The 71917-nt window shown below is 47.2% G+C and overlaps 5 protein-coding genes across 5 annotated transcripts; 1 reads left to right on the top strand and 4 right to left on the bottom strand.

Annotated features, from left to right (window-relative positions):
• Positions 1–21284: 21284 nt before the first annotated feature.
• LOC123124197 (E3 ubiquitin-protein ligase Os03g0188200-like) lies at positions 21285–21933 on the bottom strand. The gene has a single exon (XM_044544858.1). It carries the CDS (start codon positions 21931–21933, stop codon positions 21475–21477), a length of 459 nt encoding a protein of 152 aa, XP_044400793.1. The 3' UTR covers positions 21285–21474.
• A 6825-nt stretch (positions 21934–28758) lies between these two features.
• Positions 28759–29235, bottom strand: LOC123120192 (E3 ubiquitin-protein ligase Os03g0188200-like). Its single transcript, XM_044540185.1, has one exon. The coding sequence runs from the start codon at positions 29233–29235 to the stop codon at positions 28759–28761; it is 477 nt and encodes a 158-aa protein (XP_044396120.1).
• A 2266-nt stretch (positions 29236–31501) lies between these two features.
• LOC123120191 (E3 ubiquitin-protein ligase Os03g0188200-like) lies at positions 31502–31996 on the top strand. The gene has a single exon (XM_044540183.1). It carries the CDS (start codon positions 31502–31504, stop codon positions 31994–31996), a length of 495 nt encoding a protein of 164 aa, XP_044396118.1.
• A 16106-nt stretch (positions 31997–48102) lies between these two features.
• LOC123120190 (E3 ubiquitin-protein ligase Os03g0188200-like) lies at positions 48103–49555 on the bottom strand. Its single transcript, XM_044540182.1, has 2 exons — positions 49505–49555; positions 48103–48594 (listed from the first exon to the last, which is right to left on the bottom strand). Exons 1-2 carry the CDS (start codon positions 49553–49555, stop codon positions 48103–48105), a joined length of 543 nt encoding a protein of 180 aa, XP_044396117.1.
• Positions 49556–50561: 1006 nt separating this feature from the next.
• LOC123124195 (E3 ubiquitin-protein ligase EL5-like) lies at positions 50562–51074 on the bottom strand. The gene has a single exon (XM_044544857.1). The coding sequence runs from the start codon at positions 51072–51074 to the stop codon at positions 50601–50603; it is 474 nt and encodes a 157-aa protein (XP_044400792.1). The 3' UTR covers positions 50562–50600.
• Between the last annotated feature and the right edge of the window lie 20843 nt (positions 51075–71917).

Genomic DNA, 71917 nt, shown 5'->3' with positions numbered 1-71917 from the left:
AGCCGGCTGTTCTGACAGCCGGCAGGCATGTTTGGAGGCCGTCTTGTTGCTATATAGGTTCGTTAGTCCTTAGCCGTTTTTCGCGTGGGCATCCTTTCTGCCTTACCTCTTGCTAGTCGGACAGTCGGTTCTTCGAGCTGCGACTTTCAACAAGAGAGGACTTGGGAGCCGGCACACTACTTTTCTGACTTCAGGTAGAACCTCTAATATAGCTCAAGGCGGCCAGTCCCCGGGCCGACTAGTCGAACCCGGTGCCAGACAAGAAATCAAATGTAATAATACATTCATGGATATGACACTCGTCATTCATAGATAAACAAAGGCAGTCCCCGAGTACTGTTCGGGGGGCCTGTTGGTTTGTACTTAATACAAAAGGGGAGCATGATACATACTGCTTTCAACTGTAAAATCGTCTCAGGAGGTTTGCGTTCCATGGTCGCTCCGACTCCTTGCCGGAGTCGTCTCTCTTGCGTGCTCTTGGTTTTTGCGCGTCGATCAAGTAGTAGGAGTCGTTGCCGAGTGCCTTGCTGACGACGAAGGGGCCTTCCCAAGGGGCCGAGAGCTTGTTCTGGCCGGCTGTTCGCTGGATCAGCCGAAGCACAAGGTCGCCCTCTTGGAAGGATCTTGGCTTGACCTTGCGGTTGTAGTAGCGGCGCAGCCCTTGCTGGTAGATGGCGGACCGGCTGAGTGCTAACAGCCGGCCTTCTTCCAGTAGGTCGACGCCGTCTTCTCTTGCTTCCTTGGCCTCCTCCTCCGTGTACATGGTGATCCGAGGCGAGTCGAACTCGATGTCTGTTGGGATGATGGCCTCGGCACCGTACACGAGGAAAAATGGAGTAAAGCCGGTTGACTTGTTGGGTGTAGTGCGCAGACTCCAGAGTACAGCCGGCAGCTCCTCGAGCCAGCAGCCGGCCGATCGCTCCAGTGGTACAACCAGTCGGGGCTTGATGCCGGAGAGGATGAGTCCATTTGCTCGCTCGACCTGGCCGTTTGACTGCGGGTGGGCAACGGACGCTAAGTCCAGTCGGATGCCCTGCGTCGCGCAGAAACGAGCCAGTGCTCCGTTGGCGAAGTTCGTGCCGTTGTCAGTGATGATGCTGTGCGGCACGCCGTACCGAGTAGTGACGTCAGTGATGAATGTCACGGCAGTCGGCCCGTTCAGCTTCTTAATCGGCTTTGCTTCGATCCACTTTGTGAACTTGTCCACAGCGACCAGTAGATGTGTCAAGCCGCCGCGGGCTGTCTTAAAAGGGCCCACCATGTCCAGTCCCCAGACGGCAAAGGGCCAGGTGAGGGGAATGGTCTTGAGTGCAGAAGCCGGAAGGTGTTGCTTGGAACTAAAAACTTGGCATCCTCTGCAGCTCTTGACTATTTCTTTAGCATCCTCCAAGGCAGTCGGCCAGAAGAAACCATGGCGGAAAGCCTTGGCCACGAGTGATCTTGAGGCTGCGTGGTGGCCGCATTCGCCTTGGTGGATGTCCTTGAGGATTGCCACTCCTTTTTCTGGCTCGACACAACGCTGGAAGACTCCAGTGACGCTGCGCTTCACAAGCTCTCTGTTGATTATTGCATATGCGGTGGCTCGTCGTTGCACTAGTCTTGCTGAGATCTCATCAGCCGGCAGCTCTCTGCTGACTAGGAACTTGAGGATGGGCTGGGCCCATGACGGAGCTGTGACTTCTTCTTCTGTTAATGTAGCCACCATGACTCGGGTGGGTGGGTTGGGTGGCGTGGAATTGGAGTCGGCCACCGCTTCTTGTGTCGTTGCAGTCCCCGGGCCGACTGCTGCAGTCCCCGGGCCGGGTTCTGAAGTCCCCGGCCGGGTGCGACTACGGCAGTCCCCGGGCCAGTTGTTGAACTCCCCGTGCCGCCTGCAGGGTTTCTCCAGTCGGATCCGGCTGTATCTGGCGCAGGCGGTACGAAGATGGAGTCCGATTCTGGAGATGGCTTGATGGACGGCTTGAGGAGGCGGTGGAGGGAGATGCCAGTCGGTATGGCTTGTCGGGTGGAGCCGATCCATGCTAGGGCATCTGCTTGGTCGTTGTCGGCCCTTGGCACGTGAAGGAACTCGCACCCTTCAAAGTAGCCGCTGATCTGCTGGACGAGGAATCGATAGCTCGCCATGTTCGCGTCCTTGGCATCCCAGTCGCCAGACGACTGCTGGACCACCAAGTCTGAGTCGCCGTAGCACAGGATCCAGCGTATGCCGAGCTCTTTGGCTAGCCGGAGCCCATGTACGATCGCCTCGTACTCGGCCACGTTGTTGGAGGCGGCGAAGTGGATCTGCAGTGTGTACTTGAGCTTGTCGCCTTTGGGAGAGGTGAGGACGATGCCGGCTCCCAAGCCGGTGCGCATCTTGGACCCGTCAAAGTGCATCCGCCAATGGGTAGAGTCCGGAGCCGGCGGTAGGTACTGGGTCTCGGCCCAGTCGACGAGGAAGTCGGCCAATGCTTGGGACTTGATGGCGGTGCGGGGTTGGTAGAAGATCGTGTAGGGCGCCAGCGCAATGGCCCATTTAGCCACCCAGCCGGATGCATCCCGGCTGCCTATGATCTCGGCGAGCGGGGCGGTGCACACGACCGTGATGGGATGCTCTTGGAAGTAGGGCTTCAATTTCTTGGCAGCGAAGTACACCCCATAGCACATCTTTTGGTAGTGCGGGTAGTTTTGCTTTGAACTGGATAGCACTTCGCTGAGGTAGTACACCGGCCTCTAGACTAGCTGGGCTCGGCCTTCTTCCGGGCGCTGGACCACAACAACAGTGCTGACGACTCAGCTAGTCGCGGCGATGTAAAGGAGCATGGGCTCCTTCTCAGTCGACGCCGCCAGGACGGGCGGAGTGGTCAGCATTTTCTTCAACTCATGGAAGGCTTGGTCGGCTTGGTCGTTCCACTCGAAGTGAGTGGACTTCTTCATGAGTTGGTACAGGGGGAGAGCCTTCTCTCCTAGTCGGCTGATGAAACGATTCAGGGAGGCTAAGCAGCCAGTGAACTTCTGCACATCTCGCAGTTTGGTGGGAATCTCCATCCTCTCGATGGCCTTGATCTTGACGGGGTTGCACTCGATGCCGCGTTCGGAGACCAGGAAGCCTAGCAGCTGGCCGGCTGGTACTCCGAACACGCACTTCTCGGGGTTGAGCTTGATTTGGAATCGGCGCAAGTTGGCAAATGTTTCTTTCAGGTCTTCCAGCAAGGTACCGCGCTTCTCTGTCTTCACCACAATGTCGTCTACATAGACGTGGGCATTTCTGTCGAGTTGTTTCAAGAGGCATTTCTGCATGCAACGCTGAAAAGTGGCACCGGCATTTCTCAAGCCGAATGTCATAGTCAGGTAGCAGAAAGCTCCAAAGGGTGTGATGAAGGCAGTCTTCAGGCGGTCAGCTGGGTCCAACTTGATCTGATGGTACCCTGAGTACGCATCCAAAAAACTTAACAGCTCGCATCCGGCTGTGGAGTCTATCACTTGGTCAATCCGCGGCAGAGCAAACGGATCCTTTGGGCAGGCCTTGTTCAGGCTGGTGTAGTCTATACACATACGCCACTTGTTATTCTTCTTCAGAACCAGAACTGGGTTGGCAAGCCACTCTGGAAAGAACACTTCCATGATAAAGCCAGCGGCAAGGAGCCGGGCTATCTCTTCTCCCACAATTCTTCGCTTCTCTTCTGACAGTCGGCGGAGGGGTTGCTTGACCGGCTTCGCGTCAGCTCGGACATGTAACTTGTGCTCGGCGAAATCCTTCGGGACACCCGGCATGTCCTTTGGGGACCATGCAAAGATGTCTCGATTCTCACGGAGGAAGTCGACGAGCTCGCCTTCCTATTTACTGTCCAAGTTCGCCCCAATGACAGCGAACCTCTCTGGGTTCTCCGGGTCCAGAGGTATCTTCTTTGTCTCTTTGGCAGGCTGGAAGGAGCCCTGCGCATCACAATCTTTGGGGTTGGGGGACAAGGCCGGCTGCTTGCCGGCCATGGCCACAACCCGCTCCAGCATCTTCTTCTCTTCTGCCACCACGAGGGACTCGGCCAGCCGGCTGCTGGCCATGGCACACTCGATGGACTTCTTGTAATCGCCGGCTACCGTGATGATCCCCTTCGAGCTCGGCATCTTCATCTTCAGGTAGGCGTAGTGGGGCACAGCCATGAACTTGGCCAGAGCAGGTCGGCCAAGCAGAGCATGATAGGGGCTCTCCAAATCCACTACCTCGAACCAGATTGCTTCTCGGCGAAAATGATCTTTGTCTCCGAAGAGAACATCCATTTTGATCTTGCCGATTGGGGACCAAGACAGGCCGGGGACGATGCCATGGAAGACGGTGCGGCTCGGCATGAGCTGCTTCGCTTTGATGTTCAGCTTCTCCATGGTATCGCGGTACAGTATGTTGATACTGCTTCCGCCATCTATCAGGACTCGGGAGAATCGGGCAGCTCGCCTCTCCGTCGCGAGGGTGACATGCAAGACCATTGCATAGGAGCCAGGAGAGGGCATCACCTCTGGGTGGTCGGCCTGGCTCCAGCTGATTGGCTTCTCTGACCAGTGCATGAACTCGGGGGCGCTGGAGGCGACTGCATTGACTTCTTGATGTTGTCGGCGCCGACTGCGCTTGTCGTCGGCTTGACTGGTGAAGACGACGTAGGCGGCGTGCTCTTCAGGGAATTCGTCTTGGATGGCGCCGACTGCCGGCCGAGCCGCCGGCTGCTGGGAGGCTGGAGGCGGCGGACCGGGAGGCGGAGGCGGCAACATCCCTTCGCCCTTGGTGATGCGGGTGAGCCAATGGCATTTCCGGGTTGTGTGGTTGGACGGCTTCGCGCCGCTGTGGAATTTGCAGGGGGCATCAAGAGCCTGCTCGTAGGAGAAAGCCGGCTGCCAGGGCGGCCTGCCACCCTTCTTCTTGGGAGCGGGCCGTTCTTCGGGTTGCTCGTCTTCAACGGTGGCCACCTGCCGACTGGTGGAAGTCGGCGTGGGGGCCTTGCGCTTGTGGTCGTTCTGGTAGGGGCGCCGATTGGGGTCGCCAGCCGGCGTCTTGGGAGCCGGAGCGATCACCTTCCCCGAGGCGTCTACTCGGAGCTCGGTCTTCATTGAGGAGTCGGCCGTGGCGTACTTGTCCGCGATCACCAGCAACTCGTCGAGGGTAGCCGGCTCGTCGCAGAGGAGTCGGTGCTTGAGGAGGGTGCCCTCTCGGCACCCGGCGGTGAAGTACTCGATGGCCTGGACCTCATGCACCCCCTCGCAGGAGTTGCGGAGCTCGGCCCACCGCGTGAGGTAGTCGCGGGTCGACTCGTTGGGCCCTTGGACGCAGAGGGAGAGCTGGCGAGGCTTGGGAGGCCGCTTGTAGGTGCTGGTGAAGTTGCGGACGAAGACTTCTGTGAAGTCCAGCCAACTGTTGATGCTGTAGGGCTTGAGGCTGTTGAGCCATGTGCGCGCCGTGCCTTGCAGCATGAGGGGGACATACTTCACGGCGACGCGCCGATTGCCGTTGGCTATGCTGACGGCCGTGGAGTAGTCGATGAGCCAATCTTCCGGCTTCACAGAGCCGTTGTACTTGGGCGTGTCTCTGGGGAGCGAGAACCCTTTGGGGAAGGGCTCGTCGCGGATGCGGGGGCCAAAGCATGGCGGGCCGACATCGTCTTCTTCTTCTAACACCAGGGATCGAGCAAGGCGGTCGATCCGGTGGCGGGCGTCGTTCTCGCCGACTCCTTCTCGGCGGCCGAGTCGGTCGCCAAGAGTCGGGTGCGTGATAGGCGGCGGGGTGAGACGTCTTTCTCTTCGAGGCGGGGGAGGAGGCAGATTCCCTTGGTGTTCCACCGCTCGAGGGCGGCCCTCCGCGTCGTGCTCGATGGTGATGCGAGTCCGGCTGCGGCTGGCAGCCGGCTCCTTGTCTTTCTTCTGGCGAGTGCCGCTCGCAGTCGGCGAGCGGGACGTCGCGGCGTGCTCCCGGCGCGGGGGATGGCTATCAGCACGGGCGCCGGCTTCGTGCTGTTCTGCAGCCGCGTCGATCAGCTGCTGGATCCATCTCGTCATGTAGGGGAGCTCATCGGCTCCCAGCCCATTGAGCTCCTCTGCGGCCGCCTGAGCGGCTCGCAGATTCTCGAGCGGGGTGGCGTAGACGGGGCGATCCGCCCCCAGCATGCTGGCGACGGCCACGCCGCGCTTCTGGACGAAGCCGGCTCGGCTCGGGCCGCTAGGCGGCGGCGTACCGAAGGCGGCGCGGTCGACTTCGCGCTGGTGGGCCTCGGTGAGGCGTCTCATGGAGGCTATCTTCTAGCCTTCCGCGATGAGGGCAAGGCGGCGTGCCTCCAGGGTCTCGGCGTCGGCATCGGCCGGGATGGGGACGGAGAGGTCGTGCATTGCCGCTTGCAGGGCGTCGCGGGCGTTCTCGCCCGAGTTGGCAACGTGGCTGATGACCAGCACTTCGGTGACAGCGCTGCTGCCGCTGTCAGCTCGAGGGAGAGGATCGTCGAAGACCAGCTCGTCGGAGGGGTAGGCGTCGAGTGATGCCGTGTCGGAGTCGACAAGCATCGGGTCGGTGGAGCCGACCGACTCCACATCTGCAGCAGGCTCGCTGGAGACGTGAAGCTGGTCGAGGAGGCTGACGAGGCGGCTCTCGGGGTAGTCCGTGCCTGCGTCGGACGCAGGCTCGTCAGAGATGCGAGTCTCGCCGAGCAGATCGGCGAGGCAGCTCGCTGCGCACGCGTCGTCGACGCCTTGCAGCGCGCCGAGGCAAACGCCATCGGGCGCAGCAGGCTGGCTGCGCTCGCGAGGGAGGAAGAGAGTTCCCGTCCAGAACAGGTCTCCGGACGACGGGCACCTGGCCCCACGGTGGGCGCCAAATGTCGGGTGGTTGGTGCGACATATGCCAACGGGTGGCTTATCATTGTGGGTGCCAATAAGACGTCGCCGGTGCCTGGAAACGGGATGAGGCGAAGACATGCACGCCGGCGGATCTTACCCAGGTTCGGGGCTCTCCGAGGAGATAACACCCCTAGTCCTGCTCTGCGGGGTCTCCGCATGATCACTAGATCGGTAAAAGTAGCTACAATCGCTCCTAGAGGTGTTGGGTTCAAGGGAGAAGAAGAACAAGGCTAGTTCTCACTTCTCTCTCTCTATGGTGTGTGTGCTATGCTTAAAAGCCAACCCTTTGCATGGGTGCCTCGGGGGGTTTATAGGCCTACCCCTCGGGGGTACAATTGTAATCCGGCTGGGCACTGGTCCCAGCCGTCAGTGTCTGTGCTCGCCGGCTTCTCCGCCGGCTATTGGGGCCCGCCGACTGGTGGGTCCCGCCGGCTGCCGGCCTCTTCGTCGACAGGCCGGCCCCACCGCCTTGCGTCTTGTCGGCGGCTGCTTACTGTTGCCTCGCCTCTGATGACGAGGGCTTTGTCGAGGTAAGCGTGGCTACAGTGGGCCGCCTCGAGGACTCTCACTGTAGCCTTACCTCGTCTTGTCTCCTTAATGTGGCGCATGCTTCGAGGAAGGGGGTAGCCGGCTACGCCCTTGGCCGACTGGGGGAGAGCCGGGCCGCCTTCGCGCCTCTCTCTGGCTAAAGGGGCCCGCCGCCCGTGGGCCATACGGGAGTCTGTCGTGGGTGACGTCGAGGCTAGCATGGCTACAGTGCCGAGCCGAACGGGGGACGGCCGTCCCGTACGGCGTCCTGTGGCCATGCCTGCCTCGGGCTCCGGGGGTAGTGGGCCGCACTGTGGCCACACCCCGTCTTGTCACCGTTATGTGGGTGTAGTCTTGGTGGTTGCGGTCTTGGCCGGCTTCTTGGAGTCGGCGTTCTTCATGGCCGGCTCTGGGGAGTCGGCATCCTCTTTGGCCGGCTCCCTGGAGTCGGCCATCCCGTGGTTATCTTGGAGGGGAGGTTGCTGAGGCTGGGTCGCCTTCCGAGAGTCGGCTTCAGTGGTAGCCGGCTAGGGAAGGCGGCCCAATGCTTAAAATGCTTGAAGGCCCAAAGGCCTGATAATTTTTTAGAAGAGCCAGGGGCAGTCGGTTAGGCTACCCGTGGCCATTTACTCTGACACATGTACTTTCCAGAAACAAAGCCAAATTGCAGCCTAGAGCACATGTAAATCTCCAACATAGTCAATAGGCAATGATACCTTTGCTGCCAAACCATATTCAATGTCTAAGTCACACCAACAACAAAAATATGAGTAAAGTAAATGGCAGCTTGCAGATCTTCATTTGCTATAATCAGAAGCACATAATACTTTAGGTTTCCAACGAAGATATATCCACAACATAGGAATGGAAGGAATTGAACTTTAAAGAACCCCAAGCAATGATTGACTCACCCTCCTTGTCCCATAGGTCCTGAAAAATAGCACGGGGAAAAAAGTAGAACATATTTCAGGCATAGAACAAATGAATATATTGAGATACATTTTCTCCCCCATTTCATTACAAAGAAAACATTTTGAAAAAAGATATCCTCTCTACCTGTGTTTTTTTGTTTGTACATCAACAACAAACACGATCAAAGAAATTATCAAAATGTACATGATCAGCAAATCATGCAATTTGTTACTTTCTCTATCGATGGAATTTTCCTTCAAAACTTACACCGCCAAAAAATTCCCCTGGCCCCTGCCATAGAGAACTTGCACAGGACTATCAATTTTAATATGTAAGGTGCAACACTATCTTGATGTACCGCCTGTTAAATTCCTTGGTCAATATTTTTTTACTGGTTCTACAAATATCAATTATGAAATGCATACGACAATACTATTAAATGAATAAAGATCTCTGCGAATCTCGCATATTTTTTTTATGACCACTGTGGTGACTTATTCTTCCTGGCTAGAAGCTAAAGAACATAAAACTTGAGCTTTGCTGCTTCTTGTACCTAATGCTTCGTTTCAAGACTCCATGGAGGGATCATAGGCACCGATGCAAACTTTGAGGGGGAGAAGACCAAGAGCCATGACTCCATGTCAATCCGGAACGCGATCCTCTGACGTACTACAAACTACTGCCGTGGGACGTCCTTCTCGTATCAATAGTTCATCAGCCATCCGACAATAGCAAGAGCAAATCAGTGAAACTGTTCCTTTTGTGGGGGAACAAATCAGTGAAACTTGACCGAAGTGAATTGTGGCTTAAAATGAGTGAAACTTGACTGAATTGAACTATAATATATGAGAGATTAAATAATTTAACTGTAGTGAACTATGGCCCGTCACTAGTAGAAAACAGGGCTTTGGTTCGGCCAGAAAAGAGCATTAATCCCGGTTGCATTACGAACCGGGACTAATGTGAGCATTAGTTCACATTAGTCCCGGTTCGAGCGGCTAGGGCACCGTACAGGCATTAGTCCCGGTTCAAATGGGACCTTTAGTCCCGGTTGGTGCCACGAACCAGGGTGCGATGCCCATTAGTACCGGTTCATGGCACCAACAGGTACTAAAGGACCTTTAGTACCGGTTCGAGCCACCAACCGGTACTAATGGGGTTTGAGGCATTAGTACCGGTTCATGGCACGAACCGGTACTAAAGGTCCCATTTTCAAACTCTACCCCCCCTGTGGCTCGCCTTTTCAGTTTTGTAAAAAGCAAAAGAAAATGATAAAAACTTCAAAAATTAAAATCCTTTCAGATGTAGTTATGTTACTACATGTACTAGTTAGGAAAATTTAAAAACTTAAATTTGGACATGTTTTGCAAAAAGTGTAGGGAAAATGTAAAACGGCTATAACTTTTGCATACTATGTCAGAAAAAAAAATATATCAAAATGTTCAGCACGGGAATCCGCATCCGATTTTGACAGCCTATGGCCTGTTTGCAAATTTTTAAAATCCTCAAATTCTAAAAGAAGAAAAAGTTATGCTCAAATTTCTATTTTTTTGAATTTTTGTTAAATCTGGTCAAACTATGGCCAAACTACTTATTCAAGAAGTATTAGTGTTACTAAATAATTATTCAAGAATATTAGTGTTACTAAATAATTATTTTAGTTTTTTGAATTTTTGTCAAATCTGGTCAAACTCTGGTCAAACTAATTATTCAAGAAATATTAGTGTTACTAAATAATTGTTTCAGTTTTTTTGAATTTTGGTCAAATCTGGTCAAACTGTGGTCAAACTACTTATTCAAGAAATATTAGTGTTACTAAATAATTATTGTTTTTTAGAACAATAGTTTCAAACTCAAACAGTGAAATGTGTGACTTCATGCTCAAGCTAAATTCCTGAGGGTTAATAGGATTGACATCTTACTATTGTGAGGAAAACAACAAGTGCAGACTTGGAAACGAGGGAGAATAGAACCCGAAAGTTAAGCGTGCTCAGGCTGGAGTAGTGAGAGGATGGGTGACCGTCCGGGAAGTTAGATGATTTGGAATGATTAGGGGTGAAGTAGAAGAAGTTGAGAAGGCAACACGGCCGGAGGTGGAGGGAGAACAATCATCCCCACAAATCTTGGACACACCATATTTATCTTGAAGCTTTGTCCATAACTCATGAGCATCCCGGAACGGCATGAGTTGAAATATAACTACATTGCTCAAAGCATCAAAAAGCACATTAGAAGCTTGAGCATTGAGATAAGAGTTTTTCTCATCCTCTAAAGATAATCTTTGGGGATCCTTTGGAGGAGAAAAACCCATATCTACAATTCGCTCTAAATTTGGGTCCATGACCCTAAAGAGATTAAGCATGCGAATTACCCAATCATCAAAATTTGTGCCATCGAAACTAAGAGTGTCAGAGAATCCTAATCCCCTAGTCGACATCTTTACTCTCTAGGCGGTTAAGCCTAACAAAGAGAGACCTGGCTCTGATACCAATTGAAAGATCGAGGATGTTTCCTAGAGGGGGGGTGAATAGGCGCTTTAAAATAATTACGGTTTAGGCTTGAACAAATGCGGAATAAACCTAGCGGTTAATTTGTCAAGCACAAAACCTACAACAACTAGGCTCACCTATGTGCACCAACAACTTATGCTAAGCAAGATAAACTACTAGGTGATAGCAAGATATATGACAAGAAGCAATATGGCTATCACAAAGTAAAGTGCATAAGTAAAGAGCTCGGATAAGAGATAACCGAGGCACGCGGAGACGACGATGTATCCCGAAGTTCACACCCTTGCGGATGCTAATCTCCGTTTGGAGCGGTGTGGAGGCACAATGCTCCCCAAGAAGCCACTAGGGCCACCATAATCTCCTTACGCCCTCGCACAATGCAAGATGCCATGATTCCACTAAGGGACCCTTGAAGGCGGTCACCGAACCCGTACAAATGGCAACCCTTGGGGGCGGTCACCGAACCCGTACACTTTGGCAACCCTTGGGGGCGGTCACTGGAACCCGTCAAATTGCTCGGGGCGATCTCCACAACCTAATTGGAGACCCCGACGCTTGCCCGGAGCTTTACGCCACAATGATTGAGCTCCGAACACCACCAACCGTCTAGGGCGCCCAAGCACCCAAGAGGAACAAGCTCAAGGCTACCAAGCACCCAAGAGTAATAAGCTACTCAACTTGTAACTTCCACGTATCACCGTGGAGAACTCAAACCGATGCACCAAATGCAATGGCAAGGGCACACAGAGTGCCCAAGTCCTTCTCTCTCAAATCCCACCGAAGCAACTAATGCTAGGGAGGAAAATGAGAGGAAGAACAAGAAGGAGAACACCAAGAACTCCAAGATCTAGATCCAAGGGGTTCCCCTCACATAGAGGAGAAAGTGATTGGTGGAAATGTGGATCTAGATCTCCTCTCTCTTTTCCCTCAAAAACTAGCAAGAATCCATGGAGGGATTGAGAGTTAGCAAGCTCGAAGAAGGTCAACAATGGGGGAAGAACACGAGCTCAAAAGATAAGGTTCATTGGGGAAGAAGACCTCCTTATATAGTGGGGGGAACAATCCAACCGTTACCCCCCACACCAGCCCCGCAGAGAGCGGTACTACCGCTTGGCCAGCGGTACTACCGCTCCCCCTCGCGGTACTGCCGCTGGGCCCAGAGCGGTACTACCGCGGTGGTCAGGGCGGTACTACCGCATACGAGTGGTACTACGGCCCCCACTGCCGCGGCTAGTACCGTAAAACCCGACACGAAAAAAAGACCCCTCGAATCGAGGCGGTACTAGCACGAGACCACAGCGGTACTACGGCTGGGGGCTACCAGCGGTACTACCGCTCTAGAGCGGTACTACCGCTTGTAGCACCCAAGCGGTACTACCGCTCCGGCCCGCGGTACTACCGCTAGGAAACCAAAACTGCCATAACTTCTGCAAATGAGCTCCGAATTGAGCAAACTCAAGCTTGTTGGATAGAGGAAGACGAGTAGCAGAAAAAACAGTGACTGGTTATAGTAAGAAGAGGCAGGGAAGGTATGCCAACAAATAGAGGAGTGAAACCTCCAACCGAGAAGAACCGGCATAACCTCCAACATCGAAAACATCATAGAAGATGCGAGTGAACTCCGTTTTCGATGAACTCGAGCTTGTCATCAAGATGACCATAAGCTCCAAAACTCACAAAGAGAAGAACCAAACAAGAACCAATAAAGATGATGCAAGGATGCAATGGTTTGAGCTCTCTATGAACGATACGAGCAAGCTACTCATCGAGAGCCCCCCTTGATAGTACAGCAATCGATCCTATAACCCGGTCTCCCAACTACCATCATGAGACCGGTAAAATAGAAAACCTATCAAGAGCAAACCTTTGCCTTGCACATGGTCCACTTGAGCTAGATGATGACGATCTTGACTCCCTCAAGTTGGACCACCTTTCTTGGTTGCGTTGGCTCGATGAAGACTAGTTGATTGCTCCCCCATGCTCCACTATGGGTGAGCCACTCTTCTGCACATCTTCACAAGTCCATTGTCACCACAATGGACGGCAAGCTTCAAGCATTTGATCTCTTCATGATGCTTCACTTGAACTTGCACACCGCAACCTAACCCCACAAAGAACTCTCACGAAGATCATGGGTTAGTACACAAAGCGTAATTGACAATGCTTACCACACCATGGGATCGCTTGATCCCTCTCGGTACATCTTCTACGCTTTGTGAGTTGATCAAGTTGATTCACTCTTGACTTAGTCTTGATCAACCATGAATCTTTTCAACTCTCTTCATTTGGATGATGTCTTGAATATATACATGAATGATCACACAATCTTCTTCTCCAAGACATGCTTGCAATAAGCTAAACTCTCACATGACCAATCTTTGGATAATTCCTTAATAACACCTTGGTCACCACATAAACTCCTTGAAACCAACACATGAACTTCAAGAAATGCCTATGGACAAATCCTTCAAATATAACTCAAGGCAACCATTAGTCCATAGAGATTGTCATCAATTACCAAAACCAAACATGGGGGCATCGCATGTTCTTTCAGGGGGGCTATTAGCCCTTCTGGGGTAAACTGGAATCACTTTTTTCAGCATTTTCAGGAGATAATTTGTTAAATATTATTATAATGGATGTGAAAACAACTACCACTACAGGGGAAGGAGGTCGTGTTGAAAGTTGTCAGAGCATCCCTGTGTGTGCCATATCGTTCTTCAAACTTCTGAAAGGGGTACGCAAGGAAGTGACTTATGTTACATAACAGTTTTAGCGGGGACATGATCAAAAGCTAAAATATCCACTACTAGGAAAAGGGCTATAGCTGATATGGACATTAATGGTGCACCATGTATGTGGTGCGCCACTGCTACATAGCTGTGGCGCACCAGATACAGGTGCGTCATTATTGACATATTACTAATGGCGTACCTGGTGTGTGGTGCGCCATTAGTAGTTTTGAAAAAAAATAAAATAAAATTGTTAGCAGTGATGCACCAGGGGATAGTGCGCCATTACTAGTTGACATAGTAATGGCGCACCACACCCACAGTGCGCCATTAGTAGTTTTGAAAAAAAAATTGTTAGTAGTGACGCACCAGTGGACAGTGCGCCATTACCACACACCAGGTGCGCCATTAGTAACCCTGGTGCTAAATGCACCCCCTGGACCGCCTTTTCAGTTTTAAAAAAAATAAAATAAAATGATGGAAATGTCAAAAAAATAAAAGAAAATAAGTTTCCCATGTGATATGTGGTCTAGTTGTTGGGAAAATTTACAAATATGAATTTCGACTTTATTTGCAAAATCTCTCTGGAATTTAGTAAAATGGGCATAACTTTTGTATACGAACTCGGATTAAAAAGTTTTTTATATGAAAAATCATCTACTCGAAAAGTTACATCTTCAAAATCCCCAAAAACCTAACAGAACAAAAGATACGGGGCTTTTAAGATCTAGAGGGGGGAAATGAAAAAAAATCAAACTTACTAGTGGCGCACCATTTGCTAGGTGCGCCACTAGTAACAGAAACAAAAATTTGGTTTCAAAAAAAAATTGAAAGGAATTTTTTTTCAAAATATGATACGTAATATGACCGGAAAGTTTGAAATATTTTTCAAAATTTCATCACACTCAAAGTCTTAGACATCAACAAGGTTTAATAGGATTGATATGATAGATATATCAACAAGTGCCTGTGAAGTGAGCTGGTGCTGGAGTTGGATAGAACTGCAAAGTTAAGCGTGCTCGGGCTGGAGTAGTGTGAGGATGGGTGACCTTCCGAAAAGTTTGACCACGGAGTGCGATTTGACTTGAGATTAAGCATATTGACCTGAGATTAAGCCATAGTGACCCGAGATTAAGAAAAAACGAAAAAAAATTGAAAAAAAAGTAATGGCGCACCAGATAGGCATAGTAATGGCGCACTATAGGTGCGTCATTACTATTTTATTACTAATGGCATGATAATAGTGGCGCACCTGTAGTGCGCCATTAATGGCAAAAACAGGTGCGCCACTAATTAGCGTGGAAGTTGTGATGCCTGAATATAATTGGATGGATGGATTCAATGTATTCCCACACTTGTAATTTAGCCATGCTGGCAAACCAGTGTTGGATATTACTGACCTATCGTAACTCATTGTGTGCTGAGATACTGAGAGTTAAATACTACCTAGAAGGGAAGACTGAAAGCTAGCCCAAGGGCTTCACGTGGCAAATCATTTTGGCCGGAATTCACATGTTTAAAATAGGAACTAATCGACGTGTAAGAAATGGAGCGTATATCAAACTGTGGGAGGACCCTTGGATCCCATCGAGCCCAAAGCACAACGTTATCTCGCCACGGCGAGGAGCAATTCCTATGTGTGGTTGATCTTATTTATCCAGGTACTAATGATTGGGATAAAGATTGGATCAGACTATAAGATCAAAGCGTTCCTACTCCTCGAGGGAGCCACGCGTGTATATTTATATTGGGCGAGAACGTCATGTCTTACAGAGTTGCAATCGATCTCCGAGATCGATCTGTTATAGGAGTCCAAGCTACATATGGGAGGAGGTAGAGATATACAGTGATGATTGAGATTACAAGAGATATAATCTAACACCCTCCCTTAATCTCAACTATCCTATTTTCAAATTATGCTTGAACTCTTCAAATGGTTTGACAGGGAGCGCCTTGGTGAAGCCGTCTGCAACTTGATCGTTGGAAGGAATGAACCGTATCTCCAATTTCTTGTCAGCAACCCTTTCTCATACAAAGTGAAAGTCAATCTCAATATGTTTAGTTCTAGTATGAAAAACGGGATTAGCTGATAAATAAGTTGCTCCCAAGTTATCACACCACAGACATGGGATACGGTGTTGCTTAATTCTCAATTCTTCAAGTAGTGACTCCAACCAAATAACCAATGCAGTTGTATTAGCTAAGGATTTATACTCGGCTTCTATACTTGACCTTGATACTGTGGCTTGTTTTCTAGCACTCCAAGGAATTAGATTTGAGCCAAAAAAATACGCAAAACCTCCAATCATCGTCAGAAAAAGCACTCACAAGTGTGGAGTTTGAGCGTTTGAGATGAAGCCCTAAATCCACAGTGTGCTTCACATAGCTTACTATTCTTTTGATAGCTGTCCAATGTGTACTGGTAGGTGCATGCAGATATTGATAAACCTTATTAACATCAAATGGTATGTCAGGTTGTGTGAGGTTCAAGTACTGTAGGGCTCTCACAACACTTCTATATTTTTTACTGTCTTCCTCCTTAAGTAGTCCCCCTTCATATGCTGAAAGTTTTTCTGGAGAAGACAGAGGTGCGAGTGAAGGCTTACAATCCTTCATCCCCATGTGAGCTACAAGTTCAGTGGCATACTTTTCTTGTTTCAGTATTATACCATCTTAGATCCTCTTAACTTCTATACCCAGGAAGAAATGTAAATCCCCAAGATCCTTCAAAGCAACCTCTGAACTCGAATCACATAGAAGAGCATCTGTAGCACTTTGCGAAGAACTCACCACTATGATATCATCAACATATATAAGTACGAAGATATCAACTTTTGCCTTGTTATAAATGAACAGCAAAGTGTCAGCCTTAGATGCAACAAAACCAAGAAGCTTTAACTGGGAGCTTAGCCTAGAGTACCATGCTCTGTGTGCTTGCTTCATACCATAAAGAGCTTTATCAACCTTGCATATGTAGTGGGGTGTTTTCTTGTTCTCATATCCTGGTGGTTGCCGCATGTAAACCTCCTCTTCCAGAATACCATGCAAAAATGTGTTCTGCACATCTAGCTGTCTCTGGACATGACAATAGATAGTACAAGTCGTGTAGTTGCAGCTTTGACAACATGGCTAAACGTATCTTCATAGTCAATACCATACCATTGTTTGAAACCTTTTGCAACTAGATGAGCTTTGTACCTGTCAATGGAGTCATCTGCTTTCTTCTTAATTCTATATACCCATTTGCAATCAATAATGTTTTTACCTCTTTGATCTGGCACAAGATGCCAAGTCTTGTTCCTCATAAGAGTCGAGTATTCTTCATCCATTGCTTTCTTCTATCTTGGATCTCCAAGAGCATCACCCAATTTTGTTGGTTCTCCTCCAATACACAACATGCCCCAAGGCATAATACCATCTATCCTTATTTTCAAATTTCTTATACCTTTCTGCAGTCGAGTTGTAACACGCGAAATAGGTGTTGGTTCGCTGCTACACAGCAGATAGTACAACAAGATTGACCGCAGAAGATCCCGCGGTGGCTGTTGCATGTGTTGGCCCAGAAGATCCGGAGATGCATGCACTTCCAGCTAGTGTGGCCGACCCTATAGCAGAATCGTCAGCAGCCACATAATCTTCAGCTGCAGGGGATCCGGTGCCTGCGGTCGCTGTCGGCAGCATGCCGTGCACGCATGGCGACGCAGTCCCGTGACCACGTGACGACGTGGCGGATGACAATTGTGTCTAAGGTGAGCTGAGCCGCCTGCTATCCAGCCCAAGATCCAACGCCGATTCTCTTGCACAATCCAAAGTGGATTGACGCGCAGGCATTCCTGGCGCCGCTGGATCATCCTCGATTCCTGCGCCAGGTTCGTTTTCTTCTTCCACATGAAATATTTCTTCGTTTTGACCCAAATTTTGATCATTGGGATCGTTTTCTTCACCGTTTTCTTCAAGAATCTACATAAGCTACACAACAGTTCTAGAAATAGCATCACATTGATCAGTACAATAGCTACCGCCCCCGTGATCAAATTACGAAGACTTTGTGGATGAAGAAGAATCTCTTTTTGAAGAAGGGCACCGGCATTTGGATGAAGGGATTTGAACGGGAAAACTAACTCGTCAAAGACAACATCTCGAGAAATATATACTCGCCCTATGGAGACATCTAGACACTTGACACCTTTGTGAAGAGGACTATCCTATAAACACACAATACTTTGAATGGAACACAAGTTTGGGTCTATTATATGGTCTAAAATTTGGCCAGCATGCACAACCGAAGACACGTCGAGAATTATAATCCAGTTTAGTACCAAAGAGACGTGTAATGGGAGTTTCAAATTTGATGACTTTGATAGGGAGCACATTTATGGTTTACGTGACAGTCAAAAAAGCTTCGTCCCAAAACTTTAGTGGCATGGATTCATTGGCAAGTAAGGCTAGACCGACTTCAACAATGTGGCGATGCCTCCTTCCAGCGGACCGGTTGTGTTGATGTGCATGTGGGCAGGAAACATGATGAGAGATGCCAATTTTTTGAAAGAAGGAATTGAGCTTCTCGTATTCACCTCCCCAGTCAGTTTGCATAGCAATGATTTTTGTGTCTAGTTTGTGTTCAACAAGATTTTAAAAATTGGAAAAACTTGGAATACATCAGATTCTCTCTTTAGAAGATACATCCAAGAAAATTTACTATAGTCATCAATAAAACTTACATAATATGAATGTCTACCAACTGATGTAGCGGCAGGTCCCCAAACATCTAAAGAAACAAGTTGTAAGGGAGCAGTGGAGATGCTGGTAGAAACAGGGTACGAGAGCTCATGACTTTTAGCTTGTTGACATGGATCACAAACTGACTCACTACTAGACTCATGACAATAGGAAAGACTATTTTTGCTAAGAACAAGTTTAACTATAACTGAAGATGGATGACCTAATTGACTATGCCACTTTGCTGAAGACGACTTGGTGATGACAAAAGCTTGTTTGTTTGATGATGATAATGATGATATGAGTGGGTATAGTCCTCCCACACACCTTCCTTTAAGAATTATTCTCCTCGTTGCCAAATCCTTAATCCAAAAGAAATAAGGGTGAAATCAAGAGTAAAGCGATGAACGGAGACAAGTTTTTTTTTGAAGCTTCTGGAATGTGCAAAATATTTTTAAGATGTAAAATTTTCAGGAGTTTTAACAATCGAACGACCAATATGAGAGATTGCCATACCAGAACCATCTGCTGTGTGAACTTGATCCTTGCCATGGCACCTTTCCCGCATCGTCAATTTCAAGTTCTCCTGTAATATGATTGGTAGCACCGGTGTCCACATACCAATTAGTGTCAATACCATATGAGTTTGTGATGACATTGGTGCCCTTTTCTTCAGGATAATTATCTTCTTCATATCTCCACCAGCACTGCCGAGCACCTCCGGGGTGATGACGCCTGCAGATTTGGCAGATACCATGTAAGATCGAAGCGTTCCTATTCCACGAGGGAGCCGCGCTTGTATATTTATATTGGGCAAGAATGCCGTGGCTTACAGAGTTGCGATCGATCTCCGAGATCGATCAGTTACAGGAGTCCAAGCTACGTATAGGAGCTGGTAGAGATATACAGGGATGATTGAGATTACAAGATATATAATCTAACACAGACTTTACATATATAATGTTAATGCTCGACGCATATTTCAAATTCATCTAAATAACAAAAGTTTCGGCGACTTAATTTCATGGAGTTCTATGAAGAACTGTTGTTTGCCTGTTCGGTCAGCTTACCACCTTGACTGGCATCACCAGTTTGGAGGTACGACGTGCAATTCTCTTCGAACTCGGTTTGGAAATTAATGTATGTGAATAAGATCCCAAGCAAAATTTTAAAAAATCTGTTGGCATACACTTATGGTATTATCCTTCTAAAAACTACCATTGGAAGCCGGAACATACGCGCGTTTAGTGGATGCCCCTATTTGTGACCCTTCGATTTCAATGCCTAGAAACAACTTATATCTCACATAAGCTCAACCTGATTGCAACCATAGAGTCTGCTACTTTGGTGGATAGATAGGGATCTACCGCTCCGGAGGAACTACTCCAATTGTTGGAGAAACAAATGTCGTGGATTACCCATGGGTTATAGGAGGTTATAGCTATTACAACATGGTGGTTGCCAATAAAATCACGAAGAACGGTTTCCACCATTGGATCATTGAGTAAAAGGGGATATTTTGTTAACGGGAACAAGGAACTATTTATAGTTGTCGCGATAATAAATAACAATACTCATGTGAACCACAGGAACATGTACATACGAAATACAAGAATTTCCACTTGTATTTTTTGACAAAATAATGACTTTATTTAGATAAGGACATAACAACTGCAGTTCTACAATGCAGAACATGTAAGACAAAAAACAAAATTTCCTATCACCCCGAGCAGCTGGCGACGAGGCTCAAACGGGGGAGCTCATGTATGGCACCTTTAGCGCCACATTTCCTTCCTAGCGCTCACGCACCTGGGAGTGGCCCAAACAAAAGTGATCTACTTGTCGCTCAGGTCGCACGTCTCCCTTTTGATCGCATCACTCGGTCGATGCTTCACTGTCAACCATTGACCGTTTGACTTTTGAAAAATAATGAATCGTAAAAATTCGTAAAGAATATGAAATTTGGAGGAAAAAAATCATGGATTTAACAGAGTTCATGGATTTGCAAAACATTTCAAAAAATTGGAAAAGTTCATGAATTTGAAAAAATCATCAATTTTGACAAAAAGTTCATGAAATTTTGAAAAAGTTCATGAATTTGAAAAAAATCATCGATTTTACAAAATAACGGATTTGAAAAAAATGCATCAAATTTGAAAAAGAAGTTCACAAAATTGATTTTTTTTATAGATTTTGAAAAGAAAGTTTATCGAATTTGAAAGTAAGTTCATCTATTTTGAAAAAAAAAGTTCACAAATTGAGAAAAGTTTATCAATTTTGAAAATATTCATGAAATTGAAAAACGTAAATAAAAAGAAAAAATAGAAGAAAAACCGGCCAAAACAGAAAACAAACGGGTTTACGTTGTTTATTTGAAGAAGAATAAAGAAGGTAACTAGGCACAACAAGAAAGTTTTCTAGTTTTTTAAAAAAAGAACACCTGTAACTTTATTCATACCCATAACAATTATAGGTACACTGATTTGGACCTAAGATCCAAGAAAATACAAAGTAACTCATATGACTAAGAATTACAATGAAATCTCTTGAAAACACCTTCTTCACGGTGTCAAACTCTGCTCGAAGAAATACTCCAAAGACTTCGGTAAAGAGGCTGCAATTGGACTGGAGCAACGATGTTGTCACTCTTTCACCAATAATGGTTTTTGAAAGCGCCTTGAGTTGCCCATCCAAAAAGATGGGAAATCTTGATCGATGAACGTACTTGGGCCGGGATGATCCCCTAAAAGTGTAGGCCGTCAAATCACTATATCTGCACCTTACGGAGCTCATTTTTTGAAGGTTTTACAGAATGAAGAAAAAGTATATAAGATGGGCTGGCCCAGATGGAGGGTGTGTGTGCCTGTTTGCAGATATGGAAGAAACGAGCGCTGAAGGCGCCGAATAGGAAATGCGTCCGTACTAAGTGAAAAAAAATCCATTATATACAATGTTTGGACAAGGTAAAACAACAAGAGACGTAGCTAAAGTATGAATGTGCAAGCTGTATCTTTAGCTTTGTCTTTGCATGGAAACAGAGATGAATGGTCACATGGCCAAAACGATGTACTCCTTTGCTATCTCTGCACGGCGGCTGCTGTTCCCTACGATTAACAGGAAACGTCATCTGTTGCCGCCGGACGAAATGGTCCCGACACCACAGGCGAACTATCTAGCTAGCTCTCTCCATGTCTTGGCTGCATGCCGACGCTATGACCCGTGGTTCAGGAATTCTTCGCCGCGGTGGACTGCGGCGACGTGCGGCAGAGCGGGCAGCTGGGCCGCCGGCGCAGCCACTCGTCGACGCATCGCCGGTGGAACGCGTGCCGGCACCCCGGCAGCCGCCGGAGCTCGTCGCCGTTCGCGTACTCCCCCAGGCACACCGAGCACGTCGTGTCGTCCCGCGGCTGATCGCTGTCGTCGGTCGAAGGCGCGGCGGCAGGCTGAACGTCGTCGTCTACGCGTGTCGGCGAGGAGTACACCGACGTCGGATACGCGGCCAGCTCAGCCTCATCGATCCCCGCGGTGGCGCACCGGCAGCCGAGCTCGATGTCGTCGCCGGGGTGCGACGACGATGAGGAGCCGTGTCCCTGGCGCCGCCGGCTGGAGCAGAGGAAGGTGAAGACGGAGAGCACGACGAGCGCGGCCACGGAGGCGCAGATCAGCACGGTGTCTCTAGACATGGTGATCACACCGTTGCAGCGGCAGCCTGACCGTCCCACCACACATATATAGTCTACTTTTACCCGCGTGTCAACACTGTCAACGAATTAGCCCCAAACTATAATTAACGCGCCAATGACCAAATCTGCCAACACGTCTTCTTGCCGTTTCTTGGTCAACGTATTCTTTGCCTTCTGCTTGAACTATTCCGGTTGAGATATACAGGGTTTTATATTCCTGGGACCTTTTTCTGAAGAACGCCGCTAACTGCCACACGTGTGGTATATTAGGTATCCGCTCACACATCGTGTGTGACGTGAGCACAAGGCAACCCACACGGGTTATTTATGGGCGGGCATTAGAATTGCCCACACGTGTGGGCGCAGCTACTTCGTGCCACACGCCCAACAAGTACTATTCATCTCAACATCGCGCGTGTGGCACGAAGCAAGAATGCCCACACGTCCTGGCGCAGCTAGGTTAGGTACCTGCGGGATGACGATTTAGTTGCCATCCGGGATGGCAGATGTAGTTATCCGGGATGGCAAATGTAGTTGTAAAAGCATGGCAACTCTATCTGTTTTGGTTAACTATAGTTGCCATGTCTAATTTATGGTAGTTGCCGCGTGTAATCAAATCGTAGTTGCCGTATGTGATTAACTACTTGCCACATATGGTCAAACAGTAGTTGCCATGTGTGTTTACCTAGTTGTCACGTGTGGTCCAAGCATATGGTTAATCACAATTGCCATGTGTGTTTATCTGGTTGCCACGTACGCGCAATTGCAGTTGCCGTCAGGCAACGAATTATAGTTGCCATGTGTGTTTATTTAGTTGCCACGTTCGCGTAACTGCAGTTGCCATCTACAACGTAGGAGTCGTCGTGTGGGCGAAAAGCAATTCGCCCACACGCGCATGGACTAGGTGGTGGCTGTGTGGGTAGAAACTAGTTCGCCCACACACCAGCCCCGTCCTACGTGGCACACCAAATTCACCTTTTCGTGTCAAGATTCGTGCAAACTGCATTGGACGATGATTCAGGCGTGTGGGCGAGTTGGAGAAGTGTCACACGTGTGGGCGTTAGTGTTTCCGTTTTTTGAATTATTTTTCAACGGTATCGACCTTTTAGCTTTGATTAATTTTTTTTGTAGAAAAAGAAAAAAAGCATGCACATTTGTAGAACGAGATATCTTTTTCCCTAACTTGATCTGTCAGAAATGCACATTGACTCCTTTACTTATTGTTTTTGGGCGGAGAGGATTCTGGTCGGCGGCCGGCCAACGCGGAAAGGAACTGAATTAATGGATGGCTGAGAGCAACTTTAATGGGATGATCCATTTGGTCCGCCGCCGTCTGATTGGGTCGGCGCGGACAAAAGAGGAGGCCCAACGCAGCGACCCAAACTCAAATGGATTCTGCTTCGCGTCCGCGCCGACGCATTTGCGGCCCAAATTTGTGCCCCAAATGCGTCGGCGCAGACGCGGAACGGACGCCACACGCGCCTTTTCGGTGTCCGCCGCAGCCCCACCTGACGGCCGTCCAACCGCCCGCCACCTATCTGGTCAGCTTAATTTATGACCACGGGCGCACACGTCAGCAACGGCGATCGTCCTTTTTTAAGCCGATCGTGCGGCGAGGCCGTCCTCATCCAGCCAGCCCCCGTCCCCATCTAGGCACGCTCACTCCCTCGTCGTCGCAAACCCTAGTCAACCCTAGCCACCCCAGCCGTGCCAAATGGGGCTCTTCTCCGGCGCCGGCAGCAGCAGCAAGGCCAAGGGCAAGTCACCCGCCACCCCCTTTCCCCGGAGTTTCTCCCGCCTCCGCCGGCGCCAGCTCGCCGGCCGAGGCATCGCGTCAACGTGCCGGTGCACCAGGCGGAGTGGCACTGACAGCACCGCGTGCCTCTCCCGTACCCCGACGCCACCCTGCCGCACAACTGGCACCTAGACGCAGAGGAGGTGCAGCGTCGGCGGGCGCTCCTGACGCCGGAGCAGCGCCGCGACTCCACCTACGCCTTCGACTCGCCCAACTGGGCGCGCTGGTTCTCCTTCGAGCACGAGGAGGTGAGGCGACGCGGCGTCCGCGAGGTCGACCGCATCGTGCCACCGCCCCCGCTCGTCGTCCGCGAGGAGGACCAGGCGGCGGAGGCTGCCTACTAGGCTGCCCTTGCGGCGGTCTACCAGGAGAGCGAGGAGGATGAGCGGCGCAGGGCGGCGGCGGCAGAGGAAGAGGATGCGGCGTACGAGGTGGCCATGGCCCTCTCCGCGGCGGGCGATTGTGTCCTGCCGCCGGTGACCCCGCCGGCCCCTGTGAAAGCCGAGCCGGAGCCCATCGAGCGCTATTCCTGGACGGGAGTAGTGCGCGAGTGGGTCAGCGCGCCACCGGTCTGGGTGGGGGCAACGCCGACGCAGGAGGCGGCGTACCCGGAGCACTGGCGCCACATTCGGCTGGCCGAGGAGCGCCGCGACGGCGAGTACCTCGAGATGCTCGAGCGCGACGCCGAGGCCGAGCAGCGCGACGCCGAGGAGGAGGCGCGCTAGGCCGCGGCGGCACAGGCAGCCGCACAGCCCCCGCCGGCGCTGGCACAGCCCCCGCCCAACATGAACGCCCTCTGGAACTCGGCGTTATCCTGGGCCGGCCCTGCGTCGATGCTAGTCCTAGCCATGGGCAGCCCGGCCCGGTCGGCCCGACCCGACCTTGACCACGGCTCGGGCTTGGGCCTAGGTTTTGAGCCTGAAACCCGGGCCCGTCGTTATTTTCGTTTAAGGAAGAGGCCCAGCCCTTGGCCCGATGGGCTTTTAGCATGATGGGCCGGGCTCGGGCCTGATTTTTAGGCCCGACAACCGGGGCGGGCCGGGCTCGGGCCTGGGTTTTTCGCGTCAGGCTTTGGTTGGCCCGGCCTAAAGCCCGGCCCGGCCCGAGGGATGGCCAGGTATAGCCGACGTTCATTGATCTCACGGACTCCGAGGACAATGACGACGGCGCCTAGGACACCCGTCGCCTTGTAGTTTAGTTTATTTTTAGTTGTTATTAATTAATGCTAATATGGACGCGTGGACTCTCGCCGGCCTTCGTGGTCGGCTTTAATGTATAATTATTGCATGTTTTTTTCTCGTGCCGTCAAAAAATGGGTCAGGCCAGCGTTGGGTGCACGCGCTGACCCAAACGCGGAAGCGGACGTTCGTGTCCGCCTGGCCGACCCAAACGGACAAAAGGCGAATAAAATCACCGTCCGTTTGAGTTGACCCGTTGGAGTTGCTCTAATTCTGCGTGTTGTTGTTCGTTTCTGCTGTGCTGTGTCGTGCATGCCGCGCCATGGAATTTGCGATTTTTATCCCATCGTTTCCGTGAAGGGACAGAAGTTACGGGCCGGGCCAGACCAATTCAGGCTCGTCACCTCGTGGACGAGCACCTGTTGAGCATCGCACTCGAACAGGACGGCTAAAAAAACACATGCTTTAGTTTGTCCACCATTTCGTATTAGCACATACTCACTTTGTTTCGAAACACTTGTCGTAATTTTAGTTCAAAATGTGCTACATGTTATTACTACTACCTGAATCCATTTATACACACATTCATTGAACTCTGGTATGTTCACACCCTGATTAACCCACTCAAAATAAGCATCCTCTGTCATCAGTGGCGAATCTTGAAAGAAGATCGAGGGCGGGCTCAAAGTTAACAGTGTGGAAAACAAAAGCCACTAACTCCTAATCTTTTGCCCAAAGAGGGTTAAAATTTGCTAGAACTTTTTGAAATATGAAATTTTGAACCAAAATTTTGTTCTGTTTAGGTAAATAGCCAATATCTCAAAATCTTGTAGCCCAAATTAGCCCAGAATTTTCTAGAATACTGCTGGGCACACATAGTATTTACTGATTTTTTTTGGAATTATTTGAAAAAATATCAAATATTAGACTTTTCTAGCAAAATAGCAATCAGTTCGAACTAATTTAGTAACATGTTCGACCATACCACAAAGATTCATATTCGAAAGCAATACAATTCACACACCAATACAGAAAGGACTAGAGAAGCAACAACAATGATGGTAATCTTGCTTACTAATGGTATTGCAGAACAACTAGAAACCAATATATAGAAATAGATGCCCAATTATCCAACCACAAGCCATCTGTCCAAATTAGCATAAGTATTAGTAATATAAAGGTACACAAACATAAAGCATCAATACATGACTACTAACACTAGTAAAACTGAGATATACCTCTAAGAAATCACATTGTACTCACGAGGCAAGTGTCCATTGCGATCTTTCACTTTCTGGAATCGTATCATAATTTGATCATCGGGGACACTTTTGAATATCCTTTTCTCGCAATAGCACACCATTAAATCATTGAGCCAATCATCTGATATCTTATTGCGCAAATCAGTTTTAATGATCTTCATTGCTGAAAATGTTCGCTCGACCGAGGAAGTTGCCACTGGAAGAATCAATGTCAACTCGATGAGGCGATATACCAATTGGAAAGTTCTGTGTTTTGTTGTTTGAACCATCAACCGAGCATGGGTAGAAACATCCGAACATCCATTGAATTCATCACTTCTCCTAATATTTGTAAGGAATGTAGGAAGTTGAGTTCTTAGCAACAACCGTTCAGCTTGTGTAAAATCCTCAGCATAAATTTCAGCAAGTTGAATAAGTTTTTCAACATTAAACTTTGAGAAGTTGTTTGTTGGAGTAAGGCAAGACATGCAAGCGAGCGACTGCACCAGATGGTGGAAGGAGCATGCGCATGTTTCTCTGCTCTCGGAATTGATGGGCTGGAAAGGGCTATTGAGTGGCTGGGCTGGGCCTTGAAGTTTGAAACTAGTACTAAAAAAAATTTGGCATTGCTGGAGGGCAGGCTCAAGCCTGTTTAAGCCTGCCCAGGAGATTCGCCACTGTGTGTCACAATACATTCTCAATCAATTGTCGTTCTGATTATTAAGTGATAATGACATAACCCACTCAACCATATGTTTGATTGGACGCTAAAAAAAATATGTTTGACTCATTAAACATTGGTTAGTACACGTCTTGTTTTTTTAAGGTTACTTTAGTGCACATCTTTTTCTTAAGGCTTGTTTTGAGCATCTCTAGCCATTCTCCTATCCTATATCTCTCCACCACCCACCCCTCCAACTTTAACTCCTCAAAAATGAACATATCACATGAGTGTCACCAAAATTCATCCGGAAAAGAGGGGGGAAGGAAGGAATTTTACATATTTGGCATTGTGTCGGGCACGTGATGAGCATGATCATCTCTCCACCCGCGTCAGTGGCCATAGGGGGGCGGAGAAAGTGTAGGGGTGATCGAAGGTGGAGCAGATAGCGTCGAGACGGCCGAAGGGTAAAGGTGTAGATTTGGTCCTCGCCATGGCCTTTTCTTCACCGCCACTTCCACAAGAGCCTTGTCAGTCACCGTCGGCTTACACTTCCTCTTGCCATCGACCAACATAAATAGAGGGCGGGTGGCAACGAAGGAGTGGTCGGGGATGGTCGCGGTCTTGCCACCTGTCTTCATGGACAGTGTGATAGACCGCGCAACCTTCATCCCTAGTTGCTTACCTTGTGGGGGTTGTCGATGGTTGTAGCATTGTCGTCGACAAGGTACTGGCGATTGGAGGCGTGTCTAGGGACGGGAAGGGGGTTAGAGCATTCATTCCATCATCGAGCGGGGGCGGTGGCGGCATGCAGCAACACCACCATGGGAAGAGGATAAGACATTGCGGGAGAGAGAAAGGAAAGAGGAAGAATTTTGATGGCTGCTCAAGTCAGCGATGTCATGGAGATGTTTGAGTGTGAACTTTGTAAGTTTTGAGAAACTAAACATTGGTGGAAGCGCGAGACATGGTTTAACCCACAAAAAAGAGTCCATCTAGGGGTTAAATGTTTTTTTAGGAAAAGATCTAGAGATACTCTTAGTACATGACTTTGTCCAATTAAATGTCCTAGAAACACTCACTCTAATCCCAAATGAAGGGTTTGCATGTTGTTTCATCATTACCAATAGCAGTTAAACCCACCAATCATCCTTATGTTTGTCCTCTTATCTTAGATTATGATTGACAATAAATCACAGTAGCCTCTATTGAGAGATAGAAAGGGCGGGACACCCTGTTTTTTCCTTTCCTTTTTCTGTTTTCCTTTTTATTTTTCTGTTTTTCCTCTTTAAAACATTTTGGTTCAAATAATTGTTAATTTTTTAACAAAAAAACAACAAATTATAAAATATTCGTGAATTCAAAAAAGTTCATGCTTTTGAAATATGTCCGGGATCATAAAATTTTTACTGATTCAAAAATTGTTTATGATTTTGAAAACATATTTGGGAAATCACAAAATGTTCATGATTTTGAAAAGAATATTCGCCTACTCAGAAAATGTTCATGCATTTTAAAAAACGTTCGCAAAATTGAAAAATATTCATGTTAATTTTATAAAATGTTCACAACAAATCAAAAAATGCTCCCAATTTGCCAAAAAAACATCAATTTAAAAACGTCCATGCATTTCAAGAAATGTTTGTCAAGATAGAAAAATGTTCATGAATTTCGAAAAATATAGATGCCCGTAATTAAACTGTTGCCAGGTGGTTAGATGGAGTACGAATGAATGAATTCAGGAGCTGTGTCTTTTTAGAGAGAACGAGTCATGGTCACATGGCCATGACGACCTACCTAGCTTAGCTACCTACTCTGCCCTACATGGCAGCTCCTTACAGGACATCTATACATCTTCCGGTATGTAGGTGGTCACAAATTGCCCCGTACGAGGCATCGAGTACGACACATCTTGCCGTTGCGGCCGGAACGGTCCCGACTCTGGACAGGCTACATCGGCATGCTGTTGACGCTGTGACGGTTAGCATGCGCCGGTGGTGCTCTGCTCTGCGACGACGCGCGGCAGAGTGGGCAGCTGGGCCGCCGCCGGAGCCACTGGTCGACGCACCGCCGGTGGAACGTGTGCGCGCAGCCGGGCATAACCCGCAGCTCGTCGCCGTCGGCGTACTCCGCCAGGCACACCGCACACCCGCGTTCCCCCTCTTTCACTGTCCGCTCACTGGTAGCCGCCAACTGATGCTGGATGGACGACGAGTACACCGTCGTCGGGTAGGCGGCCAGGACGGCCTCGTCGAGTCCCGCAGCGGCACTCCTGCCGTGCCCGAGCTCGATGTCTTGATTGTCTTCTACGCCCCGCGACGACGAGCTCTGCGCCAATCGCCGTCGGTTGGAGCAGAAGAAGGTGACGAGGGAGAGCACGACGAGCACGAACATGGAGGCGCCGATCAGCACGCTGTCCCTTGACATGCTTGCAGATTGCACCGTACGTCACAGCAAAGCAGGGACAACCTGGCCGTGGCACATACGTACGTATATATATACTTTCTGCGTGTATTAAGATTTGCGCCAACTGCCACCTCACGGTCAGATCAAATCTCCGCCGTCCACCACAAAGACAATGGTAATGACGATGACCTCGCATTCCAACTTTTACCTTTTCCTGTCAACATATTCGTTGCTTGCTGCGTGCACGATTCCCTGTTGAGATATACAGTTGTATTCATATTCCTGTGACAGTGGGACCTTTCTCTCAACTTTTTATGACTATCGGCTTTTTTGCTTTGATTTGACTGAGAAAAAGAGCCTGCAAATTTTAACCAGTAAAGAAGAGGGTGTCGTGGCATGTTCGCTAATGCAAATGCTGTCAGCTAGAAAGAAATGTGTTTCTACTGATAGTACAATAAGGCTGGTTGTAACGAAGAGTATCATATACTAGTACCATGCATATGATACTATTATATGATACCACCTCCCTAATACATAGCATCATATATTAATATCATGTACTCCCTCCGTTCCTAAATATAAGTCTTTTTAGAGATTCCACTATAAACTAGATACGGAGCAAAATGAGTGAACTACACTCTAAAATATGTCTAGATACATCCGTATGTAGTTTGTAGTGAAATCTCTAAAAAGACTTACATTTAGGAACGGAGGGAGTAATACTTTATTTATTGGCATGCATGGCATATAGTAGCATAGTATTTATTATGATACGGTATCATGATATGATACTCAACCTTCTCTTTCTTTATTTAAATTTATGACACCACATCAAAATTGTCCAGTTGGCATGCATGATACTAGCTATGATACTACAGTTACGACCAGCCTAAACAATTACTAGTAATGATGTAGGAACATGATGCTAGAGTAGGCGATTAAGACGGTGAAGCGTGCACTTAGTTGATCGTTTATACTATGAATGATGAAGCTAGGTAAATGAGATATTTGACTGCAGTTTGATGTGACAGGATTAGGGGTGCAATTTTATGACCCAAAAGTTATACTCCCTCCATTTCATAATGTAGTGCGCACACGCTTTTAAAGATTTAAGTTTGATCATAAATTAGACCAATAATACATAAATTATGTTACTGAATAATTATATCATTGCAAACTTCTTTTGAATACGAATTCAATGGTACCATTTTTATGAAACATAACCCGCATTTCATTTGTTAAATTTATGTTCAAACTTAAATCTCGAAAAACGTGTTCGCACTACATTATGGAATAGAGGGAGTACTGTGCAAGGCTGTACTAAACAAGGTTTGCCCGGCTGGAGGGGCGATGAAGGCGGCGCGTCTTCGGCTCGCTCCAGTGCTTGTAGTCGTCGCTAGGTTGTCCACGAACATGGTTGTCATTTTTATTACCTCTGTTGTTCTTTATACTGCCATGATTAAAGATAAATGGATTGAAAGTTTCTAAAAAAAAGGGTTAGAGAATATCCTAAAGGATACCCATTTGCACCCGTAACAGGAATGCAAACTGACTCTTTAGTTATTCCAGACGAGGATTCTAGTCCATATCCAACTTCAAAGAGTGGAGACTAAATTGTTAACATAAGAAATCACTTCATATAGTTGTTAGTTATACATTGAGACTTAGAAACTATGGATTCATATTGTCAAGTACAAAATTTCGTTTTGTAGCTCGAACTCCTTTATCCTCTTTAATGGGATTTTCAAAAATCAGTTTTCCAAGTCTTAACAAATGCCGGGAAAAAAAGTCCAGATGTCATTTGACTGCTGAAAAAACACGTGTGTAAATTTGTATAATGAAGGAGACAACACACAGAGTAGTACTACTAGCACATTCCAGAGTCTACAAGGGCAGCTAGCCAACAGGTTACGAACAGCAGAGAAACTAAGCACACGAAGCTACGCTAGCTGCAGGCACGCTACTGGCACGTGAATCATCGACGCATGCAACAAGCGATCGTAAAAGAGTATTACTTTGACGAGAAACTGCGGGTAATTAACTAGAGTAGTCAAGTAACGTGACGCCTAATTAGCTTGCCAATTAGAACGACCACGTTAATTTGGATTTGGACTGAGCTACTACAGTTCCTTGGCAGTGATGCCAGAGATCTGATTTGATCTCGACCGTCTCGACCGTGACGTGGCCGGCAGCTCGACGCACGCACGACACGCACGAACAAATCACAAACCAATCAAGTACATAGAAGCTGCATGGCCAGGTTGTAGTATATGCTCCTGTGGCCACCATGCCCGGCTCCACCGTGCTGCTGATCGGCGCCTCCATGGCCGCGCTCCTCGTCATCTCCCTCTTCACCTTCCTCTGCTCCAACCGGCGCCAGGCGCACCGCGCGCCGCCGTCGCAGTCAGAGCGGAGCGTCGTTGACGTCGAGCTCGGCCACGGGTGCGGGGCCACAGGGATCGACGACGCCGTGCTGGCCGCGTACACGACCACGGTGTACACCTCGGTGGCGACGCGACGGGAGGAAGATCATATGGCTGCTGCCGAAGCGTTGGCCGACGGTGACCAGCCGCCCGACGACACGGACACGCACACGACGTGCGCGGTGTGCCTGGCGGAGTACGCGGACGGCGACGAGCTCCGGTGGCTGCCCGGCTGCAAGCACGCGTTCCACCGGCTGTGCGTCGACGAGTGGCTCCGGCGGCGGCCGAGCTGCCCGCTCTGCCGCACGTCGCCTCCCGCCACGCGCGCGCCGCCTGCGGCCACCACCGATGACTCCTGAACCGACACGGCGCAAGGTAGCATGCCGATCGGGACCATGCATGCATGCCGTTGTCGTATGGCGGCGAAACCGAAATGCGGCCTAGTACAATGCCATGTCTCGTACGAACCCAAATGCTGCCGTTGCCATGACAAAGACATGTAGTACGTGGCAGAAGAAATGTTCCGTACGAAGCCGCCATGAATGCTCTAGAGCAGAGTCCGTGGGTAGGTCGTCATGCATCGCCGCATCGGCATGTGATGTGCCCATGTGAGACCATGTCCCGGTCAGCTAAAACAAGCTTATTAGCTTCGGGAAAATATCTAGTGCTACCAACCTTTAGGTGCTACCGTGATATAAGCTTCTGGGTCGTCGGATTCTCAGATCTAATGGCCTCAATAACTTTGCAACATTTGCAAAAAAGCCTATGAGAAGTCCAAAAATTGCGCATAGGTCGAGCAGATCCAACAACTCCCGGATGCCGTCCGATTTAAAAATCTGACGACCTAGATGCCCGTATCACGGTAGCATTTAAGCCTCGGTAGCACTAGACATCCTGTCGTACTACCTCCATCCGGATTTATTAGTCTTCCTTGTATTTTGTGCCAGATTTTTTTAGAAGAACAGGGAGGCCCCTCCCCGGTTCCATTATCGAATGAAACCAAAAGGTTTTTACATCAGCTCACTGAGAGGAGCAGTTCAAAGGAAGACTGCGGCGAAAGGCCAACAAGTTTACATAATCAAAGCGGCAAAGACACGGACCATAAGCGCCCACACACACTACATGCCTCAAATGCAGATCAGCTCCTGAGAGGCCTTGCGCGACTTCAGCGGCGGTGCAGTCACCGCTTGAGGGGACCAGGCAGCCACCAGGGTCGAGGTTGGGCTCGACATCGTTGCTGCTTCAGAGCGCTTCTTGGAGGGGGACGAAAAGCCCACTGCGTCGTCCGAGATCTTCATCTTGTTCCAAGGGGCCACCGGCGGGGCTTCAGGGTTCTTCAGGATCAGCCACTGATCATCAGTGGTTGTCTCAGATGGGTCGCGAGGTGTGTTGTGAAGGCCTCCAGCCTTTCCACAGCCCCATCCGAGGACAGTATCACCCAGCTCTTGATAGTTTTTAAAATCAGCCTCAGCACCTGCTTAATCGATGTCCATAAGGTGTTATTGAAAATCATAGAGTTCCTATATTTCCAGGTACACCAAAGTACAGCAGCATTAACAGTGTTGAGGGCAGAATGTTTTTTGTTAGCAATCCAGAATTTGGCCACCGATTCAAAGTCAGTTCCAGTATCCACCCCGAAATGACTTGAGATCAGAGGCCAAATCTGTCTAGAGATCACACAGCCAAAAAACAAATGCGAGCATGTTTCAACCTCAGAGCAGAACACACAATCAAGTGGCTTAATAATTTGTCTTTACCTAAGGTTATCCCTAGTCATCAGCTTGTTGTTGGCAAGGAGCCACAAGAAGACATGACTTTTTGGAGGAGTTTTAAGTTTCCACACTGAGGGGATGAAGACTGGTTGCACCCCCCTGAAGTTGATCACATGGTAGAGTGAACTTGTGGAGTAAACTCCTTTGTTCTCTAGTTGCCAGATTAGGGCATCAGTGTCATTGGTAAGGGTCAGGCTACCAGCTATCTCTACTACTTGGTACCATTGCTCCATGAGCCTGTCATCAAAAATTCTTCTAAACGTGAGTTTAAGTTGAGTACCATCCCATACCTCCCTGACACTTTTGGTTTGTTCATTGCATAATGAGTAGATAGGCCAGAGTTGCATTGCTAAGGGAGAGGTACCAAACCAAGTATCTTCCCAAAATCTAATTTTCTCTCCTGACCCAATGTTCCACCTATAACCAAATTTCAGTGCTTGGATGATGGTTTTCAAACCCTTCCAGAACCTAGAAGCACTGGGGGATAGGTTAGGAGCAAAAACATTAACTTTACCAACCATGTACTTGTGAACAATGATCATTTTCCAAGGTTTTCCTTCACTCTCATAATATCTTTTCACCCAGGAACCTAACAGACATAAGTTGACATCTTGGAGGTTTGGGATTCCCAAACCTCCAAATTCTTTCTTCATACACACCAACCTCCAGTTGGCTAGGTGAAGTTTCCTATGGCCTTCAAAGTCATTCCACAAATAGTTAGCCATTTGGAAATTAATCATCTCAATGGCCCATTTAGGGAACTTGAAGAAAGATAATAAGTAGATAGGGATACTGGCTAGGCAAGCCTGGATCAAAATAAGCCTACCTCTATAGGAAAGGAGCTTACCTCTCCAGCTAGCAATTATTTTCATAATCTTATCTATCAGAGGTTGGATATCCTCTTTCCTAAGTTTGTCATGGTGAAGGGGGATACCAAGATATTTAATAGGGAAGCACCCCCTTTGCAATCCAGGACAGAAAGGAAAGGCAGAAATTCAGAATCTACCATGTTAATTGGAATCAGCTCACTCTTAAAGTAATTGATCCTCATCCCAGAAACCTGCTCAAAAACGGTGAGGACAGTTTTGAGGTTGGAGGCATGGGTAATGTTATTATCCAAAAAGAGAAGGGTATCATCAGCATATTGCAAACCAATGATCCCTCCAGTGCAGACTTCAGTGCACAGCCTAGCAATCAAGTTACATTAGCTACTTTGGACAGCATTTTAGTTAGCACATCTACTACTAAATTGAAGAGGAGAGGGGAAATAGGGTCTCCTTGCCTGAGCCCTTTCCCAGCTAAGAAGTTGCTTTCAGTATTGTTAATTTTGATCCCAACAGAGCCATTATGAGTGATCTGTCGAATCCAGTCAATCCATTTACTACCAAAGCCTCTCTTCTTAAGAAGGTCCAGGAGAAAACTAAGGTCTACTTTGTCAAAAGCTTTTTCATAATCTAGCTTCAGAACTAAGCCTTGTTTTTCCCCAGAATGGACCGAGTGCACTACTTCATGTGCAGTTACTACACTTTCCAGGATGTATCTGCCTTTAAGGAAGGCATATTGGTTACTAGCAATTAGCCTCTGCAGAATCCTAGTCAGCCTGTTAGTAAGGACCTTAGAGAAAATCTTAAAACTACAGTTGATCAGGCTGATAGGTCTAATTTTTTTCATAGAAGTAGCATCAGGTTCCTTAGGGATGAGAGTAAGCATGGCAAAGTTGAGCCTACATATATCTAATTCCCCTTTATGGAAGTCATTGAACATGGCTATCAGGTCCGCCTTAATCCACTCCCAAAAATGCTGATAGAAGAAGAAAGAATCCCATTTGGTCCAGGAGCACCATCAGGGTAGGAGTCAAAGACTGCTTTCTTTACTTCTTCTTCAATAAAAGGTGTTTCTAGGGCTTCATTCTCAGCAGGTGTGACTAGCTCATCTGCTGAGAAGAAGTCAGCGTTTAGTGTGAAACCACTGCTGTGGTCTTTTTTAAACAGATTTTGACCATATATATTAATGAAAATATATAAAATATATGATACAAAAAGTACATCATTCGATTTGTATTTGAAAGAACTTTTCAACAATATAATTTACAATTTATTAGTTAAATTACAGGTTAAAATTTAGCACAAAATAAGATGGGCCTAATACTCCCTCCGTCCTATATAACAGTGCTCTTATATTATACTCTCTCCATTCCACAATTTAGTGCGCTCGCGTTTTAAGACATCCAAGTTTGGTCATAAATTTAACCAATGAGACTGACTGTGACGGGAGCAAAAATTATATCGCTGAATTCATATCGAAATAGCGAATTCAGTGGTATATTTTTTGCTCCCGCCGTTGTTGGTCTCGTTGGTAAAATTTATGGTCAAACTTATATCTCAAAAAGCGCAGGCACACTACATTGTGGAATGAAGGGAGTAGGACGGAGGGAGTGCGCACTATTCATGGTTTTAAATGAATAAGAAACCAGCTCGAACAAATTTACACATGACAAACCGCTGATCAGTGGCATCTATACCCTGAATTACCGATATACATATGATCTGGCAACCTTTTTTTAACCTGGCAAAACATTGGCCATTTTATTTAATCAACCAAAAGTGTATTTCACACTTAAACAAATAAGATGGTTAGGAGTACAGTGGTATCCCAACCCATCAAAGTTTAAGTTCTAAACTTGACACTGATGCTCGCATTTTTTGGGTTTATTCCAGGCCTTGCGAAGATGTGTGTTCAGACGGACAATACATTTCCGTCGACTACAAATGCGTTTTGTGGTGAGTGGTGTCTAAGTCAATCTCAAGATGATGTGCCGGCTCAGTCTCTCAGAGGTGCTCGTAGGGATAAAGTGTGCGTGTGTGCATTCATAGGGGTGAGTGTATGCTCGTGTATGTGAGCGACTTTGATTGTACTGTATTAAAAAATAAAAAATGGATAACTAACAAGGTTATAACACACATAGCGCAGCCACCCTGGCTACAAACAGGGACCCCCCCCCAAACACACACAGAGAGTTGTGTGAAACATTGCTGAGGTTGCCTAGAAGCGTCATGGTCATCACATGTCGCCTCGAATTAGAGTCTGTGGACGGTTATCAATGACACGACCCAATAAAAGCTACATACTAACCACACCAGCCACTGGCGAAAAGTTGGCCAAATGCGCCAATGAAGAGACATCCGCAATTCTGATCGCTGAGGAGCTTTGGGGGGGGGGGGGCTCACTGGTTCTTGCATCACCATTATGTACGATCTTATTGCCGCTCTGACTTTAATTAGTGTGATCAAGGAAGCCATATAGATCCCATGAACATGTCGGAGATCGAGCCAGTTAAAGACCATGACGTGACCCATCCCAACACACACACGAGCAAGCCATAATTTGCAAGTTCGCCATTAGCAACCAGTTCCAGAACGAATCCTTCAAGAAGGGCAACCAACAAAAATGTAGCCATCACCTGAACGGGGCCTATGGACCCCCCCCCCCCCCCCCCCCCAAGTGTATGGACCTCTAGCAAAGGAAAGGAGGCGACAACACAACAATGTGCCCAAAATGTACACAATGCCTAGGTGTCTTTCAACCAGTCAGAATAGGGTTTTAATCCATAGCTGCCACATCCCAGTCCACTCCATGCCTAAGGAAATGACTAACAACCCGCCTACCCGCCACAACCGCCACCTTCAAACTAGATCTGAAAGAGGAAAAAGGAACAAATTAGAAACCCTAGCTTCTAGGTAACCATGTCCATCAACAAAAAAAGAACAAAACAGAAACCCTACCTTCTATTAGAGAGACATGTCGGAAGGGATGAGAAGGTGAAGAAGAACCACCCACCTACCCCCCGAGACGAGAAGCAGAAGAGAGACGAAAATTGGGGGGAGGGCATAGGAGACACACGAACGAGGAAGAGGAGGAAACAAAGGTCAAAGGTAGTCGAACTGGTCGGCATCTTCCTATACAAAACCAGACAAAAAAGGGCAGACCTATTACGGGTGAAGGATGTGCGGCGTCCCGACAATCTGATGCAATATAAGGTTTGTCCCAAGAAAAAGAAAGACGGCAGGACAAGGAAAAGGCCTAAGATTGGCTCATGTCCTAGCTCTCCCGCAGACAGATATAGAGCCCAATCAAGTTCCCACATACAGAAAAGAGCCCAACAAAGCAAGAGAAGAAATAGAAATAGTACATTATAGAGTTGCACAAATTATCTGTATGATATATTACTATGCTTGGACAAGAAAAAACTTAAATAAACATGACTGAAGTCGCTGGATCGTCTGCACTCTGATGAGCCACAACGATCTGCCTCATTTCTATGTTTTTTTGCAGGCAATATTGAGAGCTTTATTCAAATATAAAAGCATTCGCTGGATCATCAGCCAGAAGCTACTCACCAGGATGCTAGGAGTTTCTTCTAGCCAGCTTTCTGTCACAGTCAATGTGCAAGCACGTCTTACACACAAATGAGTTGGATAGTTGGCTAACCGGAGTACATGCTGAATATCAAAAGAAATAAAATTACAAGCTAGCTCTCCTGTTTCAGAAAACAGGGGTGCCACAACTGAAAAAGAATTGTGCACTAGTAGAAAAAGGGCCTATTGTCCCGGTTCGTAAGGGCCTTTTGTCCCGGTTTAGGAACCGGGACTAAAAGGTCGTTACTAATGCCCTAGGCCTTTAGTCCCGGTTCTTACATGAACCGGGACAGATGGTCCTCCACGTGGCCGCTGCGGCCAGCCCAGGCAGGAGGGCCTTTGGTCCCGGTTGGTGACACCAACCGGGACCAAAAGGCATCCACGCGTCAACATTTCAGGGGCTGGGTTTTTTTGAAGGGGGGGTTAGGGGGTAATTTAGGGTGTGTAAGCTAGCTGACAGAGACAAGTGTCCTCTCTTATTTCTGTGCTTGGTTTACCAACGCTACTGCTATGCCTAAACATGGCTTAGATTAAAGTGAAGGCAACATGTGGTGCATGTCGAAAGTAATATTAATCCTAACTTGATCAAGTTTGGATTAGTACTACTTTCGACATGCACCACATGCTTGTTGCCTTCACTTCAATCCAATCCATGTTCATTTCACCCACTGATATACAATAACTCTTCATGCCCGCATCATGCATCATCATAATAACAAGTCCTACTAATCATCATCATACAACTTCTACTTGTTATTAATAACAAGTCATACGATCATCATCCTCATAGTCATCGAACCAACCCTACTTAATTGTTCTAGGCACATGATCATCAGTATTAGGTAGGACCTAAATACCCTCTTTAAGGTAAAATAGCATAAAACAATATAGACCCTGACTCTCCATTATGAAGAATGGAGATCATCCTATCTTCAATTCTTGCGCTTCGCTTTCTTTTGCTTCCAAGAACCTCCTTACGACTGTCCATACATTTTTTCCATTCCTTGATTTTCATGTCTCCACTTCTTTTAGAAATCCGGTATGGACAGTTCAAATTCGTAGGATGACCTGGACGTATGTTCAAAACATCAAGGCGACCACTCTGATACATCAGATGAGGCACACAATCCTCTGGGATTATCTGTTGAAAAACATAGTAATAACTTCATAGTTAGCAATGATGTACTAGTTTTAGAAGTATGCAAAAGATGCACGGATGTCGTAATAGTAAGAAATCTTACCAGGGTATCTCCATAGTAGTTACCGTAGTTCAACACGTGCACTAGTGGCACGTATTGACCATAATGTGGAGGAGTTTTACAATAGATATTGTAATTCTCAAGATCAGTACAAAATCCGACCAGATGAGTTTTCTCCTTATAAGTTAACTCAGAGCCATCGGTGTAGTAGGTTCTGTCTACCATGTTCCGCACATTGTTTGAACAATCAAATAAGCTGTCAATGGAAATAAGCTGTCAACTATTTTGAAATGAACAATATAAATTAGCTAATAACTATGTTTGAGAAACTCACATAGCGATAGAATTGGAGGCGTATCAACAAGGACCCAAATGTCCATATTGTCTTGCTCGATGTCAGGATCACCAAGAATACCCTCATCAAAACCATACATCTTGCAAAATGCTTCCCAATTTTTGCAACCAAAATGGGTTACGCTCTCAGAATTATACAGATTTACTTCAAAATCTATATCATGATGGGTCCTTAGGTGAATTTTCTTTGTTTCCATACTTTCATGGTCTTCAAAACCCATCCTCTCCAAGACGTAGCGTCTTGCATGGCATGGGATAAGCTAGTCGAATTGTAAAAGATGAAAAGTACACGTTGAAATAGTTGAAGTCGTGCTTAATTATGAAAAAATAACACTTGTCGTCGTTGCGTACCGTTTCAACATCGAAGGTCTCCTCCAGCTTAATGCTGAAGTGCCGATCTTCGTCCAGGTGAGGCCTGTCGCATAGACCTCGGTCGTCGTGGCACCAGTCGCACTCCCCCGGGAGACTTTCGTCGTCCGAGTACGACATTTCCTATGTTCATAATTCAAATATTAAAGTCTACAATTAAATATATGTACTAAAAAACCTAAGTTAGATCATTATTATTCATCACGGGCTGACTATCGGTCTGTCGAGTCTTTTCTTGAAAACTCTCAGCTCACGTGGTGTATACATTCGACCGTTGGTGATGGTCGCTCCTCCTTTCATCCCCGAGTGCATTACACCAAAATGTCTAGCACACGGGAACGAAGGAGAAGCGACCCCCACGACAACAGTCGGGATTCTTCGTCCTCTCATATATATATGGTGGAACTCTCCCTCACTGATTCCTCTCTGACATTTGCGACCGTCGGTGATGGTAGCTCCTCCTTTCGTTCCCGAGTGCATTACACCAAATTGTCTAGCACACGGGAACGAAGGAGAAGCTACCCCCACGACAACAATCGGGATTCTTCGTCCTCTCATATATGGTGGAGACTCGACAGACTTAAAGTCAACCCGAAATATCGTTTAATTATCTTTCTAAAAAAGGATTTGGCTGGTCTCACCTCGAGGTCGGAGGGGGTCGGTGACGGGGACGACGGCGGGGATGATGGAGGGGGGGCTCCTAGATTTCTGCGAAAACAAAAACCCTATAAGCTATCAACTAATCATATGCATACGCCTTGCATAGTGCTCTCCAATTTTAGCATTCAAAGTAGGAGTAGTTTTCCAATTTGAGCATTCAATAAGCAAAATCAAATCGCAAAATAAAGTAGTATTCAAATTAGGATGCATTCAATTATAAGCAAAACTACATCATCTCCATGCGTCCGTACATCGTCGAATATTATCACTAATACACCTCGAATACTATCATACATATAGCATCGCTAGTACAGCTAGAACCGTAGCGCCCGACGGGTATCAGCGCGGGCGGTGGACACCCAAAGAGAAGGAACCATCACAGGATCATAGCTCCAGTGAGATCCTTGAAGAACCTGCCAGGTATTGTCGAACCTGCCCTCCAACGCAACCATGTAGCGACGGACGTGCTCGTCCTCCTCGCTGACACGGTGACGTACCACCTCCGCGGTGTCCGGAAGCCTCGGCACCGTCACTGGCCCACGCGACCGCCACCAAACAAGGATCGGGTCAACGACGGGCTGGCTCCTCACCAACCTACGCCCCCCGGAAGGTAGCACCTCCCAAAACCAGCCCGGCGGAGCCCAGTCCCGGACATGGCCCCTCTGATCAAGCCGGCCTCCTCCGCCGAGTCGACGACGAGGATGCGGGATAGGCATCGTCGACGTCAATGCGGGAATAATTGCTTTAACTAAAAAATAAACTAGTTCTATTAATTTTCTTGCTAAAAATAAACTACTTCTATAGTAAAATAAACTAGTTTTATTAAATCAACTAGTTCAACTACTAAGCACTTACTATAAATAGAATAAAGTAGTACTTACTAAAAATAAACTAGTTTAACTAGTTCTATTATTTTTCTAACTAATTCTATTAAACACTTTCTAAGTAGTACTTACTAAAAGTTATCGGGGAGGGGGGTATATCGACAACGACATACCCGATAAAAAAATAAGAAGAGGAAGAAGAAGAAAAAAAGAGGAGAAGAAGAAAGGAATAGAGGAGGAGATCGAAAAAAAAAGGAGAAGAAGAAGGAATAGAGGAGAAGAAGAAAAATAGAATAATATATTATTCTATTTCTTCTTCTTCTCCTCTATTCCTTCTTCTTCTCCTCTTTTTCTTCTTTTCATCTTCTTATTTATTTCTCCTCTTCTTCCTCTCCTCTTCTTATTCTTCTTCTTCTCCTCCTTCTTCCTCTTCTTATTTTCCTTTTTTCTCTCCTTCTTTTTCTTATGAACATATACATAAATGACTTTGATCATACACAATATTCAGATTCCTACACAATATGAACATATACATAAATTGACAAAGAAAATTCTATGAAAAAAAAATAATAAAAATTTTATGAACAAAATTACAACAGGAAAAAATCATAAAAATTCTATGAACAAAATTACAACAGAAAAGAATCATAAAAATTCTATGAAAAAATTGACATATTCTTTGCATATGAACATACAAACATTTGCATATTCAACAATAATATCACCAAAAAAATCTAAACTACACATCTAAATTAATACAACTAAATTACAACAACTAAATTAACTACACATCTAAACTACACATCCAAATTAATACAACTAAATTACAACATCTAAACTACACATAATAGGCGGCGCGGCGGCAGCGGCGGCGACCATTACAGGGAGGAGGAGGAGGAGGAGGGGATCGGGGCGGCGCTCACAGGGTGCGCGGCGACGGCGACGAGGAGGCAGGGCCGGCGGCGTCGGGGCAGGGGCGGCGCGGGGCGGCGACGGCGTCGGGCCGGGGCAGGACGGCGTCGGGGCGGCGCGTCGGAGACAGGGGCGACGACGGCGACGGCGAGGCAGACGGGCAGCCTGGCGGCGTCGCGGCAGGAGAATGAGGAACTGAGCGAAAAATTCACAAGTCATGGTTATATAGACGAGGCATTGGTCCCGGCTGGTGGCACAAACCGGTACCAATGCCCTCCTTTAGTTCCGGTTGGTGCCACCAGCCGGGACCAAAGGTCTCTTTTCAGCAGCCCAAAGGGCGGGAAGCAGATGCCTTTGGTACCGGTTGGTGGCACCAACCGGGACTAAAGGGGGGGCATTGGTACCGGTTGGTGGCATGAACCGGTACCAATGCGCACCTTTAGTCCCGGTTGGTGGCACCAACCGGGACTAAAAGCCTTGTGCTGCCCGCGTCGCGGCACGAAAGTTTAGTCCCACCTTGCTAGCTGAGAGGGGCGCGCAGTGGTTTATAAGCCCCACTGCCGCACCCCTCTCAAGCTCCTCTCCATTGCAGGCTTACGGGCCTAATTGTCACTGCTATGCCTGATGGCCTACTGGGCCTTCTGCGGGCCTGAATCCTGGCCCATGGATGGGTTTCTAGTCGTATTCAGGCAGTCGTGGCCCAGTAGGTGGCATATTTTTTATTTTTTCCCTATTTTTTGTTTTCTTTTTTGCTTTATTTATTTTATTTTGTTTATACTTACAACAAAAAACTTATTTATTTTATTTTATTTTGTTTCTAATTACTTATTTATTTTACTTTATGATAATTCTTTTTGCTATTAAATTTTCTAACAAAAAAAGTTCTTTACGAAAATTCTTTTTGCTTTTAATGATTTTGAACAGAAAATACTTTGATAATTTTAGTTGCATCAATTTTATATAATTTTAGTTTCAATAATACTAGAGGTTGCTTATAATGTTTTGAACAGAAAATACTTTGATAATTTTAGTTTCATAAATTTTATTTATGTTATTAAAGTTTATTTTATTTTATTTTATTTTGTTTCTACTTATATATTTTATTAAAGTTTATATTATTTTGTTTCTAATTACTTATTTATTTTATTTTATGATAATTCTTTTTGCTATTAAAGTTTGTAACAAAAAAGTTCTTTATGAAAATTCTTTTTGCTTTTAATGATTTTGAACAGAAAATACTTTAATTATTTTTGCATGTGCAAGAAAGTTGAGAGGGTTACGACAAAAACTGGATGCACTTCGGGTACAAAACGGACAATCTCTTTCGAAGTATCAGGATTTCATACGGAAACTCGTCTGTTACAACAGGCATTTCAAATGAACTACGGAAAGGTTGAAAGTTGGCATGGTATCATCATAATAGTTGTGGACAGAAAGTCTTCAGTTTTTCTTCGCTTGTGTCCTTTCGTTATTGCGTCGTAACCATGGATAATCTTCATCATTTATCAGGATGCTTGGGTCAGCCTTGACTTTGAAGGGAGGAATTTCATGAAACTTTTCATAATCTTCGGACATGTCTGTCTTGCCCTCCACTCTCACGATGTCCCTTTTTCCTGAAAAAACTATGTGGCGCTTTGGCTCATCGTATGATGTATTCGTTTTCTTATCTTTTCTTTTTCTCGGTTTGGTAGACATGTCCTTCACATAGATAACCTATGCCACATCATTGGCTAGGACGAACGGTTCGTCAGTGTACCCAAGATTGTTCAGATCCACTGTTGTCATTCCGTACTGTGGGTCTACCTGTACCCCGTCTCCTGACAGATTGACCCATTTGCACTTAAACAAAGGGACCTTAAAATCATGCCCGTAGTCAAGTTCCCATATGTCCACTATGTAACCATAATATGTGTCCTTTCCCCTCTCGGTTGCTGCATCAAAGCGGACACCGCAGTTTTGGTTGGTGCTCTTTTGATCTTGGGCGATCGTGTAAAATATATTCTCATTTATCTCGTATCCTTTGTAAGTCAATACAAGTCAATACAGTCGAAGATGGTCCCCTGGACAACGAGTACAGCTCATCACAAACAGTGTTGTCACCTCTGAGACGTGTTTCCAACCAACTGCTGAAAGTCCTGATGTGTTCACATGTAATCCAGTCGTCGCACTGCTCCAGGTGTTTGGAGCGCAGACTGTTCTTGTGTTCATCGACATACGGGGTCACCAAGGTAGAGTTCTGTAGAACTGTGTAGTGTGCTTGAGACCAAGAATATCCGTCCCTGCATATTATTGAGTCCCCTCCAAGCGTGGCTTTTCCAGTCAGTCTTCCCTCACACCGCGATTTAGGGAGACCTATCTTTTTAAGGCCAGGAATGAAGTCAACACAAAACCCAATGACATCCTCTGTTTGATGGCCCATGGAGATGCTTCCATCTGGCCTAGCGCGGTTACAGACATATTTCTTTAGGACTCCCATGAACCTCTCAAAGGGGTACATATTGTGTAGAAATACGGGGTCCAGAATGACAATCTCGTCAACTAGATGAACTAGGACGTGCGTCATGATATTGAAGAAGGATGGTGGGAACACCAGCTCGAAACTGACAAGACATTGCACCACATCACTCCTTAGCCTTGGTATGATTTCTGGATCGATCACCTTCTGAGAGATTGCATTGAGGAATGCACATAACTTCACAATGGCTAATCAGACGTTTTCTGGTAGAAGCCCCCTCAATGCAACTGGAAGCAATTGCGTCATAATCACGTGACAGTCATGAGACTTTAGGTTCTGGAACTTTTTCTCTGGCATATTTATTATTCCTTTTATATTCGACGAGAAGCTAGTCGGGACCTTCATACTAAGCAGACATTCAAAGAAGATTTCCTTCTCTTCTTTGGTAAGAGCATAGCTGGCAGGACCTTCATACTGCTTTGGAGGCATGCCGTCTTTTTCGTGCAAACGTTGCAGGTCCTCCCGTGCCTCGGCTATATTTTTTGTCTTCCCATACACGCCCAAGAAGCCTAGCAGGTTCACGCAAAGGTTCTTCGTCACGTGTATCACGTCGATCGAAGAGCGGACCTCTAAGTCTTTCCAGTAACGTAGGTCCCAAAATATAGATTTCTTCTTCCACATGGGTGCGCGTCCCTCAGCGTCATTCGGAACAGCTAGTCCGCCGAGACCCTTTCCAAAGATTACTTGTAAATCATTGACCATAGCAAGTACGTGATCACCGGGACGCATGGCGGGCTTCTTCCGGTGATCTGCCTCGCCTTTGAAATGCTTGCCTTTCTTTCGACATTGATGGTTGGTCGGAAGAAATCGACGATGGCCCAGGAACACATTCTTCCTGCATTTGTCCAGGTATATACTTTCGGTGTCAGCTAAACAGTGCGTGCATGCGTGGTATCCCTTATTTGTCTGTCCTGAAAGGTTACTGAGAGTGGGCCAATCGTTGATGGTTACAAACAACAACGCGTGTAGGTTAAATTCCTCCTGTTTGTACTCATCCCACGTACGTACACCGTTTCCATTCCACAGCCGTAAAAGTTTTTCAACTAATGGCCTTAGGTACACATCAATGTCGTTGCCGGGTTGCCTAGGGCCTTGGATGAGAACTGGCATCATAATGAACTTCCGCTTCATGCACATCCAAGGAGGAAGGTTATACATACATAGAGTCACGGGCCAGGTGATGTGATTGCCGCTCTGCTCCCCGAAAGGATTAATGCCATCCGCGCTTAAACCAAACAATACGTTCCTTGGGTCACGTGTAAACTCAGCCCAGTACTCTCTCTCGATTTTTCTTCACTGCGACCCGTCAGCGGGTGCTCTCAACTTCCCGTCTTTCTTAGGGTCCTCACTGTGCCATCGCATCAACTTGGCATGCTCTTTGTTTCTGAACAGTCGTTTCAACCGTGGTATTATAGGAGCATATCACATCACCTTCGCAGGAACCCTCTTCCTGCGGGGCTCGCCGTCAACATCACCAGGGTCATCTCGTCTGATTTTATACCGCAATGCACCGCATATCGGGCATGTGTTCAAATCCTCGTACGCACCACGGTAGAGGATGCAGTCATTAGGGCATGCATGTATCTTCTGCACCTCCAATCCTAGAGGGCATACGGCCTTCTTTGCTGCGTACGTACTGTCGGGCAATTCGTTATCCTTTGGAAGCTTCTTCTTCAATATTTTTAGTAGCTTCTCAAATCCTTTGTCAGGCACAGCATTCTCTGCCTTCCACTGCAGCAATTCCAGTACGATACCGAGCTTTGTGTTGCCATCTTCGCAATTGGGGTACAACCCTTTTTTGTGATCCTCTAACATGCGATCGAACTTCAGCTTCTCCTTTTGACTTTCGCATTGCGTCCTTGCATCGACAATGACCCGGCGGAGATCATCATCATCAGGCACATCGTCTGGTTCCTCTTGATCTTCAGCAGCTTCCCCCGTTGCAGCATCATCGGGCACATCGCCTGGTTCCTCTTGATCTTCAGCAGCTCCCCCCGTTGCAGCATCACCGTATTCAGGGGGCACATAGTTGTCATCGTCCTCTTCTTCTTCGCCGTCTTCCATCATAACCCCTATTTCTCCGTGCCTCGTCCAAACATTATAGTGTGGCATGAAACCCTTGTAAAGCAGGTGGGTGTGAAGGATTTTCCGGTCAGAGTAAGACTTCGTATTCCCACATTTAGGGCATGGACAACACATAAAACCATTCTGCTTGTTTGCCTCAGCCACTTCGAGAAAATTATGCATGCCCTTAATGTACTCGAAGGTGTGTCTGTCACCGTACATCCATTTCCGATTCATCTGCGTGCATTATATATAATTATGTGTGTCAAAAGTAAGAAAATCAGACAAGTATCTATCTAAAGTAAGAAAATCAAACAAGTATCTATCTAAAGTAAGAAAATCAGAAAGAAGATAAGAACAAGAGGCTCACCACGGTGGTGCCGGCGACGAGATCGGCGCGGGCGATCGACGACGGTGAAAACGGGGACAATGTGTGACGGACCGCTAAACCTAGACAAATCTCGGGAAAAATGGAGCTCCGAGGTCGAGCTTCGAGAGGAGGAAGCTTAACTAGTGTGGCTCGGGCATTTCATCAAACACCTCGTGTGCATAGGAGGTGAGCTAGAGCACCCAATGCCCTCCCCTCGCCGGCCAGCAAAAAAACAGAGCACTATGGAGTGCTCTGCTGCGGCGATGGGGTATATATAGGCAACTTATTTGTCCCGGTTTGTGGCAGGAACCGGAACTAAAACCCCCCTTCTGTACCGGTTCTAGGCACAAACCGGTACCAATGGCTGTGGGCCAGGAGCGCGGTCCATTGGTCCCGGTTCGTGCTTAGAACCAGGACAAATGGATCCAGACGAACCGGGACCAATGCCCACGAGGCCCCGGCCGCCCCCTGGGCTCACGAACCGGGTCTAATGCCCCCTATGGATCCCGGTTCGTGAAGAACCAAGACTAATGGGCTGGCTAGGCCCGAAGTAAAACCCTGTTTTCTACTAGTGGCGGTGTACTATGCTATCTCTCTGCGGCGGGTGTGGCTCCATTAGGAGACATGTACGTACGCGAACTAGCTACACCATCCGTTGCCGCACTAGGAAATGGTCCCGACACGATACGACACGACAGGCAATCTATCCCGGGCATTAGCTAGGGCTAGGCTGTTTGTTTGTTTTGTTTGTACACTGAATAAGGATGCATGTGCCAAGGGATGAATACAAGACGCATGCACTACGTACCGTGTTCCTCTTCTACACTCTGCTCTAGCTAGTGCATGCATGCGTGCATGGAGGCTCCGTGAGACATTTCTTCCGGCGCGGACGTAGAGGCACTCGTCGCGTATGTTGCTCCCTAGAAAACATGGAAAGTTGTCAACCTCGTACGACACACTTTGGCGCTATACGGACGCCGTGACCGTTGAGGAGTCGATAGCCGCAGGCGGCTACGTGCGGCAGAGCGGGCAGCTGGGCCGCCGCCGCAGCCATTCGTCGACGCACGGCCGGTGGAACACGTGCCGGCACCCCGGCAGCCACCGGAGCTCGTCGCCGTCTGCGTACTCGGCCAGGCACACGGCGCACGTCGTGTCGCGCGTGTCTCCCGGCGCCTGGCCATCTTCGACCGTCGCGGCGGCAGCAGCCACCTGGCTCTGGCCTTCGCCCGGTCGGCTCGCAGCCGACGCGTACACCGCGGTCGGGTACGCGGCCAGGACAGCCTCGTCGATCCCGCACGGCGACCGCCCCAGGCCGAGCTCGAGGTCGACGACGCTCCGCTGTGACGGCGACGGCGACGCGCGGTGCGCCTGGCGCCGGTTGGAGCAGAGGACGACGGTGGAGGGGAGACGCCAAGAAGCGCGGCCACGAAGGCGCCGATCAGCACCACGGCGGAGCCGGGCATGGTGGTCGCTCGCAGCAATATCGTAGTAGTACAACGGAACCTGTCGGGCCGTGCCAGTATGTGTGCTGTTGGTCCGTGCGTGCGTGCGTCAAGCTGCCGGCCACGTCACGGTCGATATCAAATCAGACCACTGGCATCAGCCCCGTACATATGTATACTCACTGCCAAGGAATTCTAAAGTCCGGTCCAAATCCAAATTAATGCGGCAGTCGTAATTAGGCGTCACGCACGTTTGACCACCGTGTAACTTTGCCAGGAAAAGAACCTGCAGATTAGTCTAGCACTACTAGCTGTTTTGCGGGGTTCATGCGTTGAAAGAGGATTAATTTCTGAACAGTTCGTAACCCGTTGGCTAGCTGCGCCCTGCTTGGTGATTCTGGAATCTGGAATTTGTTAGAGCATCTACGGCCGCAATAAGCAAATCTAGTCCCTCAAATGCTCGCGGACACGCCAGTGTCCGGGCGTGTCCGGTTTGATCCTTCATATTTTCTGTCAAATAACCACTCACCTCAAATATTCGTCCTTATTTCAAGGCATTTCGACGAACATATTGCGTGCGACCTCGCCAGAGCACGTAACGACCATGGCGGCGAGATCCGGCGCTGATCTTCAAGGGCGCGCGAGCTCCGACACTCTGCGGGAACATGCTCGAGCGCACACGCAGCGGCTAGCCACAGCGCGGCTGTGCACGCATGCGGCGGCCAGGGGCGCGGGCTGCATGCACCGGACGCGACCAAGGGCGTGAGTTGCACACACCGGACATGGCCAGGACGCGAGCAGCGGTGGGCACGCGGCGGCCAGCGGGCACACAGCGGCTAGGATGCGAGGAGCGGCGGGCACGCGGGCGGCCGGCGGGCACGCAGCGGCTAGGACACGAGCAGCGACAGGCACGCGGACGCCTAGCACGCGAGCAGCGGCGGGCACGTGGGCGGCCGGCGGGCAGGGCGCACCCAGCTGCTAGGACGCGGGTGACTGGCGGGCACGAGGCGGCCGGCCGGCATGCGGCGGCTAGGACGCGGGCGACCAACAGAGAGATGAGGGAGAGAGGATAGAGTGTGTGGCTGCATGTGGGACCACGTGGGAGGGCTGCGACGTGGAGATGAGGTGCCCGTGCCCGGGCTTGAATGGGCAGCCCCAGATTTGAGACGGGTTTGAGGTATGCCTCGTACGGTTAGTTCGGACGTTTAGGGATAAAATGACGGGTCCGTTTGGTTTAATTTTTTTAAATTGGACACAGGCCAGACATGCGTTTAGACGTTTAGGAAGGTAATAGGGGTTCGACTATAGATGCTCTTAGTAGCACTAGTCTCTGTGTCATCTCGTTGAATGAAACTGGACCTGGAGCAAAATTTTAGCGGTCAACAAGCGAAAATGCTACATCCACGGGATCGTCCTTGCGTAGCATCAAGGAAGGTAGCATCCGCCGATGAGCTCCTTCCTCCTCAAGGCTCAAGTTGCAGTCCGCGACGAGATCCCTACAAAAATCCTAGCTTTTTCTTTCTTTCTTTATATGTAACCCACACGCGTTACCGTGGTGAACAATAGGGCAGAGGGACGACCCTTTACATGCACATACTGTTGGATGAAGCTAAAATGAAAATTTGTGTGGAACAACATGATCCGTTGATGAAAAATGTGTTGGACATTTGGAATCTAGCCGAAGTTGAGACATTGTTGTGCTAAACTTAATTTACATGCTATGGATGATTCGTGCTATTTTCTATCCGAACTTTGATGAATATCGGTCGGTTTGCATGAATTTCATCTGGTTGGTTTAAATGCGGGTAAAAATAGAAGCGTTGGATGACGTTTCTGGTCCCTGTTCAAAAAATTTGCGTCCCTTAGAACTTCACACGGTGCATTGTACGTACATGAATAAATATGAGCCAAGGGATGAATACAAATGGGTGGTCCATTAGACCCACGCACTACCGTGTTCCCACTCTGCCCTAGCTAGTGCATGCATGCATGGAGCGAATGTTGCTCCCTAGGAGACGTGGAAAGTTCTCGACCTCGTACGACACATTTTGGCGACGCCGTGACAGTTCAGGAGTTGATAGCCGCAGGCGGCGGAGGCGGCGACGTGCGGCAGAGCGGGCAGCTCGGCCGCCGCCGCAGCCATTCGTCAACGCACGGCCGGTGGAACCCGTGCCGGCACCCCGGTAGCCACCGGAGCTCGTCGCCATCTGCGTACTCGGCCAGGCACACCGCGCACGTTGTGTGCTTTTCGTCCGGCGGCTGGCCACCATCGGCCGACGCGGTGACCGCAGCAGCTATCTGGCCTTCGTCCCGTCGGCTCGCCGCCGAGGAGTACACCGTGGTCGGGTACGCGGCCAGGACGGCCTCGTCGATCCCGCACGGCCGCCGCAGGCCGAGCTCCACGTCGACGACGCTCCGCTGTGACGGCGACGGCGACGCGCGGTGCGCCTGGCGCCGGTTGGAGCAGAGGAAGGTGAAGAGGGAGACGACGAGGAGCGCGGCCATGGAGGCGCCGATCAGCAGCACGGTGGAGCCCGGCATGTGGTCTCTCGCGGCAATATCCAACCGCAACCCGTCCGGTCGTGCCCCTCTCAAGTCTCAATATATTGTCCGTGGGTGCGTCAAGCTGCCGGCGACGTCACGGGTCGAGATCAAATCAGATCTCTGGCATCAGCCTTCGGACGTGCATATGTATACTCAGTGAGAACGAATTAGCCCGGTCCAAATCCAAATCAACGCGCTACTAGCTAATTGCCAAGCCAATTAGACATCACGTTTGAATATTATGTAAGGGTGTGTCTAGGTCTCAGTCGACTGAGACTTAATCAAGTCTTACTCAAGTGATATAGTATATGAGAAGAAAAAGAAAAAAAACTGAAAAAAAAATTTTGTACGAATCTTAATGCAAGATCAATGGAATATAACATCGACTGAGACATAACGAAGTCTAAGTCGACTGAGACGTAGCAAAACTGATTATGTAATTACCGGCTGTTCCTCGTCAAAGTATACTCTTTTAACGATTGCTTGTTGCACGCGTCAATGGTTCACGTGCCAGTAGTATAATACTCCGTGTACTTATACGACCACCATGCAACTTCGCCAGGAGAAAGAGCCTGCAGATTATTGGCCTAGTACTAGCTGTTTTGCGGGGTTCATGCGTTTAGGCTGAAAGAATGAGGCTTAATTTCTGACCTGTTCGTAACCCGTTGGCCAGCTGCGCCTGCTTGGAGACTCTGGAATTTTTTAGTAGTACTATTCTGTGTGGTCTCGTGAAATGAAACCGGGTCCGGGAGCAAAATTTCAGCGGTCAAGGGGTTGCCGTGGCTTAATTTGCGTTGGCTAATGAAGACCGTACACTCGTATCTCGTCAATTACCCCTAAGCAACATTCGACTGTTTCTTTCTTTCATTTGGTGCACTCACTTTTCTGCCTGCACGAACTGTTACCAAGATTCGGGCGCTCATTTGGTTGCTGAGAGCATCAACAACCATGATGGACAAATCCGGCCCCTCAAACGTCCGTGGCGTTCACGGACACTAACCGGTCACGTCTCAAAAAATGTAATCTACAACCGAACACCTCAATTATCATATCTCAAATTCATGCAACTACGTCGATGCACACACATCGTCTGACTACTCCATCACCACACTAAGCATGCCATCGGACTACGATAGGCATGTTTGGCTATGGTGGAGATCATCCGTGGCTGCCCCTGCCATTCCCGGCGCCCTTGCCATCCTTCTCGCGGAAGTACCGGTCGAAGACGCAATAGGGATCGAGCCTGATCTAATCGTCGCCGGAGCAGTCATTGCCGTCACTGTCCTCCTTCTCCTCCTTCGGTGGCAGTCCGGCCATGGCACGGACCGCTCAATTATGCTCTTGCACTACTAGGGAAAAGCCTAGTAGTACCGCGGGTTAAATAGCTAGTAGTAGCGCGGGCACCCGCGCAACTATTACGGCGCTACATCTAACTTGTAGTAGTAGCGCGTGTGCGCCCCCGCTACTACTATATCTGTTAGTAGTAGCATGGGTGCCACCCGCGCTACTACTATTAATTTCAAAAACAAAAAAAAAAAATTCTCAATCCCGTGCGTGCTGTTAATGGCAGCAATGCTTCGATCCAGAGACGCTAGGGGTCACCGGAGCTGCGGAAGGGCAGAGGCAGACAAGATCCAGCGCCGGCTGCTGCAGAGGGCCCGGATCCGTGGCTGAGCAAGGCGGCGGCGTGGGGCTCCTCTTCGCAGCCAAGGCAGCGAGCTCCTGGTCATCCATGACGATGACCTGCATGGGCAAGGACATGGGAGGGTGAGTGAAACCAGAGGGCAGAAGGAAAAAGAGAAAGAAGGGAGAGAGGAAGGAGACGGAGGGAGCACCGGGGGTAGTCGTTGGTGGTGAGGCGCTCTGGTGTGGTGGCGGGAGGCGAGGGGGAAGACCGGCGAGCTCTTGGATGCCAGCGGCGCGAGGCGACAGCCTCGTTGAGCGCCATGGAGGAGGAGACGCGGCACATGGGCAGGAGCGCCATGGGAGAGCCTGTCGAGAGAGAGAGGAGGAGAGGGACGGGGGAGAGGAGTGATTTGGACGAGGAGATGGGGATTTCAGGGCTGTTAAAAAACCCAGTACTTAGTAGTAGCGCGGGTTTTTACCCCTCGCTACTACTATGGCATGTTCCGCGGGGGGGGGGGGGGACGGTAGAGACCGCTTAGTAGTAGCGAGGGGTAAGAACCCGCGCTACTACTATCAACTTAGTAGTAGCGCGGGTTTATAACTCTCGCTACTACTATGGCATGTCCCCCCGGGGGCACGGTAGAGACCGCTTAGTAGTAGCGGGGGTTAAAAACCCGCGCTACTACTATCAACTTAGTAGTAGCGAGGGGTAAAAACCCGCGCTACTAGTAAGTAGCAGTAGCGAGGGGTATAAACTCACGCTACTAGTAAGCGTCTGTGTATAAGCTTTTCCCTACTAGTGTCGGGCGAGGGCGCGCGTGTTCCTCCGGTACCGTTTCTTCACAATGCAGGTGCGGATGGCTTCCAACTCTGGGGCCGCCCGCGCCGCCGCCATTTCCGCCGTGATACGGTCCTCGGCGGCCCTTATCCTCTACTCCCACAGCGGGCTGCCCGTTCCCGGTGGGACTCATAGTCTGCCCAACCGGTGATGGGGAAGGAGAGATTTTCCGGCTGCCGGCACGGCTATGATCCAACCCGAGAGGACCCGAGCACTCGTTGAGCCGACGCAATGGTGTCGCGCCGGACAGATCCGTTCGTCGGCTAGGGGATGTCCTCTCGGGAGCGGCGAAGTGCAATGTGGACCGCCATTGCCTCCTCCAACCCGCACGGGATGATACCCCAGTCGACCGATCCGCACTGGTCGAAGTCAGATCCACTGCCCGCCATGCCGAAGACGGCTGGAAACCGCTGGAGGTGAGCTCAGGTGGAGGAGGGAGTGGAGAGGAAAGGAGTGTGAAGCGGCCACGGTTTGGTCCAACGAACATATGGGGATGAATATATGTGGGGTCAGGTGGGCCGGCGTGGGCCGGGTTTAACGTGGCGGACGTGCCTGGGCGCCCCCATGTCTGCCCCATATTTGGCATGTATATGAGGGGTGCCGGTCAGCCCGGGCGTTTGAGGCCCATTGAGGCGCCCGTTTGGGTCAAAATTTTGTGACTGGACAGTGACCGGGCGGCCCATCCAGGCGTATGAGGCGGGTTTGAAACGCCTGGCTGTAGATGCTGTGACGAGCCCTATTTTTCCCCCTTTGTGTTTTGTTGCTTGTTGCACGCGAGCTCTTCTCATTCCCAAATGATAAGTGTCACACATGTGGCACGAAGCACTTTGGTCCTAGCATTTTTTACAACTAAAATTGTCATCCGAAAAGAAAAAACAAATCCAAAAATTAAATTGAAACTTGTCATCCGAAAGAAAGTTGCCATGCTTGACAACCCAAAATTAGTGACATCATCAAAACACTTAACATTTTCGATCAATGTTTTTTGCCAGTCTCAGAAATTCGATTCAGTGTGAAATGTCACGAATCGCAAAGAGGTGGTTTTCTGCTAATAGTGACACGAAAGTGATAGTTATGTGCATTTAACCCCGGATTCAGACCTCTCCTGGTCTACAGATGACAAAATTTAGTACATTCTAACTCAAATTTTGTATATTGACACTACCTGCCATGAGTGAGATGTTATGGAGCTCGCGTTCCATGGAGCCCTTCCGTAAAAACTTTCAAATCAAAATTTACAGTTTCAAAGAAGTTCTGAAAAAGATTCCACATGTACATATGAATGTATTTCATGTGTAAATAAAATATTTTTCTTTTGTGGGAGAAATACTTGTATTACTCAATCACGAGGTCCTTACAATCATCATGGGCAATTGGCAAGGTCTCAACAGGACCGGGCCCAAGCCAATTCATAGTCCGTCTAGCAAAATTTGCTAAACTATCACTAGCCTTATTCTGGGAACGAGGAACATAAGTAATACAAATTTGTCTAAGGCCCATTAAGAATCTAATCTCTTTACCAATGAGGCATACATGGAGCGGTCCACCTCTTCACCTGAAATCATAGACACTGCACTACTTGAGTCCATCTCGATGACAATTAGTGTTTCGCTTCTCTGGATTATGATGATAAGCCCTCCATACACGCGCATAGCTCCACCTGCAGTGCATCTCTGCAAGAGACTAACGCCCTCCATGCAGAAAACATGACCGCACCCATATTGTTGCGTAGTATCATTCCGGCGCCTGTAGAATCGCTCGACATATATGAACCGTTAGTATTCAATTTAGACCACCCATGAACTGGCAGACTCCAGCGATAAACAATAGAGGCAGGTTCTGAAAGTTTGGAAGAAGCATCCCGGTCATACAATATTGCAGTCTTTCCTTTGGCTAGATCTGCGTCGCTGTTCAGCTTAATAACAATCAAGGCGTCCAAGTAGTTCTACAGAAATTTGGTAGAAGCATCCATTGTTGGGGCTGGTTTGTGGTGGACAAGCTCATTGCGTACGTACCAACTTCTCCAGAAGATCAGCCACATCATACCGCGCTGGACGTCGTTCAAAGGAGCTAATTAATGAAGGAGCCATTCTTTGCCATTGCGAATTGCCGACTCCATTGCTGGTAGCGTCCACACTTTGGACATAGCCAAATAAAGGTCGCGCCAAATTGGCACCTCAAGAAAGGATGGTAATTGTCCTCCTCTTCCATACCACATACAGGACACACACTTGTTGGCTCAAGTCCTATCCTATCCTTATTCTTCCATGTCCGTAAGGCATTGGTTGCTAGCCACTAGGCAAAGTTCCGGACAGTGGGTGCAACCCCACACTTCCATATGAATTGCTAGCAACTTCTACCTCCTGAAACTGAAGTGCTAGTTGAGGCAGCATTTCCCCTTTGCGTTTCATCAAAAGCCAACTTGTACGTAGACCTGATAGAAAAAACTCGAAATCTACCAGGACCCCAAGCTATCACATCTTCTCCTAATCTGGGTGACATCCTAATCTTCTCAATTTCATCCACATATGCTGGCATGAAGTTGCTGCAATAACCCAACATTTCAAGAGCCATTGTCATTCAGTAGGTCTGATACAAAACGGATCCTGCATAGCCCTTGTGGTGAAATTGGCTTGTTAGAAAATGGACGGGGAATCCAGTTATCTCTCCAAACCTGGATGCTTTTATCATTGCTGACCCTCCATATCAAACCCTTTTTTTTTCCAAAAGATCAAGGTCATGGCTTGTAGCTTATCACGATGACAATGTCTTTCCTGTGACCACCATGTCCTCAAGTTTCCCTTGTGGATAGTATCTTGCCTTGAGCACCATAGCACACAAGCTATCCGGATTAGATAGCAATCGCCAAGCTTGACGGGCCAACAAGGCTTGATTAAACATTGGAAGTCTCTAAAACTGACGCTACCTTTATCCTTAGGTTGGATAAGATGATCTCAACCTCTCCAATGTACTTTCCTTTTGCCTTTCGAGGATCCCCAATAAAAATTTGATCCTCACTGTCCTCTTGAGGTCACCACACACCGAGTAGGGGAGTTTGAAAATACCCATTATATAGGCTGGCAAAGCCCCGGCCACTGATTTAATAAGCACCTCCCTACTCGGTTGGGCAAGCAAACTATCACCTCACTGAATAAGACCCTTTGTGAGACTTGCCTGGAGCTTTTGGAAGCGTTCATTTGACATACGTGAAGGAAATATGCCCTAGAGGCAATAATAAAGTATTATATATTTCCTTATATCATGATAAATGTTTATTATTCATGCTAGAATTGTATCAACCGGAAACATAATACATGTGTGAATACATAGACAAACAGAGTGTCACTAGTATGCCTCTACTTGACTAGCTCGTTAATCAAAGATGGTTATGTTTCCTAGTTATAGACATGAGTTGTCATTTGATTAACGGGATCACCTCATTAGGAGAATGACGTGATGACTTGACCCATTCCGTTAGCTTAGCACCCGATCGTTTAGTATGTTGCTATTGCTTTCTTCATGACTTATACATGTTCCTATGACTATGAGATTATGCAACTCCCGTTTACCGGAGGAACACTTTGTGTGCTACCAAACGTCACAACGTAAATGGGTGATTATAAAGGTGCTCTACAGGTGTCTCCAAAGGTACTTGTTGGGTTGGCGTATTTCGAGATTAGGATTTGTCACTCCGATTGTCGGAGAGGTATCTCTGGGCCCACTCGGTAATGCACATCACTATAAGCCTTGCAAGCATTGTGACTAATGAGTTAGTTGCGGGATGATGTATTACGGAACGAGTAAAGAGACTTGCCAGTAACGAGATTGAACTAGGTATCGAGATACCGACGATCGAATCTCGAGCAAGTAACATACCGATGATAAAGGGAACAATGTATGTTGTTATGCGGTCTGACCGATAAAGATCTTCGTAGAATATGTGGGAGCCAATATGGGCATCCAGGTCCCGCTATTGGTTATTGACCGGAGAGGTGTCTCGGTCATGTCTACATAGTTCTCGAACCCGTAGGGTCCGCACGCTTAACGTTACGATGACAGTTTTATTGAGTTTTGATGTACCGAAGGAGTTCAGAGTCCCGGATGAGATCGGGGACATGACGAGGAGTCTCGAAATGGCCGAGCCGTAAAGATCGATATATTGGACGACTATATTCGGACTTCGGAAAGGTTCCGAGTGATTCGGGTATTTTTCGGAGTACCGGAGAGTTACGGGAATTCGTATTGGGCCTTAATGGGCCATACGGGAAAGGAGAGAAAGACCCCAAAGGGTGGCCGCACCCCTCCCCATGGGCTAGTCCGAATTGGACTAGGGAAGGGGGGCGCCCCCTTCCTTCTTTCTCCTTCCCCCTTCCCTTCTCCTACTCCCACAAGGAAAGGAGGAGTCCTACTCCCGGTGGGAGTAGGACTCCCCCCTTTGGCGCGCCTCTCCCCTTGGTCGGCTGCCTCCCCCTTGCTCCTTTATATACGGGGGCAGGGGGGCACCCCAGAGACACAACAATTGATCCTTGTGATCTCTTAGCCGTGTGCGGTGCCCCCCTCCACCAAATTACACCTCGATAATACCGTTGCGGAGCTTAGGCGAAGCCCTGCGTCGGTGGAACATCATCATCGTCACAACGCCATTGTGCTGACGAAACTCTCCCTCAACACTCGGCTGGATCGGAGTTCGAGGGACGTCATCGAGCTGAACGTGTGTAGAACTCGGAGGTGCCGTGCGTTCGGTACTTGATCGGTCGGATCGTGAAGACGTACGACTACATCAACCGCGTTGTGATAACGCTTCCGCTGTCGGTCTACGAGGGTACGTGGACAACACTCTCCCCTCTCGTTGCTATGCATCACCATGATCTTGCGTGTGCGTAGGAATTTTTTTTGAAATTCCTACGTTCCCCAACAGTGGCATCCGAGCCTGGTTTTATGTGTTGATGCTATGCACGAGTAGAACACAAGTGAGTTGTGGGCGATATAAGTCATACTGCTTACCAGCATGTCATACTTTGGTTCAGCGTTCTTGTGAGATGAAGCGGCCCGGACCGACATTACGCGTACGCTTACGCGAGATTGGTTTCACCGTTGCGAGCACTCATTGCTTAAAGTGACCGGCGGGTGTCTGTCTCTCTCACTTTAGTTGAACCGAGTGTGGCTACGCCCGGTCCTTGCGAAGGTTAAAACAGCACCAACTTGACAAACTATCGTTGTGGTTTTGATGCGTAGGTAAGAATGGTTCTTGCTAAGCCCGTAGCAGCCACGTAAAACTTGCAACAACAAAGTAGAGGACGTCTAACTTGTTTTTGCAGGGCATGTTGTGATGTGATATGGTCAAGACATGATGTGATATAATTTGGTGTATGAGATGATCATGGTTTGTAACCGAGTTATCGGCAACTGGCAGGAGCCATATGGTTGTCGCTTTATTGTATGAGATGCAATCACCATGTAATAGTTTTACTTTATCACTAAGCGGTAGCGATAGTCGTAAAAGCAATTAGTTGGCGAGACGACAACGATACTACGATGGAGATCAAGGTGTCGCGCCGGTAACGATGGTGATCATGACGGTGCTTCGGAGATGGAGATCACGAACACGGTGCTTCGGAGATGGAGATCACGAACACGGTGCTTCGGAGATGGAGATCACGAACACAGTGCGCCGGTAACGATGGTGATCATGACGGTGCTTCGGAGATGAAGATCACAAGCACGGTGCTTCGGAGATGGAGATCACAAGCACAGGATGATGATGGCCATATCATATCACTTATATTGATTGCATGTGATGTTAATCCTTTATGCATCTTATCTTACTTTGATTGACGGTAGCATTATAAGATGATCTCTCACTAAAATTTCAAGATAAAAGTGTTCTCCCTGAGTATTCACCGTTGCGAAAGTTCTTCGTGCTGAGACACCACGTGTTAATCGGGTGTGATAGGCTCTACGTTCAAATACAACGGGTGCAAAACAGTTCCACACGCGGAATACTCAGGTTAAACTTGATGAGCCTAGCATATACAGATATGGCCTCGGAACACAGAGACCGAAAGGTCGAGCGTGAATCATATAGTAGATATGATCAACATAGTGATGTTCACCATTGAAACTACTCCATCTCACGTGTTAATCGGACATGGTTTAGTTGATTTGGATCACGTAATCACTTAGATGATTAGAGGGATGTCTATCTAAGTGGGAGTTCTTAAGTAATATGATTAATTGAACTTAAATTTATCATGAACTTAGTCCTGATAGTATTTTTGCAAATTATGTTATAGATCAATAGCTCGCGTTGTTGCTTCCCTGTGTTTATTTTTGATATGTTCCTAGAGAAAAATTATGTTGAAAGATGTTAGTAGCAAAGATGCGGATTGGATCCGTGATCTGAGGATTATCCTCATTGCTGCACAGAAAAATTATGTCCTTAATGCACCGCTAAGTGACAGACCTATTGCAGGAGCAGATACAGACATTATGAATGTTTGGCTAGCTCAATATGATGACTACTTGATAGTTTAGTTCACCATGCTTAACGGCTTAGAATCGGGACTTCAAAGATGTTTTGAACGTCATGGACCATATAAGATATTCCAGGAGTTGAAGTTAATATTTCAAGCAAATACCCGAGTTGAGAGATATGAAGTCTCCAACAAGTTCTATAGCTAAAAGATGGAGGAGAATCGCTCAACTAGTGAGCATGTGCTTAGATTGTCTGGGTACTACAATCGCTTGAATCAAGTGGGAGTTAATCTTCCAGATAAAATAGTGATTGACAGAATTCTCTAGTCACCATCACCAAGTTAGTAGAACTTCGTGATGAACTATAGTATGCAAGGGATGACGAAAGTAATTCCCGAGCTCTTCGTGATGCTGAAATCGACGAAGGTAGAAATCAAGAAAAACATCAAGTGTTGATGGTTGACGAGACCACTAGTTTCAAGAAAAGGGCAAAGGGAAGAAGGGGAACTTCAAAAAGAACGGCAAGCAAGTTGCTACTCAAGTGAAGAAGCCCAAGTCTGTACCTAAGCCTGAGACTAAGTGCTTCTACTGCAAAGGGACTGGTCACTGGAAGCGGAACTACCCAAGTATTTGGTGGATAAGAAGGATGGCAAAGTGAACAAAGGTATATTGGATATACATGTTATTGATGTGTACTTACTAGTGTTTATAGCAACCCCTCGGTATTTGATACTGGTTCAGTTGCTAAGAGTAGTAACTCGAAACGGGAGTTGCAGAATAAACAGAGACTAGTAAAAAGGCGAGGTGACGATGTGTGTTGGAAGTAGTTCCAAGATTGATATGATCATCATCGCACACTCCCTGTACTTTCGGGATTAGTGTTGAAACTAAATAAGTGTTATTTGGTGTTTGCGTTGAGCATGAATATGATTTGATCATTTTATTGCAATACGGTTATTCATTCGAGTTAGAGAACAATTGTTGTTCTGTTTACATGAATAAAAACCTTCTATGGTCATACACACCAACGAAAATGGTTTGTTGGATCTCGATCGTAGTGATACACATATTCATAATATTGAAGCCAAAAGATGCAAAGTTAATAATGATAGTGCAACTTATTTGTGGCACTGCTGTTTAGGTCATATTGGTGTAAAGCGCATGAAGAAACTCCATACTGATGGGATTTTGGAATCAATTGATCACTTGATGCTTGCGAACCATGCCTCATGGGCAAGATGACTAAAACGCCGTTCTCCAGAACTATGGAGAGAGCAATAGATTTGTTGGAAGTCATACATACAGATGTATGTGGTCCAATGAATATTGAGGCTCGTGACGGATATCGTTATTTTCTCACCTTCACAGATGATTTGAGCAGATATGGGTATATCTACTTGATGAAACATAAGTCTGAAACATTTGAAAAGTTCAAAGAATTTCAGAGTGAAGTGGAAAATCATCGTGACAAGAAAATAAAGTTTCTATGATCTGACCGCGGAGACAAATATTTGAGTTACGAGTTTGGTCTTCAATTAAAACAATGTGGAATAGTTTCACAAATTCGTGCCACCTGGAACACCACAGCATAATGGTGTGTCCGAACGTCATAACCGTACTTTATTGGATATAGTGCAATCTATGATGTCTCTTACCGATCTACCACTATCGTTTTGGGGTTATGCATTAGAGACAGCTGCATTCACATTAAATAGGGTACCATCTAAATCCGTTGAGACGACATCTTATGAACTGTGGTTTGGCAAGAAACCAAAGTTGTCGTTTCTTAAAATTTGGGGTTGCAATGCTTATGTGAAAAAGGTTTCATCCTGATAAGCTCAAAACCCAAATCGGAGAAATGTGTCTTCATAGGATACCCAAAGGAGACAGTTGGGTACACCTTCTATCACAGATCCGAAGGCAAGACATTCGTTGCTAAGAATGGATCCTTTCTAGAGAAGGAGTTTCTCTCGAAAGAAGTGAGTGGGAGGAAAGTAGAACTTGATGAGGTAACTGTACCTGCTCCCTTATTGGAAAGTAGTTCATCACAGAAATCTGTTCCTGTGACTTCTACACCAATTAGTGAGGAAGTTAATGATGATGATCATGTAACTTCAGATCAAGTTACTACCAAACCTTGTAGGTAAACCAGAGTAAGATCCGCACCAGAGTGGTACGGTAATCCTGTTCTGGAGGTTATGTTACTAGACCATGACGAACCTACGAACTATGAAGAAGCGATGGTGAGCCCAGATTCCGCAAAATGGCTTGAGGCCATGAAATCTGAGATGAGATCCATGTATGAGAACAAAGTATGGACTTTGATTGACTTGCCCAATGATCGGCGAGCCATTGAGATTAAATGGATCTTCAAGAGGAAGACAGATGCTGATAGTAGTGTTACTATCTACAAAGCTAGAATTGTCGAAAAAGGTTTTCGACAAGTTTAAAGGTGTTGACTACGATGAGAGTTTCTCACTCGTATCTATGCTTAAGTCTGTCTGAATCATGTTAGCAATTGCCGCATTTTATGAAATATGGCAAATGGTTAAACAAAACTACATTCCTTAATGGATTTATTAAAGAAGAGTTGTATATGATGCAACCAGGAGGTTTTGTCAATCCTAAAAGTGCTAACAAAATATGCAAGCTCCAGCGATCCATCTATGGACTGGTGCAAGCATCTCGGAGTTGGAATATACACTTTGATAAGTTGATCAAAGGATATAGTTTTATACAGACTTGCGGTGAAGCCTGTATTTACAAGAAAGTGAGTGGGAGCACTACAGCATTTCGGATAAGTATATGTGAATGACATATTGTTGATCGGAAATAATGTAGAATTATTCTGCAAAGCATAAAGGAGTGTTTGAAAGAAGTTTTTCAAAGAAAGACCTCGGTGAAGCTGCTTACATATTGAGCATCAAGATCTATAGAGATAGATGAAGACGCTTGATAAGTTTTTCAATGAGTACATACCTTAACAAGATTTTAAAGTAGCTCAAAATAGAACAGTCAAAGAAAGAGTTCTTGCCTGTGTTACAAGGTGTGAAATTGAGTAAAGACTCAAAGCCCGACCACGGCAAAAGATAGAAAGAGAATGAAAGTCATTCCCTATGCCTTGGCCATAGGTTCTATAAAGTATGCCATGCTGTGTACCAGAACAATTGTATACCCTACACTGATTTTGGCAAGGGAGTACAATAGTGATCTAGGAGTAGATCACTGGACAGCGGTCAAAATTATCCTTAGTGGAATAAGGAAATGTTTCTCGATTATGGAAGTGACAAAAGGTTCGTCGTAAAGGGTTACGTCGATGCAAGTTTTGACACTAAATCTAGATGACTCTAAGTCTCGGTCTAGATACATATTGAAAGTGGGAGCAATTAGCTAGAGTAGCTCCGTACAGAGCATTGTAGACATAGAAATTTGCAAAATACTTACAGATCTGAATGTGACAGACCCGTTGACTAAAATTATCTCACAATCAGAACATGATCACACCTTAGTACTCTTTGGGTGTTAATCACATAGCGATGTGAACTAGATTATTGACTCTAGTAAACCCTTTGAGTGTTGGTCACATAGAGATGTGAACTATGGGTGTTAATCACATGGTGATGTGAATTATTAATGTTAAATCACATGGCGATGTGAACTAGATTATTGACTCTAGCGCAAGTGGGAGACTGAAGGAAATATGCCCTAGAGGCAATACTAAAGTATTATATATTTCCTTATACCATGGTAAATGTTTATTATTCATGCTAGAATTGTATTAACTGGAAACATAATACATGTGTGAATACATAGACAAACAGAGTGTCACTAGTATGCCTCTACTTGACTAGCTCGTTAATCAAAGATGGTTATGTTTCCTAGCCATAGACATGAGTTGTCATTTGATTAACGGGATCACCTCATTAGGAGAATGACGTGATTGACTTGACCCATTCCGTTAGCTTAGCACCCGATCGTTTAGTATGTTGCTATTGCTTTCTTCATGACTTATACATGTTCCTATGACTATGAGATTATGCAACTCCCGTTTACCGGTGGAACACTTTGTGTGCTACCAAACGTCACAACGTAAATGGGTGATTATAAAGGTGCTCTACAGGTGTCTCCAAAGGTACTTGTTAAGTTGGCGTATTTCGAGATTAGGATTTGTCACTTCGATTGTCGGAGAGGTATCTCTGGGCCCACTCGGTAATGCACATCACTATAAGCCTTGCAAGCATTGTGACTAATGAGTTAGTTGCGGGATGATGTATTACGGAACGAGTAAAGAGACTTGCCAGTAACGAGATTGAACTAGGTATCGAGATACCGACGATCGAATCTCGAGCAAGTAACATACCGATGACAAAGGGAACAACGTATGTTGTTATGCGGTCTGACCGATAAAGATCTTCGTAGAATATGTGGGAGCTAATATGGGCATCCAGGTCCCGCTATTGGTTATTGACCGGAGAGGTGTCTCGGTCATGTCTACATAGTTCTCGAACCCGTAGGGTCCGCACGCTTAACGTTACGATGACAGTTTTATTGAGTTTTGATGTACCGAAGGAGTTCGGAGTCCCGGATGAGATCGGGGACATGACGAGGAGTCTCAAAATGGCCGAGACGTAAAGATCGATATATTGGACGATTATATTCGGACTTCGGAAAGGTTCCGAGTGATTCGGGTATTTTTCGGAGTACCGGAGAGTTATGGGAATTCGTATTGGGCCTTAATGGGCCATACGGGAAAGGAGAGAAAGACCCCAAAGGGTGGCCGCACCCCTCCCCATGGGCTAGTCCGAATTGGACTAGGGAAGGGGGGGGGGCGCCCCCTTCCTTCTTTCTCCTTCCCCCTTCCCTTCTCCTACTCCCACAAGGAAAGGAGGAGTCCCACTCCCGGTGGGAGTAGGACTCCCCCCTTTGGTGCACCTCTCCCCTTGGTCGGCTGCCTCCCCCTTGCTCCTTTATATACGGGGGCAGGGGGGCACCGCAGAGACACAATAATTGATCCTTGTGATCTCTTAGCCGTGTGCGGTGCCCCCCTCCACCAAATTACACCTCGATAATACCGTTGCGGAGCTTAGGCGAAGCCCTGCGTCGGTGGAACATCATCATCGTCACCACGCCATCGTGCTGACGAAACTCTCCCTCAACACTCGGCTGGATCGGAGTTCGAGGGACGTCATCGAGCTGAACGTGTGTAGAACTCGGAGGTGCCGTGCGTTCGGTACTTGATCGGTCGGATCGTGAAGACGTACGACTACATCAACCGCGTTGTGATAACGCTTCCGCTGTCGGTCTACGAGGGTACGTGGACAACACTCTCCCCTCTCGTTGCTATGCATCACCATGATCTTGCGTGTGCGTAGGAATTTTTTTGAAATTACTACGTTCCCCAACAATACGTCCTTCCAAAGTGGGGAGACCAAGGTACTTTTCCTCAAACACCAAACTTGTGACATTCATAGCATCCTGGACTTGATCCTGGATCACAACAGGGCAAGCGGCACCAAAAAATAATGAACATTTATTGTAATCCAGACTTTGCCTAGTGGCCTCCCCATATAGGTCCAACGCTGCCTTCACATTCTCTGCCTGGGCTCTCGAGGCCTCAAAGAATAGCACCGTGTCGTCAGTAAATAAAAATGAGAAATGCATGGAGATCTTCTGCATACCTTAACCGGGGTGACCTCACTAGTAGCCACATTACTCTTCAAAATAGCTGATAAACCACCCGCCACTAACAAAAATAAGAACGGTGAAAGTGGGTCACCTTGCGAAAGGCCACGCGTCGGTGCAAATGAATCCAAGAGGGTCCCATTTAATTTAACAGATCATCTCACCGATGTGCAACACTTCATTATCCAGTCGATCCATCGATGAGAGAAACCCAACATTTGCATCACCTGCCTCGAGAAGACTCGATCCACTCTATCATAAGCCTTTGACAAATCAAGCTTATATGCACATAAGCTCTTTGTAGGATCCTTCTCCTGCTTGATGTAGTGCATAAACTCAAAGGCCATAAGAGCATTATCGGTAAGCCGCATAAACTCAAAGGCCCGGGTAGACTAGAGTAAAATACAAACTGACCAAGCACCGAACGCGGAAGCATAGCAACCAGATGGGGAGAGTGTGTCCATGTACCCTCGTAGACCAAAAGCGGAAGCGTTAGCTTAACGCGGTTGATGTAGTCGAACGTCTTCTCGATTCAACCGACCAAGCACCGAACGTACAGCACCTCGAGTTCTGCACACGTTCAGCTCGATGACGTCCCTCGAACTCTTGATCCAGCAAAGTGTCGAGGGAGAGTTTTGTCGGCACGATGGCGTGGTGACGGTGATGGTGAAGTAATCCGCGCAGTGCTTCGCCTAAGCACTACGGCAATATGACCGGAGGAGTAAACGGTGAAGGGGGGCGCCGCACACGGTTAGGAACAATTGATGTGTGTTAGAGGCGGCCCCCCGCCCCCGTATATAAAGGAGGGAAAGGGGAGGAGGCTAGCCTAGGCGCGCCACAAGTGGGAGGAGTCCCACTTGGGCTCCTAGTCCAATTCGCCCCCTCCCTTTCCTTTTACCGGAAGGGGAAAGGGGGAAGGAGATAGAGGAGGAGAAGGAAAGGGGGTGATGCGGCTTGAAGCTACGTCGGTATTTCCCCAAAGAGGAAGGGATGATGTGGCACAGTGGCGGTAGGTATTTCCCTCAGTTATGAGACCAAGGTTATCGAACCAGTAGGAGAACCAAGCAACACAACGTAAACAGCCCCTGCACACAAATAACAAATACTCGCAACCCAACGTGTAAAAGGAGTTGTCAATCCCTTTCGGGTAGTGGCGCCCCAAGATAGGCAAACGGGCGTGAATAAATTGTAGTAGATTGATAGATCGTAAGCCAAATAAAATAAATAATAATAAATTGCAGCAAGGTATTTTTGTATTTTTGGTTTAATAGATCTGAAAATAAAAGCAAAGGAAAAGTAGATCGCAAAGGCAAATAATATGAGAAAGAGACCCAGGGGTCGTAGGTTTCACTAGTGGCTTCTCTCGAGAAAAGTAGCAAACGGTGGGTAAACAAATTACTGTTAGGCAATTGATAGAACTTCAAATAATCATGACGTTATCCAGGCAATGATCATTATATAGGCATCACGTCCAAGATTAGTAGACCGACTCCTGCCTGCATCTACTACTATTACTCCACACATCAACCGCTATCCAGCATGCATCTAGTGTATTAAGTTCGTGGGGAAACAGAGTAATGCAATAAGAACGATGACATGATGTAGACAAGATCTATCTATGTAGAGATAGACCCCATCGTTTTATCCTTAGTAGCAACTATACATACGTGTCGGTTCCCCTTCTGTCACTGGGATCAAGCACCGTAAAATCGAACCCACTACAAAGCACATCTTCCCATTGCAAGATAAATAGATCAAGTTGGCCAAACAAAACCCAAATACCGGGGAAGAAATATGAGGCTATAAGCAATCATGCATATAAGAGATCAAACAAACTCAAATAACTTTCATGGATATAAAAAGATAGATCTGATCATAAACTCAAAGTTCATTCGATCCAAACAAACACACCGCAAAAAGAGTTACATCATATGGATCTCTAAGAGAGAATTGTATTGAGAATCAAACGAGAGAGAGGAAGCCATCTAGCTACTAACTATGGACCCGAAGGTCTACAAAGAACTACTCACGCATCATCGGAGAGGCACCAGTGGAAGTGGTGAACCCCTCCGTGATGGCGTCCTGATTGGATCTAGTGGTTCTGGACTCTGCGGCGGCTGGAATTGATTTTCGTCGACTCCCCTAGGGTTTCTGGAATATTAGGGTATTTATAGAGCAAAGAGGTGGTCCGGGGGGCACCCGAGGTGGGCACAACCCACCAGGGAGCGCCTGGGCCTCCTGGCGCGCCCTGGTGGGTTGTGCTCCCCTCGGAGCACCCCCCAAGCGCTGCCTTGGCCCATTGGGTGTCTTCTGGTCCATAAAAAATCTCCGTGAAGTATCGTTGCATTTGTACTCCATTTGGTATTGATTTCCTGCTATGTAAAAAACATGCAGAAAACAGCAACTGACACTTGGCACTATGTCAATAGGTTAGTACCAAAAATGATATAAAATGACTATAAAATAATTATAAAACATCCAAGATTGATAATATAACAACATGGTTACGTTGGAGACGTATCAGGGGGCGCCGCCCCCTCCCCTTGTCCAATTCGGACTCCTCCCTTAGGGGGGGCACCCCTTGTGGGCTGGCTTACCTCCCTTCCATGGCCCATATGACCAATAACTTCCCCCGGGGGGTTCCGGTAACTCCCTCCCGGTACTCCGATACGTACCCGATACATTCCGAAGCACTTCCGGTGTCCGAATACTATGATCCAATATATCAATCTTTACCTGTCGGCCATTTTGAGACTCCTCATCATGTCCGTGATCTCATCCGGGACTCCGAACAACATTCGGTCACCAAATCACATAACTCATATAATACAAAATCGTCATCGAACGTTAAGTGTGCGGACCCTACGGGTTCGAGAACTATGTAGACATGACCGAGACACCTCTTTGGTCAATAACCAACATCGGAACCAGGATGCTCATATTGGTTCCCACATATTCTACGAAGATCTTTATCGGTCGTACCGTAATGACAACATACGTTATTCCCTTTGTCATCGGTATGTTACTTGCCCGAGATTCGATCGTCGGTATCTTCATACCTAGGTCAATCTCGTTACCGGCAAGTCTCTTTACTCGTTCTGTAATACATCATCCCGTAACTAACTCATTAGTCACATTGCTTGCAAGGCTTATTATGATGTGTATTACCGAGAGGGCCTAGAGATACGTCACCGATACTCGGAGTGACAAATCCTAATCTCGATCTATGCCAACCCAACAAACACATTCAGAGATACCTGTAGAGTATCTTTATAATCACCCAGTTACGTTGTGACGTTTGATAGCACACAAGGTATTCCTCCGGTATCCGGGAGTTGCATAATCTCATAGTCAATGGAATATGTATATGACAGGAAGAAAGCTATAGCAATAAAACTGAACGATCAACATGCTAAGCTAACGGATGAGTCTTGTCCATCACATCATTCTCCTAATGATGTGATCCCGTTCATAAAATGACAACACATGTCTATGGTTAGGAAACTTAACCATCTTCGATTAACGAGCTCGTCTAGTGGAGACTTACTAGTGACACGGTGTTTTGTCTATGTATCCACACATGTATTAAGTTTCTAGTTAATACAATTCTAGCATGAATAATAAACATTTATCATGACATAAGGAAATATAAAATAACAACTTTATTATTGCCTCTAGGGCATATTTCCTTCACTCGGATCAACAGTTTCCTTGAGCCGAATAACCATGTGATCAGAAGACGGAGAAGGGAGGTGTATAACTGTTGTGTAGTGATGACCCACAAGTATAGGGGATCGCAACAGTTTTCGAGGGTAGAGTATTCAACCCAAATTTATTGATTCGACACAAGGGGAGCCAAAGAATATTCTCAAGTATTAGCAGTTGAGTTGTCAATTCAACCACACCTGCATAACTTAGTATCTGCAGCAAAGTATTTAGTAGCAAAGTAATATGGAAGTAACGGTAACGGTAGCAAAAGTAATATTTTTGGGTTTTGTAGTGATTGTAACAGTAGCAACGGAAAAGTAAATAAACGGAGAACAATATGTGAAAAGCTCGTAGGCATTGGATCGGTGATGGAGAATTATGCCAGATGCGGTTCATCATGTAACAGTCATAACATAGGGTGACACAGAACTAGCTCCAATTCATCAATGTAATGTAGGCATGTATTCCGAATATAGTCATACATGCCTATGGAAAAGAACTTGCATGACATCTTTTGTCCTACCCTCCCGTGGCAGCGGGGTCCTAGCGGAAACTAAGGGATATTAAGGCCTCCTTTTAATAGAGTACCGGACCAAAGCATTAAAACATAGTGAATACATGAACTCCTCAAACTATGGTCATCACCGGGAGTGGTCGCGATTATTGTCACTTCGGGGTTGCCGGATCATAACACATAGTAGGTGACTATATACTTGCAAGATAGGATCAAGAACTCACATATATTCATGAAAACATAATAGGTTCAGATCTGAAATCATGGCACTCGGGCCCTAGTGACAAGCATTAAGCATAGCAAAGTCATAGCAACATCAATCTCAGAACATAGTGGATACTAGGGATCAAACCCTAACAAAACTAACTCGATTACATGATAAATCTCATCCAACCCATCACCGTCCAGCAAGCCTATGATGGAATTACTCACGCACGGCGGTGAGCATCATGAAATTGGTGATGGAGGATGGTTGGTGATGACGATGGCGATGGATTTCCCTCTCCGGAGCCCCGAACGGACTCCAGATCAGCCCTTCCGAGAGGTTTTGGGGCTTGGCGGTGGCTCCGTATCGTAAAACGTGATGAATCCTTCTCTCTTATTTTTTTCTCCCCGAACATGCAGTTGGAGTTGAGGTCGGTGGAGCGTCAGGGGGCCCACGAGGCAGGGGCGCGCCCAGGGGGGTAGGCGCGCTCCCCACCCTCGTGGACAGGTGGAGGCCCCCCTGACGTGGATTCTTCTTCCAGTATTTTTAATATTTTTTAAAAATATGTTCCGTGGAGTTTCAGGTCATTCCGAGAACTTTTGTTTCTGCACATAAATAACACCATGGAAAGTCTGCTGAAAACAACGTCAGTCCGGGTTAGTTCCATTCAAATCATGCAAGTTAGAGTCCAAAACAAGGGCAAAAGTGTTTGGAAAAGTAGATACGACGGAGACGTATCAACTCCCCCAAGCTTAAACCTTTGCTTGTCCTCAAGCAATTCAGTTGATAAACTGAAAGTGATAAAGAAAAACTTTTACAAACTCTGTTTGCTCTTGTTTTTGTAGATATGTAAAGCCAGCATTCAAGTTTTCAGCAAAGATTATGACTAACCACATTCACAATAACTCTTAGGTCTCATGTTTACTCATATCAATGGCATAATCAACTAGCGAGCAATAATAATAAATCTCGGATGACAACACTTTCTCAAAACAATCATAATATGATATAACAGGATGGTATCTCGCTAGCCCTTTCTGAGACCGCAAAACATAAATGCAGAGCACCTTTAAAGATCAAGGACTGACTAGACATTGTAATTCATGGTATAAGAGATCCAGTCATAGTCATACCCAATGTAAATTAATAGTAATGAATGCAAATGACAACAACACTCTCCAGCTAGTGCTTTTTAATAAGAGGGTGATGACTCAACATGAAAGTAAATAGATAGGCCCTTCGCAGAGGGGAGCAGGGATTGGTAGAGGTGCCAGAGCTCGATTTTAAAGTAGAGATAAATAATATTTTGAGCGGCATACTTTCATTGTCAACATAACAACCAAGAGATGGTGATATCTTCCATGCTACACACATTATAGGTGGTTCACAAACAGAATGGTAAAGTTTATACTCCCCCTCCACCAACAAGCATCAATCCATGGCTTGCTCAAAACAACGAGTGCCTCCAACTAGCAACAGTCCCAGGGGGAGTTTTGTTTGCAATTATTTTGATTTAGTTTGCATAAAGCATGGGACCGGGCATCCCTGTGACCAGCCATTTTCTCGTGAGTGAGGAGCGGAGTCCACTCCTCTTGAGAATAACCCGCCTAGCATGGAAGATACGGACAACCCTAGTTGATACATGAGCTATTCGAGCATACAAAACAGAATTTCATTTGAAGGTTTAGAGTTTGGCACATACAAATTTACTTGGAACGGCAGGTAGATACCGCATATAGGAAGGTATAGTGGACTCATATGGAATAACTTTGGGGTTTAAGGAATTGGATGCA

This window comes from Triticum aestivum, chromosome 5D, assembly GCF_018294505.1.
Source record: "Triticum aestivum cultivar Chinese Spring chromosome 5D, IWGSC CS RefSeq v2.1, whole genome shotgun sequence".
In the NCBI taxonomy this organism is placed as follows: Eukaryota; Viridiplantae; Streptophyta; class Magnoliopsida; order Poales; family Poaceae; genus Triticum; species Triticum aestivum.
Note: the sequence above shows the minus strand (reverse complement) of the source record. Positions and strands in the feature narration are given on the sequence as shown.

Bases quoted from the DNA above. Each gene is read 5' to 3' on its own strand.
- LOC123120192 (XM_044540185.1), bottom strand. From the start codon at position 29,235: ATGTCAAGGGACAGCGTGCTGATCGGCGCCTCCATGTTCGTGCTCGTC.
- LOC123124197 (XM_044544858.1), bottom strand. From the start codon at position 21,933: ATGTCTAGAGACACCGTGCTGATCTGCGCCTCCGTGGCCGCGCTCGTC.
- LOC123120190 (XM_044540182.1), bottom strand. From the start codon at position 49,555: ATGCCGGCCGGCCGCCTCGTGCCCGCCAGTCACCCGCGTCCTAGCAGC. The intron at 48,595-49,504 runs GTGCGCCCTGCC...ACGGCCCGACAG, and splicing joins ACCCGCGTCCTAGCAGCTGG to GTTCCGTTGTACTACTACGA.
- LOC123124195 (XM_044544857.1), bottom strand. From the start codon at position 51,074: ATGCCGGGCTCCACCGTGCTGCTGATCGGCGCCTCCATGGCCGCGCTC.
- LOC123120191 (XM_044540183.1), top strand. From the start codon at position 31,502: ATGCCCGGCTCCACCGTGCTGCTGATCGGCGCCTCCATGGCCGCGCTC.